General features: G+C 45.6%; 2 protein-coding genes across 6 annotated transcripts in view; both read left to right on the forward strand.

Annotated features, from left to right (window-relative positions):
* The first annotated feature begins 10,511 nt into the window (after positions 1-10,511).
* Positions 10,512-55,698, forward strand: ptch1 (patched 1). Of its 2 annotated transcripts, none has more exons than XM_023802931.2 (24): positions 10,512-10,709; positions 16,565-16,757; positions 26,244-26,433; positions 26,967-27,036; positions 27,120-27,211; positions 28,121-28,319; positions 28,767-28,888; positions 29,462-29,609; positions 30,689-30,820; positions 31,068-31,223; positions 31,354-31,452; positions 32,707-32,832; positions 37,690-37,808; positions 38,440-38,902; positions 39,322-39,631; positions 42,088-42,230; positions 44,493-44,676; positions 45,905-46,185; positions 47,597-47,734; positions 47,828-47,970; positions 50,540-50,639; positions 50,890-51,201; positions 51,940-52,516; positions 52,920-55,698. In XM_023802931.2, the coding sequence occupies exons 1-23, from the start codon at positions 10,707-10,709 to the stop codon at positions 52,513-52,515; spliced, it is 4,299 nt and encodes a 1,432-aa protein (XP_023658699.1). In that variant the 5' UTR covers positions 10,512-10,706; the 3' UTR covers position 52,516; positions 52,920-55,698. The 2 variants fall into 2 exon arrangements, with proteins under 2 accessions (XP_023658699.1, XP_023658698.1); XM_023802930.2 differs by lacking the exon at positions 10,512-10,709 and adding an exon at positions 14,805-15,361.
* Positions 55,699-71,365: 15,667 nt separating this feature from the next.
* Positions 71,366-71,764, forward strand: part of fancc (FA complementation group C) — a 35,795-nt gene continuing 35,396 nt past the window's right edge. For 3 of the 4 annotated variants that reach the window (XM_023803157.2, XM_072708586.1, XM_072708587.1), the window contains exon 1: positions 71,366-71,647. The gene's annotated coding sequence lies outside the window, so the exon portion shown is untranslated. The remainder of the gene's footprint in view (positions 71,648-71,764) is intronic. The other variant, XM_072708584.1, reaches the window with a different exon arrangement.

Genomic DNA, 71,764 nt, shown 5'->3' on the forward strand with positions numbered 1-71,764 from the left:
ACTGATGCTGTAATATCATACTGATTGGTTGACAATCGCATATATACACACACACAATACACATTTACTCTTAATATGGGAGGTTGGATTGACCTCAGTGTGATAACGACAGTTCTTCATATCAGTGTTCTCACAGGTCCTACTGGCTTGCCTAAATATCCAATATATTTATCAGTATCAAAGAAGTTTAATACCCCCAGACATATTTCAGTAACACGCACACAAAAGCACACATTCCTCTCTCATATGCACAAAATGAAATCCAACACATTTGAAGAGATTAATGCTTAAAAATCTAAGTGCCATTTTATTTTATTAGATTTCAGACATCTTCTCAGCATGCCTTATACAAGGCTGGTAGTTGTGGAACCTTTTTCTATTTCAGCATGTTGATGCAATTAAGCAAAGACCCACTACTGAAGAAGAGGCTGGGAGACGCAAGAAGAGGCACAGCCGCATTTCAAGCTGTCAAACACGTCTGCATGATTAAAGACGACCTGCATCTAGAGAGTAAACAGGAGGACAGCCTGGGCAATCAGCTTTTAATTAATGAAACATTAAAAACATTGAAATGTTGCGGTTGAAAATGAGTAACATTCCTCCCAGTCACGCTGACTTTGCATTGTAAGTCCTTTGCATTGCAAAAAGAAAATGTACTTGGGGACCCGTACAGATAGCAGGTAATGTTGTGGTAAAGAGTGTATAAATTTAACAGAAAGATTAAAAATCAAAACAGTTTACATGGATTCTTTTTGTTCTTTCGTCCTTTTAAATTCAAGAATTTTATTACTTGAGTAACGTATTGACAGTATTCCGGGTTACATATGGCTGCTAAACAAAGGCATCCTGCATTATTTTCTAAACTAAGACATATTGGATTGTTTGCTTTTGATATGAGATGCGATAATTTTATTTAGTCATCTTTCAGGAGTTCTTCCTAAAGAATAGCATTTTCGAATCTGAGCCGCTCGGGGTGGATTATCCTCAGATGTTTGTAAACATTTCCACACGTTCTAAGAAGGGATTAAGCCAGGACTTTAATAGAAGGCTCTTCAATGTCTTATTGTTCAGCAACTCCAAAGAGTAGTTTTGGCTTTCTGCCGTGATTCATGGTCCCGCTATAAGTGCACTGGTGGGGACTAGTGAATTAAAATAGGATTTAACTGTAAAGCCCTTTGTCCTTCACACTCTTAAATCTAACAGTCTTTCCTGCATCTCCTAATCACACCACCAGCATTATTATTGACTAAAGTGGCGTTTCACTGGGTGAAATGCTGCTTGCTGTGTGGCACGTCAAGAGTTTGACAAAAGATGGATCATCAGACCCCAACAACATTAGCCATGACTTTACAGGACCATTCACATGCTTCGCTTTCAAACTTCATGCGGGGTTTGACTTGGTTCATCCCATTAAGGTTTCCCTCTTCTCGTTCTGCTATATATTCTGCAAATCGCTGTTGTTCAGAGTGTGGTACACTAACGTGAAATGTCGTTCCATCTCAGCCATCCCTCCGTTTAGCTCTGTCAAATTAGTGGTCGTTCTGGCATCTCAAGACCGATGCACTGCAGATCATAATGGTATGATGGTATAAATTAGTGAACTAAATAAATATCTTTTGTATCCAGCAGTCAGATCAGCTGAGGACCTGACTATGATCTCTGTTCCCTGATTCTACAACTAAACTACATCTTGGGAAAAAAAACAAACTTCAAGTGAAATTAATAGTGATTATGATTATAATTATATAAATATCTATGCAATGCCATATTATCTGTGTTAAATAATGAAATACAGACAAGAGCAGGCTGCCATAAAAAATGTTTTAGTAAATAAATGAATTCCAGAGACACTGGATTCAACAACAACACAATAGTAACAAGGACGTCACTTATGATGTGTAGATTGTTAAAATGTTTTGACCAAAGAAAGAGGGTGTATTTTCATCCTATTATTCTGGAGATGTTCTACTAAGGAAGCAGGCAAACTATAATGTGATTTTCCTTTATTATGTAATTATATTACTTGAGTAACATATTGACAGTAGTCCAGGTTATCTAATCTCTTGATAATAATATGATGAAAAAACACTCTAACTGAGATGTGCATAAACTAAGGTTAGATGGATCAGTTTATTACATGGTAAAATTGGGTGGATAGTTTTCTTTTAATGTTCAGAACATGCGTGTAACTTAGCTATCCCAGTCAGATTAGCTCTGTTCATTTTTAATCAGACCTTTTGCTGTGACTTTTCAATTTAGATGCATCCCATTTACATTAATCATCCTTGAGATGTTTCTGCTGCGTGATAGACGCTCACCTTTGGTTAACTCAGTTGATTGAACATGATTTGGAGTGGAAACAACTTCTCAGTACATGGCACAGAAGCCACCTGAAGGGCTCTATGATTTGTTGAAGCTAAGACTAAGTTCTTTGGTTTGAATGTAAAACATACCATCTAGAGCAGGGGTTTCCCTCTCCAGTCCTGGAGAACTCCAGCCCTGCACAGATTAGTTCTCCCTGTTCCACCACACCTGATTCAACTGAAAAAATGGAAAAGATGTGTGGAGTTGGGGTTCTCTGGGACTGCAGTTAGAGACCCTGATCTAGAGGAAAGTAGCCACAAAGGGCAGTGGCTGCTAGGCTTGTCGGGTGAACGGGCCAAAGTACAGAGAGATCCTTGAAGAAAAGCTCCTCAAAAGTGTGCAGGACCTCAGGATAGAGTGTAGATTCACCTTCCGACATGACAATGGCCTAAGACACATAGCTACGAAGAATGGCAGAATATCCCCAAATCGAGGTGTGCCGAGCCTTTGACCTCCTACCTAACAACCTGTGAAGGGTGCTTCAACAAAGTACCCAGTAAAGGGTCTGAATCCTTCTGTGGTATTTTAGCATTTTATTTTTTTATAAATTTTTGATTATGGTGCATTGTGTCCAGATTTAAGATTGAAATGAATTTCATCCATATTGGAATATGAACATTATGTAACAAAAAATGTGAAGAAAAAGGCCTGAACACATTCTGCATGCACTGCAGATACTTATAAATTCTCTACAAACTGCAGCCATTTTCTCATAAAAATAAACATGGGTGCCCATTAAACTATATACAGCTGATTTTTTTTGCAGAAGGGTGCCTTTCTTCTCTGGGTGTGCAGCCAATGAAAATAAGCCTGACAGAGTCATCATTCCCAGACCCCCCACTCATGGTCCACACAGAGTTTGAACTAATGCTGTGTACATTTAACTTATTAATAACAACCACCTTCCTTCAGCTCCTCTGATTGACAAGCCAGCCTTAACATACTGTAAAATGTAAAGGACAGACGTGTCTTTTGTCCTGGAATCTCTTAAGGTATAAGCAAAGTGCATCAGTGTGTCTTTAGATGTAAAGTTGTGTAGCTTAAAACCAAACGAATAAGTCTTTTATTACTTAGACTTGCACTGGGTGAGAGGAAAAAATCATGTTAAAAAAACCAGAGCAATGAGGCTTGTCTGAATTTGCTTCCTTCTTTTGATTTAGAAAGCGCACATTCTTATTTAATTAGGCCTCATGCATTTGTTTTCAATAAAGAGGTGTGCTTTGTTTGCATTCTTGGTTTTGTTATGGTTCCCAAAAGGAGCTTTAAATGCAAGGACTCCTCCCCAGCTCCCTAACCCCAGCACAGGTAGAAAGCGCAGATGTTCCACCCTGCCCCATTGTGACAGAGCTTAGGAACTTTGTCAAGTAACGACTTGTGTGTCATGATCACATTTACTTTTGGAAGTATACTAGTGTAGCTTGAGGAAAATATTTACTAAACAAATCATTGTGACATAAATGACCTTGATCTTAACATAAAGCTTGACGTGGCATGATGTAAATCACGTGCTGCTGTATCAGTCACATTCAAACCCAGGCTCCTTTTCTAACTTGAAGATCTCTGAAGGTTTCGCCTGCAAATATTATCATCAGTCCTAGACAGGGTTGTAGAGGAAGTCTATCCCAGGCAGAATAGGTACACTCAGGAAGGGACACTGGATTATCACAGGGCACGTCAGGGGCGTCAGAAGCATTTTGAATGTGGGGGGGGGCATAAAACTGATATTTTTTGTTAAATGTGGGGGGTCCAAACAATGGACAACTTTCCCAATGAAATGTAGGGGGTCCCCCTCAGATTTAATGGCGGCGACGCCCACGGGGCACGTACGGTCAAAGGATGGGCAATTTAAAGATGCCAGTGAAGCCCAACCATATGGCTTTGGCCTGCAGGAGGAATCAGGTAAATAGTAATACCTACTAATTTCTTACCAGTTAATTTTAATTTATGCAGATATTATTTCTTTTAGTCTGGCTTTTGCATTTGCAGTAGCCTGGCGATCAAAATACAATGCCATTAATTTATTAGCTCTTACGATGTTAATACATTTTGATTGCATTAGTTTCTGGATAAAGTCCACACATTTAAATTCCTTTGCAATGTCAATAATGTATTTCTTATTTTTCCTTTTGAGTTGACTTGTTGCTATTGGGGAAAGCCCTGCTCCTGGTGAAAATGTAGCAAACGAAGGTATAAAGCTACAGTTCAGAAAAGCAGGAAATTCGACTGGTCCACAAAGCTGACATGGAACGGGAGGGGGAGTTTTAGTTGAAATTCTCTTCCTTAATATTTGGATTTGTCTTTTGACTTGGGTTGGTATATTGATTTAATGGTGGATTTATGTTATATAGACAATTTTCTCACTGTCCTGTTGAGTTTATCCTAATTATTTGCTTAATTCGTGTGTTTCGTGCCTCCTGCTATGTCTCTTGGTTGCCCATTGTGTATACACTCACCTAAAGGATTATTAGGAACACCATACTAATACGGTGTTTGACCCCCTTTCGCCTTCAGAACTGCCTTAATTCTACGTGGCATTGATTCAACAAGGTGCTGAAAGCATTCTTTAGAAATGTTGGCCCATATTGATAGGATGGCATCTTGCAGTTGATGGAGATTTGTGGGATGCACATCCAGGGCACGAAGCTCCCGTTCCACCACATCCCAAAGATGCTCTATTGGGTTGAGATCTGGTGACTGTGGGGGCCATTGTAGTACAGTGAACTCATTGTCATGTTCAAGAAACCAATTTGAAATGATTCGAGCTTTGTGACATGGTGCATTATCTTGCTGGAAGTAGCCATCAGAGGATGGGTACATGGTGGTCATAAAGGGATGGACATGGTCAGAAACAATGCTCAGGTAGGCCGTGGCATTTAAACGATGCCCAATTGGCACTAAGGGGCCTAAAGTGTGCCAAGAAAACATCCCCCACACCATTACACCACCACTACCAGCCTGCACAGTGGTAACAAGGCATGATGGATCCATGTTCTCATTCTGTTTACGCCAAATTCTGACTCTACCATTTGAATGTCTCAACAGAAATCGAGACTCATCAGACCAAGCAACATTTTTCCAGTCTTCAACTGTCCAATTTTGGTGAGCTCGTGCAAATTGTAGCCTCTTTTTCCTATTTGTAGTGGAGATGAGTGGTACCCGGTGGGGTCTTCTGCTGTTGTAGCCCATCCGCCTCAAGGTTGTGCGTGTTGTGGCTTCACAAATGCTTTGCTGCATACCTCGGTTGTAACGAGTGGTCATTTCAGTCAAAGTTGCTCTTCTATCAGCTTGAATCAGTCGGCCCATTCTCCTCTGACCTCTAGCGTCAACAAGGCATTTTCGCCCACAGAACTGCCGCATACTGGATGTTTTTCCCTTTGCACACCATTCTTTGTAAACCCTAGAAATGGTTGTGCGTGAAAATCCCAGTAACTGAGCAGATTGTGAAATACTCAGACCGGCCCGTCTGGCAACAACAACCATGCCACGCTCAAAATTGCTTAAATCACCTTTCTTTCCCATTCTGACATTCAGTTTGGAGTTCAGGAGATTGTCTTGACCAGGACCACACCCCTAAATGCATTGAAGCAACTGCCATGTGATTGGTTGGTTAGATAATTGCATTAATGAGAAATTGAACAGGTGTTCCTAATAATCCTTTAGGTGAGTGTATATGTATATATACCCACCTTGTGTCATTTTACATTAGTTTTGCTTTTTGTTTGTTTATTTGTGCTGGTTTAGGTTTAGCTTTGATAGTTCGGCCCTTGTTATTGTTATATGCCCACATTTAGTTTTTATGTTCCTTTTGTTGGTGATTGTAACTAAAAATCCTTTTCTTTAAAACTCCCTGTGATCCTCGTGTCTTGCCTGCTCGGTTCCTTGCATCCAAACACTCAGAAGCATGAGGCAATAGGGCAACATGGTCACACCTGGCCGCTGTCCACTATGGACAGTGTTGGAATGTCACCCCAAGCATTTGACTAGTTATTTCGATGTTCACCCTATTGAAAGACAAGGAGATCAGATGAGCTACTGTTAGAAAATTCAGTGTTAGATGTAATTCTGGGCAGCATCCAATGTAGTGCTTGGAGCAGAGTTAGATTGGGATTCAAAATTGGCCTTGGATTTTTGCATCCCCTATGGTACATTTTGCCAAATGGGAGTGGGGGTGGGAGCAGAATTGATTTTTGCTGAATGGGGGGGGTTCCCCATGGTACCTCCTGCTGGTGTATATAACCATTGGCCGACTAGGAAAATGCCCAGAACTAATTTTGTACGTTTTCAGAAAATTCAATGGAGTTCTTCTTATGCAGTTGCAGGGGGGTGGGTGCAAGGGCAAGGGGTAGGGGGACACAGGACAAGAGAGCGCAATACGAGAATTAAAAAGACATGGTGATAAATGATAATAGTAATGATTGTTTGCTTGAATGTGTAGCTGTAACACAATAAAACATCATCGTCATACATTTAAAAACGAGATCTAAACTGGTATATAGTTTTGTGTTGTTTCACTTTACCTGATAGCTAACGTGAGCATTTCATTAAGCTTTATAAAGCTCCAAATAACTACACAACATAGTCATGGCTTTGGGCCCCGCAATGGCACACAATGGCATTTGCACCAAGCAGCGTGTTCTGAACTCACTAGGCTGCGCCATAATTTGACTTGTTTTGCAATTCTGAGAATGACAGACTCTGAGGTGACTGGTGCATTAAGATTTTCACACATAAAAATCAAGCGAAAAATTAATGCAATTAATTCAACGATTAAGTGCAATCTTAAGGTATTCAGTGATATTAAGCATATTATAATATATTAACCTTTGAACAAACGCAGTGTATGACTTTCAAGATGGGTGTGCTTTGAACATACGGCCTCCAGTTTTCTGCTGCGCTGTTTAGTACAGTTATGCGAATCGCTGTTAACAAGCTGTGTTAATTGCAGCCAGATTTCCAGACACAAAAGCTTCTTGCATATATTCACATACAAGACAAATGATGAAACTCATATAAACAATTATTTGTGTGACTTAGACAAAAATGGAATTTCTGATTAAAGTAATCATATGGTCAGCACATTTCACCATTTAGAGAATGACTCATATTCTGGATGGGAAGATTAATTCGTTGACAGGTGCCATAACAGTGACATAAAAGAATCTGTAAACCTAGTCAGCATGATCTTTAGACTGATTTCACACATGCCATCAGTGGAGCTGGAAAATGCTTTAGACCAGAAAGAAAGACAGATTTCAGTTTGTTTTAAGCTTCATCCACAGGTACACAATGTAAAAAAAAGCAGCTACTACTGAACTAATCTTGTCCAGGATCTTCAAGGCTTTACAGCATGTGTAGCTGGGCACTGGTAGCCAGCAGGAAACAGGGAGGATAATAAATGAAGCCAAAGCAACACAGCAGCTCAACTTATTTGGGGAAGAGACAGGTGAACGGCGACATCTCAGGGTCCACACAGGTGTCAATGAGAAAAGGCCGGTGACCATGTTAACTAATAGGCAGAAAGTTGTTTTTTTCAGAAAGGTGAATTGTGATTTTCTTTTACACCAAATATCTCAAAGTGAAATGTAGCATATCTGCTGCCTCATGCAATTCAAAAAGAACGATTAATACGAAATCCCTGATTTGTCTAAATAAGTTAGTGCTGCACATATGGCTGCAATAATTAAACAAGCAATAGGGGGAAATGCTTTGCTGCAGTAATGGATTAGGTAGACGGACAAATGGGTTTGCATTGTTGTGAAACTATAAGCAGCAATCAGTGGTCACCACTGGCAACAAAGTTTAAATGAAAAGCTGAAGTTTAGCTTTGAGTGAATTAAGCGGTGTGCTGTACTGAGAAATTTGCAACACCTGCAGCTTAGGTGAAGTAGCAGTACTGGAGAATCTGTAAGTGGAGAAATTTCCACTCACACGCGCACTTACATGCACACTCACACACACACCTACACGCACACTCACACGCACACAATCATACTCAATGATCAATTTAGAGACAACTGTTAGCCTGACTGCATGTCTTTGGACTACAGGAGGAAATCTATGTGACACAGAGAACATGTATATTTCACACACACACACAGAGCAGAGGTGCAGATCAAATCCCTTTCCCAAATTTCCCATCTGTTTCAAAGGATATTCAACTCATTCTTATTTAATGGCCTCTAGCTATTTAATTTCAGAAATACAGCAGAAACACCCAGCCTTGACAAATGACGTGTGACGTGTACCACCAATTATTTAAAATAGAGAGGATAAAAGCGGTCCTATCAGCTTTAAGGCATACTTTTATTTCAGGTTAAACTGGAAACATTATGCTTCCTCATCTTTGGGTCCTACCTGCTCAACAACATAGATTTATTCACAGTCATTTAAGAAAGACAGGTTATCAGATTATTCTGGCATTTCTAACTATGGTGAAAAGTGCAAGTGACTATAGTTAAGGAGATCCTGGCATGATTTATTTTAGGTACTTTAGGCTTTCAAAGTTTAAATCTTTCCTGTAGTGCACTGGAAGCTTAATCTTTTGATTAAGTTAATACTAGAGAAAATGTTGCCTACATTTACAAGGTAAATATGCAAATAAGCAAGATGAGAGAAAATGTCATCTTTGTATCCTTGAAAAAAGACCCCAAAAATCTACCATGACCAAGACTTTGTGAAAGAGTTTTTATGAAGGATGAAAATTGTAGTTTCCTAAATGCTAAATAATTTACAAAGTTATGAAGGAGTTTGTATCTTAACATTTACAGTACTTTATAGACTGAGCTTGATTCCCATAACTCCGACTGCTATGGCTCATCTACAAGGCCCTGGGTCGAAGTCTTAGGTTCAATATTTCTTATCATTCTTTCATATCTGATCTTCCTTACGCACACATTTTTAGGTTTTCTCTCACTTTTTAGACATCTGAGAGTGCACCATTGCATCAAGACTAAGATAAATTAGCATGTGTACAAAATGCAATGCATAATATGTAATACAGTATATTGTGTAAAATTTCTTCTGTAGTCTTACAATGGAATAGACCAGGTTTATGGAATCCTCTATATTACCACTGTTATGTTGTTTTACTTTTAAAGCAAGCCTATTTGTACCCTGCAAGTTTTAAAAGCTACTTTTCTATTGCTGATTTGACAAACTAGTAAACATCTTTTTAATTCAGTTTATGGTCCAATTGAATTTTTCAAATTATTATTTATGCATATTTAGTACACTGACTGGATTAGTCTGATCTGACATTCATTGGGTGACTGGTCTTGGGCATATAATTCTGACAAAATTATGACAGCACAATTACTGTCTGTTGTTTGTAAACACGTGATCACATTTTTCCCCTTTTTTGTTCTATTATAATCGTGAACGGGTAAGGTTCAAAGTTCTATAACGAAAAGTGGGTTGTATTTGAGATACAATAAATGTTTGCAGATTTCATTGTCTGTACCTGAAAGGTCTTACAGTGTTTCCTTATTCCTGCTGTATGTGAAAATGCTGCATTTCTAGGGGTTAAGGGACAAGTCATGGCGTACAGAACCTTACTTTTATAAAAAAGGCTTTATGGAGATGATAATGACAACTGACGTTGCATCTTATTATAGTATAGCGTATTATCAGATCAAGATTATTTTCTCTGTGGCAAAAAAGCACATCAAATTTGGCTGTGGGAACAAACTGATACCTCAGAACATTTGATTATATCGAGAGCCACATATTCACCGAGTTCTCCGTGTCGAATTGTAATTAAACGCTGGCTAAACAGCAGCCATTTCACGAATAACCTTACAAGTATTGTCATCTCGTACACAAGAATGTTATGTATTTCCAGTTGAGACATTCAGATCAGAGTTGCCTCTCGGACACACACTCCGGGAGACGTTGCCTGCAACAACATTAGAACTTTGGGATTTGGGATTTCGCGGACCTTGATCTTTTATATTGAGCTTGCGTGTTTGCTTGCTTTCTTACAGTTACAAGGATAAGTCTCTAGGCTCGCTATACTTGTCCTTTTTTATCCGTTTGTGGGATGGGGGGCGTTTAAGGTTTAGGGCAATCACGTGACACCAAGAGGTCCTGCCTATTGAGATTTGGACCACCCACGTGGACACGAGTGGAGCTGCTTAATAGAAACAGGCATGTAATTGTGGACCGTTCCAACACTTAGCAAAATGCCTGCAACCAGGACGGATTATTCTTTGCCAAGTGCTTTTTCTCATTAAAATAGGGGGGAAAAAATCTTTTTATCTTCATCGCAAAGTGACAACACTCGCTAAGCGGGCGGACACCCTGTAGTTTTAATACCCCAGACGATTTTCCCAAGTTAGCGGAAGATGGTAAGTGGCATGCTAGCTACGAACGGACAAATTATTTGGTATTTCAGGTTGCAATATCTTGGCAAACGCCGCCGCGCCTCGTTGAGAAATTGATATTAACTCCTAAGTGGCAGCTGGTACTACTTGTGTTGCTATTGTGAGTGTAGTAGATGACGACATTGAGGTTTCTTGACGATTACTTGCAGTACACTGTTTTTTTGTACATGTGTAAATATGTGTACATTTTATTCGAATATCAGCGTTGCATTTTCTATGCTATATTAAGACAAGAGTTTCTTGTTATGATCTGTTTGTTTTAAAGGCGTCTTAACAGCGAGACTCTTTGTTTATACGTTTTAAATTAAATGTGCCGTTACGTTTAAATAAAATGTATTTATTCAATGGACATGGCACTGAGTTTACCTCAGTCGTGGAAAGTAACTTACAAGACGGATAATGGAGACAGTGTTTCCTAATCTAATTCAAATAAACCATTCAACATTGAAATGCGCCAGAGTTTGACAACGTTTTCTTTAAAACATTGATGACAACAGTTTGTTAACGTTGAGAATTGTTTTTTAATCATACATCTGAATACAGCCGAAGTGCTCATTGTGGCTGCATTTTTCTCCGAGAACTAAAACTTTTCGTCAGTTTTAGTTGTGGTTTTAGATGCGATCCGTTTTTATATGCGATCGTCTTTTCTGGAGAATGACAAGATACCAACTGGACATTTTGTTAAAGCCATCATTCACATGTGGTGATATATTTGCATGCTACCAAGACTGTACACAATTGCTAAATTTTCGAACTTCTTAAAATGAGTAACACAGAAAAGCAATAGTCGCCTGTCATAATATTCTGTATACAGTAATGCAATACTGAGTTTATTTCGGTGCCGTCGATCTTGTCCCACTCTTCTTCATTATGTCCAGCAAGTCTTGTCACAATGGAAAGGGTATTCCGTCCCATAATGGAACCAAATATAGTTACCTGGTCCCAGAGCACGAATATTATCAACGATCAATGCATTATTTTTCGTAATGCTTTAGCCTGCGCGTCTTACGACTGTTCCGTTTTTATCATTTAATATTTGGGCTTGGTTCTGGGATTTAAAAACGTGTAGATCAAAAGTTCAAACCCACAACGACTTCCGGTTGCTTACTTAAGCACACGAGGGTCTTCACACTCACTCATCTCCCATTAACGCATCTGAAATCACAACAGGTGTCACAGCAAGTGGCTGTCACTGCATGGACCGAAAGTCAGAACCGGTGAGCATTGCGGGCGTTGTGTGTCTTACATCCTGCCGTTAATAGACTTAAACTGCCGGACGAAAATGTTCAGAAAATTATTTAAAATTGCTCCATTATGTAGAGGTCCCCTATCAAAATGAATACAACGGACGCTGAAATCTGTAGTATTCTCTAGTTTGAACATGTTTTGCAAATTGCTGGGAACCTTCCAATTAGTTCCTGCTGCTAGTGGAAGTTCATCTCTGGAATTTCTATGTACAGGCCTTCACTTCATTATAGAAATATACATGATAAATGATAAATGTAATCATTCCCATTGTAAAACACGTGGTGTTTAATCTATAAGACGGCTCTGCGAAATATATTAATTTTATGAAGATAACACGAAACTTCTATTTGAATTGAACAGACCAATACCCGAAATATAACAACACATCCAACACTGAGTGCTGTACTCATTTTGCTGTTCTGAACAAGCTGCAATAGCGTGCCAAATGGTGTTATTCTGTCATTTATGTCTTTGAAGCAAGTGTTCCCCATGTGGTTATCGTGGGAAGAAATGTGCTCGTTGAAAGTAACGCATCATTATGAAATATCAATAACTGAAAAGTAAGCAACGGTAATGGTCACATAGACTGCCTCTAATTTGTTACACACTGGAGTTACATTAATCCTGACTGGTACTGTTGGGTTAGCGGTAAGGCCGACCCACTCCTGGAAGACTTGCACTAAACATAGACTGGTAGTTATCTGTCAACGGGACAGTATTTCACTGGCTTGCTTATCGAAAAAAAAAACTGGTTAACAAAACGTATAGGCGTAATGCTCCATTCACTAGACTGGCAGAATATGCTGGTGGCTGTTTAAAAATTTAACCATAAGTCGTGTTAAGAACTTGATTGAGTGTTTTCCTGGTAACTATACGGTTTCATTACAATTACATCATACGCAATTAATGATAATATGAAAATGAACAATATGTGATGTGCTTTTTAGGATGTTTAAATTACAAATAATGCCCTGTAAAATCTTTTGTATTTTCATTAAGAGCAGATATAGACCTCTCTCTCATATAATCGCTATACTGTTTATGTTATACTAATAAGTCCTTACGACACGCTATTCAAAGCTGAATCCATAACACCTGCAATGTGGAAATTAGTTGACGGATTGATTGGTTACCTTTTTATGTTTGGAAAGGGGGCAGATGTGCAGTCAATAGAACTGATCTTTCTTGTATTCACTAAAGGTAGGCAATATAATATGATCCCACTGTGTTGTAAATTTGGTCACAGAAGTCTGCGCTGTTCAGGGATGACGGCAGCCTGCTGAACGTTGCGCTTTCTAGATGGCGCTCTGATGAAATTTAGCATGGCCTCCAACTACGCGCGACAACTTCAGAACTGATGAGCTCATCACTTGTGGGAAAAACGGGATGTGCCGAAAACAACTGTACGTCTTATTTGTTTTAAATCTGAATTGACTCCAAATTCTAATGCGTAACATGAAACAACAAGAAGAATACTGGTAATAACACTATTGGCGGTGTGTTTACTTGTAATTCGGGACGCAATTAAATAGTAAGTGCCGCGTGAAATTGCAAGAAAAACTAATCTGATGAAAGATGTAGGAAAACTTTGGAAATATAAAAACGTAACAAACCGTTACATTATATACTCACGGATTGTGTGATAACGAGCTACTCACCGTTAGGTTTTGCATTTGACAGAAGTAAATGGCACTGGTTAGTAATGGGGTAGGTCTTTCGGAGCAGATTATTGGGAATCGCTTGGCATTTCTTTCGTATCAGCGCCCAGCGCTGGTAATATGCAAATTCAGGAAACCCAGCGGCTCCATTATGTTTGTCATAACACCAGCAAAATCCTATAAAATGTAGGCGTACAATAGAAAACTTCAATACCAGTTAGCCAACCGAGTGAATGAGTATATTAATAACGAGGCAATTATTTTCCGTCTTTTTAGTCCCATGCGATTTACTGAAAGATTTGGACTAGGTCGGGTTTGTCTGGGCTCAACGCAGGCGTATCTCCGCGTGTATGTACTGAATCGTGGGAAATGAAAATCGCAGCCGTTCTTGAGTTTCGTTTTCCAGAAATGTTTATTTATGTGCAATAAATAAATACAATAAATTATATCGTATAAACAGAACATTAAAGAAATTGTTTTTGTATGCATTCAGTCTTGTCATTATAAACGCATTTTCCTTTAATCTTACGATCCACATTCATCATATATAACATACATTGAAAATAAATATGATGTTGCAATCGGGAAACACACAGCATCCTAAATAAAAACACAGAGCGTGACACGTTCCCTCTTTATCCTCGAAGCTGTTATTACATTGTTGTGAATGAAACCTAGACTAGGACCTCCCTAGACACATTGAAACTTGATGCCAAGTCCTCACAATACATAGAAAGAAGGAAACATTAATTGCCGTTTAGAATTTCCTTGTTGGCCATTTTGAGCGACCTTGCTTGAAATACATCTTGTGATTAAAGAAACACTTTGGTAGCAAAATGTCATGTGTAAAAAAAGAAAGAAAGGAAGAAAGGGGAAACGCACGACTCCAGCCGAGTTGCGCGCAAGAGCACAGAGGGCTGGGCTGCTTTAAGGCTTCCCTGAAGTTCGAGCTGCACACACGAGAGTCCCCTGCTTGGGTGGTCTCTCTACTTTGGTGAGCTGTTGCTAAGCAGCTAATAATAGTCGTGTTTGCTGAGTAATTTTTGCCTTTCTGGGGCCAATCAGATCCAAGGATCCCCAGCCATCTGACAGTTCTGGGGGCGGGATTTCGATTCTCTTAGCTTTACTCCTCCTCCTCTGCCTCCAAATGGAGAGAGCTCTTTTTTCTCAACTATTGAACCTCGGAGCTTGCCGAGTCCCGCGGCCTGAGAAAGACCATATTACACACAGAATGGTTGAACAGCCGAACGATCCAAGTTGCCATTTTGTAAAAGGAGACCGTTTTCCCCACTTTGTTTTATAAAGAAAGCAACACTGAGAAAAAAAGAAACCGTGAATGTGGGAAAGTGAGAAGACCCCCGGATCACGAAATGTTGGAATGGAAGGCGCAGACTCTGACTCGCCGTCCTAAACAGGAGTATGAAGTACTTTGCAGGTCTGCGATCACCAAAAGTGAAACTTTGTTTCTCTGGGACGTCAATAAACGCATTTGGAGGAATATAAGATCGCGGATAGCAAAGCGTGCAGCCCAGTCTCTGAAACATGGCCTCGGCTGTTAATGTCTCTTCCGAGCAGGAAAACAGGGACCCCGATCGGCCGAGGATAACACGGAGGAGAAGGGGGACCTATCGCACAACAACAACGGATCCGGAGTATTTACAGCGTCCCAGTTACTGTGATGCCTCTTTTGCATTGGAACAAATATCAGAGGTGCTTATAGATACAAGCTTGTCTGGCGCGGCAATAAGCATGTGAATGTAGTGAAACTCACGGACTTTTGTCAAGTCGCTAGGTAACGGGATAGTCGCTTATAAGACGTGGAGGGGGCTCAGTGTCCTACGATAGACCTCTGCATCCAGACAGGTCTCCTAAGTAACTATGCTTTATTTCTGCACTTAAAATTACTGATCACTTTGTCTCAGTAGCTGGCAGTTCCAGTAATTGACTGATGCGTGAAGAAAACCCTGTGCCGCTAGTAGTAATAGTTGCCTAGTAGTAAAAGTAGTAGTAGTACTAGTAGTAAACAAGCTTTGATTGCGGTTTTTCATTGGAGAAGTAACTTGTGGTCTGGCCGAAATAATACATTGTAAGTGATAACAGGGTGTTTGTTTTTATTGTGTTTTTCATGAAATTTGTTGTAGTTGTAGTCGTGCCGATCCACACCATCCTAGACTTTTTCGCGATGGTATCTTTATTGGGAGTAGTTTTCCTCCCTCTCTGCTAAAGCTAAAATCCATGTGGCTGCCCTCTTCCGTTCACAAATATTGTCGTAACTCCCTCCGTGATGGCTGCTCCGCTGCCCAAGTCGGATCACACAGCGACTCCTGAGTCTATGGAAATGAATTTGCGGTCTTGCGGCACCGCAGACCACGTGGACCGACGGTCTAATGCCGCTTGTTACTGACCTGCCCCACGCACCGATACTATGTGTCACTTAAACAAAACCGTGATTGCTCTACGTGATACTTTTTATGTGGTCAGAATAAGAAAAGTACTTGAAGTCTACCATTCACGATCGCCCCGTGTGTAGTCAGTTAGCTAACCACCCCCCTCCACGTAGGAGGTCCACGCTCCCTTTGAGGGAAAATAATAATGAAACGTTTCTTTGCTCCACAGGCAGTAACTAATGCACGATGTCCGTAATGATATTATAATTATAATAAGCAAGTAATCGAAGCGCGTGCAATTCCCGAATTAAGTCTCCGATGAAGTGAAACAACATTTATGACATGCGATTTATAAAAGTTGTCACTGTCCCCGATGTAAGCACATATACCGAGTGCCATTAGTTCGATTACACGAAAGGGTGCTGTCAGACGCATTAAAACTATTAAGTAAAATCTTAGACGGATGCTTTTAACGCCTCTTATGAACCTTATTGTAATTTTTGGATTCTATGTTGTTTTGTCGCAGGGGACGGCGACTGGAAGAAAAGCGCCGCTATGGCTGAGAGCGAAGTTTCAAAGACTCTTGTTTAAACTTGGGTGTTACATTCAAAAAAACTGCGGAAAGTTTCTAGTCGTGGGGCTCTTAGTATTTGGAGCTTTCGCTGTTGGCTTAAGGGCAGCTAATCTGGAGACCGACGTGGAGAAACTCTGGGTGGAAGGTAAGAACCCTTATTCATTTTTCTGCCATTTCTTTCAATACTTTTTTTTAAAGAGAATAATCCGAGTGCGGACGGAGGGGGTGGCGCGGGGATATGGCCGGGGGGGTCTGCCAAGCAAGCTGGAGGATTGTTTATTGTATAGCAGTCTGGCAAGGGGCCAGGTCAAACTAGGGAAGAATTTACTGCGCTTCATATTTTAACTCGCTCCGCTGTCAGCGTTTAAAGTAAACGCGAGGGGCAGTGACAGAAAAAGTTCGTATTCTTCTGCTTTTTCAGCATGCATGCTTTTTTATTCTTGAATCTGATATATTTTTTGTTAAAGAAGAATAATCTTAAATCCGCCATTTTGTAAGTGTGTGTGTATGTGTGTGTGTGTGTGCGCGCGTGAGTATGTGTGTGTGCGCGTGAGTGTGTGTGTGTATGTGTGCGCGTGAGTATGTGTGTGTGTGTGCGCGTGAGTGAGTGCGTGTGTGTGTGTATGTGTGTGCGCGCGCGCGCGTGAGTGTGTGTGTGTCTGCCCCCAGCAGTTGAATTCGATCTGCGCAGCCCCAGTGACTGTGTGTGGTCCTGTTTTGGACGGCTTTCAATTTTCCAAAAAAGATTTGTCTCTGGCTAAAGGGAAAAAGTGAAGTACAGACTGAAACGCATGTTTACAAAATAGGCAAATGTAGAGTATCGAACTGGTAAAAACAAAACAATGAAAAAACTTAGTTAAGAAACATTTTTGTGAATTTAAAAACGGTTAAAGAATGGGCGGTTTTTTTTTTGCAGACGGTAATTAAGATTTTTTCCCTCGTATTTAATCCACATTCCAGCAGTTTAAAACATTCAAATAACGAGAACAAAAAGACGGAAAGCTAAAGAGTGCTGAAATAAGTAAGAAACATTAATAAGACTGAGTTTAAAAGAACGATGATGTACATTTCTATTGTATAATAGAGTATTTTCTTATAGTTAATGCTTTCTCTTTTGGGATAGATTTCTGTCCAGCATTAAGCTTTTGGTAATTTACTTTTCAGGCATACTTTTAAAGAGTGGGCTCCCGCCTTTTTTGCACGTCCCCTGTATATTTTAATCATCACTGCTTTGTTTCTGTGGAGAACTACGTCCGTTTATGCTGGAAAGTTGTGGTTGTCCGGTACACACTGCTGGCGGTCTCCGCCTCGGCTGCATTTTTTCATTTTCTCATTTTTTAGTTTTTCCTTGATATCGTCGATGATGATCCTTATTATTATTATTATTATTATTATTATTATTATTTATTATGTGGTTATAGTATATCATTTTTGTCGTTTTTAGCATCAACACAAAAAATAGTTTGTGTTAAAACATCTTTGTAAATTTAATTGGCCTGCGTGTTTCATATAGCCATTTCCCAACAAGTGTCTTAAAATGAATGATGGATTGAACCTCAGATATTATAATGGCACCTTCTTCCTCATTCATCTGCTTCTTTCGGATGCAGACCAATGTTAAATCACAGTATAACCCTGCCTTGTGGGAGAACCTTCTTAGGTGGTTTAATGGTAATTAACATCCTTCCTTATCAGGTCACAATGAAGCTTTTTTGTCAAATTGTTTAAATTCAGATCTTAACTTGTTCATTTTTAATTAATAAAAATATATTTTTTAATGTTTTAAGACCTGGTTTCAACAGAGTCCTAGATAATGAAGCGTTATTGTTTTTGAAAATGTGAGACATGCTGTACGATTCCCACCCCAGCCCAAGAGCTGAAGGATCCACAGAATGTTTTACTGTGCATTTGCTCTGCTCTTTTTCTTAAGTTTTGAAATATGACAACTTCCAGATGCACGGATGGTTCTGCCTGTTTGTTTAGATTACACTCCGCAGATGAGGGATAGATTGGTTCTGCCTGGACACTGTTGCTGTGGGAGATGTTCCCTCATGGAAGTCAGATGAACGTGTTTATGTTGAATTTGGACAGGCCCCTTGGAGGTGACCTCTGCGTGACCCCACGGTGAGGCTTGGCCCACGGAGATGCCTCCCTGCTGATTCAGGGCCCCTGGTCCCAGGGTGGCCAAATTAGTGATTGTTAGTTGTCTTTCACCTGGTAGTGTGTTGTTTTTTTTTTATTTTATTTTTTTTTAACTCAGCTGTTATTTTTATCTTACGGGTTTGATGAAAATGAGTGGGAGTGGGTTGTCTGGGGGGCAGGGGACATAAGGAGTGGCAAAACTCAAGTTTTCCCCCTCACTTAAACAAACAAACAAACAAACAAATATCTTATCGCACAGAGCTTGAACAACCCCTTGCTGGTGATTGTAAAAATTCAAATGAAACTTCCAAGCAGGCAAAAATGGTGTTTAATTCCTTTGGACAAATTGCTGCCTTCAATTGTGATGCAGCCAGATGTCTTTTACTTCTCAGCAGTGAGTGGAATAATAGACTGCAACTTGCAGTTTGTATATCCAAAAGCACCATCGCCTTTGTCTATGTCTAACAGAAGTTATTAACAATGTGGTGGTGGGGGGGTGCATTGAAATGGTGCTCATTTTTAACAAAGGTGGAGCATAATTTAAGTATCATTCCAGTTTGTTAACTTGTATAACTGAAAGAAGACAGCAAACACCATATATAGAAAAAAGCAATTACACCATATATAGAAACCACATAATGTGTGTGTATGTATATATTTATGTTTATGTGTGTGTGTGTAATGTGTGTTGCTTTATGACAAACAGCCTTTTCTTTTTTCTGTTGTTATATAAATAGTATAGGCCTAGTTAATGTGCTGATAGTGTGATGTCTGAACAATTGAATCACAGGACTCATCTACTTACATAATTGTCAGGCATCCTGGTCTCATAGTTGCATGTGTTACATGAATTGCAATCTCCCTTTAGGGTAATGGTTAGCTTCGGGTTAGCATATGACCGCGGGGGTGCTTATTGCAGGGAGTGCAGGGCACAAGAGAGCCCAGCATCCTGGGCACAGTGCCAGTCCGTCAGTCAGTCTGCCTTTTTTCTTCTTGCATTGTCTTATGTTGTTGTGTGGTTGCGCCATGCGGGTATGTTGGTGACCAGTCGTGATGTACTTGTTGGTGTAAGTAATAAGAGTTGCTGATTTTTATAGCGCATTACAGCGAATGTTCCCAGCAGTGGCGTCTGCCTGGGTAGATGCCCTGTCCCAGAGTATAACGCGACCCACGGGACCTTAGGTGCCTGTGGCTTGCAGCTTGTGGTTTCAAGAACATGGCTGAACCACCAGTGTGCTTCAGAAGATACTGCATTGTGAGCTCTTCTCCTGGACTGAATATGTAGATAACATGCCACATTTACCATCAGTCGGACTAGTTCTCTGCAATTGTTCTGATGAAATCACCAGCTTATGGGAACGCTGGCCCATAGCGTGCTGCTGGACTTGTCTCCTGAGCTTCTATTCATCCTGTTAAAATCTCACCTGGTACCATTTTTGCCTCTTGTAGATGAAAGGCTTCCAGAACAGGTCTGGAACTAACCAAACGGATTTGAAGTTTCATGCTTTTGCTGATTTAAAAATATATATTATTGACTTGATTCCACTAGATGGCAGTGTGTTTTTTAATGCTTTTTGTAGCATTTAAAGTAAAATTTTTACGTAGAAGTAGCATATTTTTGTCACAAGTGAAATTTTAAGTCCACTCAGTTTCATCACTGTCACATTCTCAGTGAGCTTTCACTATAGCCATTTCCTCTCATTGTTAGATTTTAGAAAGAGAGGGGCAAATTGATAAATGGATCTGGTTGAACATAGATATTGAGTTACTAGCGTTAATACTAGCCGATGTGAGAGTTCATTCTGTCACCACGCACTCTGGAGGCCCTCGTTAGGGTTTCCGTGCATGCTTGACATGAATGGTGACGCTCTATTTGTGTGGGGGTGTCTGCTTCAAGTGGAGGAGATCCCATTCAGCGGGGACTGTCCGGAGATGTCTCTGAGCATGTGTTTACACTGCGCATACCTCGGCTTGTGTTGAGGATGTGTTATTTGGAAAAGGTCGAACACGTGGGATGACAGATGCGCTCCTTTGCCACCTCTGCAGCGAGCACCTCCTCCCAGTCTTTTTACTGCCCCCCCCCGGCAGCCTTTCTAGAAGGAAAAAGGGCAGCTGTGCTATGCTGCGAGGAGCCGTCGTGTCAAAGGCACACCGTTCTCAGTGGTTGGCTCTTCTTGTGCCCCTCCCATGTTCTCCTGCGGGGTACTGTCCAATCAGATCATGGAGGTTCCCTCAGGCCACGCCCCCTTGCCTTACTGAGGCGCTCTGTGAGTCACAGGCTGTTGGTGGTGGTGTCCTGGTGTTCCAAGCCCCTGTGGCCTCCCGCCCACGTGGTCTGGCCTGCTGTCTGCGAGGATCTCAGGGGAGCTACCAACGAAAGGCTCCTTCGCGTTGAGTACATGGGGGGGGGGGGGGGGCTCTAAAACTTAATTTTTTATTTTTTTTTCATAAGTATGATTTAAAAAAATAGTTTTCCTTGGGCGGGGGGGTGGGGATAGGGTCTTTCTCAGGGTGTAGAGCGTTGACCACCCACCCATGTTATGAGTCCTGCGGCCTGTTTACCTGTAGCACAGGATCATTCCTGGGTTTACCTCTGCAAACACCCCCCCCCCCCCCATTTCTATTTAATGGCAGCTACAGTTTCAGAAGCCATAATCTGAAATCTGAGTTTTTATTATGTTTGTTTTCACACCAATTGATTTATCATCTCACTCGACGGCCAAGAGTTTGGGCATGAACACAGCCGTAACTCCCCCCCCTCCTCCCCCTTCCCCATAAACACCCACATACCACTTTTTTATTTATTTATTTTTTTTGTTCCTGGCCAAACCAAGTTGACTTGAATAGGTTTTTTTTTTGGTGGGGGGTAGGGGACCTGAATGAAGCCAGCAACGTGGAAAAATGTGGCCATTCAGGCCTTGCTGAATGTACATCTCTGCCTCACAGAAAGCGGCATTAGCAGGCAGTGGACTGCTAAATACGGCCATTTTTTCGGCGTGGCGAGTTAGACAGGTGATTAGCATAATTAGGGGAGCGCGGCCATACATATGGAAATAGGGACGGCGTCAATAGCAGCTGTGGTGTAAAATGTCTGTCAGGGGTCTACAGGGCTGGCCGAGTGTATTGTGTTACAGCTGTGGGTCAAAGCCTCTTCTCTGCCGCACCCACCTCCAACTGCCCCCCCCCCCCCAGTCCTCCACCACTACCCAACCCTCTGCCTTTCTCCCAGCTCCTGAAAGCCCGAAACAGAAGAAAAAGAGAGAAATATAACAGATAACCGCCCTGACGGGTCGGGTCTAAGAATGGTCACCGTGTGTAGTCCCATGTGTAAATGTCTGTGTGTGTCTGTGAGCATGAGATGGAGGGTTTTATTTATATTTTATATTATTATATTATGTATATATATGTATATATATATATATTTGTGTGTATATATATATGTGTAGATGTGTGTGTGTGTGTGTGTGTGTGTGTGTGTGTATGATATATAATAAATATTAATAAAAATTCATATCAAGTAACTGGTGTGCTACCTGACTGGCTGTTTAAAGCCCTCAACTGTAAGCCCTGACAGCTGACACAAAACGGAGATGCTGGTTTGTTTGTCATTTCAACGCTGCATTCCGGCGGTCCGCTGGTGACACACCGGGTGTGCCGCGGCAGGCATGGGGGAGCCGGGGGGGATGCCACCGTGCCGCGGGTCTGACCCTTATGGTGGGACTTCCGTGGGGCAGCAGGGGGTCCCCCTGAATCGCAGCCTAATCCAGCTAATACTGAGGGCGTCACAATCACGAAAAGCGGCCCCCGGTGATGTGCGCTTCCCTGCGTCGAGCCTGAAGCCCCCCCCCCCCCCCCCTTGCACCTCCTGGGCTCAAACGGCCCTCTCGTTCCCAACGCCCGGTCTTCTCGAAGTCCTCAGTACTTTCCCTCTAATTCCCTGCACCTGCCTGACCAAACAATGAGGACTTTGGGTTTATTCCCTGTGACTAGTCTGGCCCCCCAGCAATGACCCCTTACCCCCTATTCCACAAGCCTCTTTCCTCCAAAAATGTAATAATAAAAAAAATACGAAATCCTTAATGGTCTGGCCTGTGCTGTTCAGTCCAGGTGAAATGCTTCAGATCTCTGTGTAGGTCCCGGTAATCCCTAAAGAGTGCCGATGTTTTAGGTGGCTTTGTCTGTGCCTGATATTTTCATCCTGTTCCCCATAAAACGTGAGTGCAAATGCGTGCACGTCACACTGAATTAGAGGAGAGTCTGTGCGTGAGTGTGGTGATTTTTGTAGGTGAGGGATTTTTTTTCTTGAAGGGGAGAGTGTGTGTTTTGAAGGATGCACACATGTGAGTGGGGACTGGGGGAGGGGGGAGTGGAGGGTATCGAGGGGGCTGGGACAGGCCTTTGTGTGGTTGCCCATGCATCCTCGAGGGGCAGAGCCAATCAAAAGGCACTTTGCCCTTCAATGGTGGGAATAGCTCCCAGGGCTGGAAGGGGGGAGGGAGCGGGGGTGGATGATGTCAGAAAAAAGGGGGTCCAGGGGTTAATGTTATGCAACAGTCCCTAATGCCCCCAAAGGAGGCTGGAACATGGCCAGCCGTGGCCTGCAGATTAAGCACCGTCCCTACAGTTACATGGCCGTGATGCTTTTCTTTCTTTCTTTTTTTTTTTGGTAACTTCCCGCCATTTAAGGAAACAAAGAGGAGACCCTTTGTGGTGTTTTTATTTTGACTGTGGCTGCTGTTGTTTCTCTGCCTCTGCGAGAGCCGCTTAGTAAGTGGTCTTGCAGCGCAGTGCCTGGAGTGCAGAGTCTTAGCTGCGACACGGACTTATCAGTGTCTGATCCCCCTTCGCTGCCGGAGCCGCTTGGCTTTCACTGCTTCTTGGCAGGTGCTTCATGCATTTTCCAACTGAGGCACTAAACGGAGAAAGTTGTTCTGCTTTGTGTTTGGTCAGCACTGCACTCCCCCCCCCCCCCTCTTCATCCTATGCTCATACAAGTTGCGCTAGTTTCGGCAAATAAAAGCTCGTCTGCTCTTGAGCTATGGTCCTAGATCCCTCTTCAGCCAAAGCAGTCCGACATCATTGTCTTTGGCCCTAATTACCCCGTTTCTTTGTGTTGTCTGTTACCTGTGGTCTACAGTGGGTCATTGCATGTTTCTTATTCTATTGCAGTTTTAAATCCATAGATTACTTAACATGCGTGACCTATTTAGGATGTTAAATGGCTGGTTTCCAATCCCTCACAAAAAAAGATGCAGGAGGCAGGATCTGGTTCACTTAAAGCTCCTATTAATGATGGATATTATAAACATAATCTAAAACTAAATCAAATGGAAATGCCCTTTGGTTCCAGAAAAAAAAAAAAAAACATTTCCCTTGCGTGATAACTCATATAGACATGCTTTTAACCATTTTTTCCTCTCCTGGGACTTCCTGGGTGGTCCTTCCCAACAGTGGTGCTTGGTCATTTTTGTCCATAATAAGATTAAAGTAAACAGGCAGTATGTAACGAATGACACACCACTACAGAACTGGATTAAAGCTTATAAAATGCAGCCCGATTTCCCCCACAGAGTTGCTGCTCGCTGAGTTGCCGAATAGCGAGGGGAAGACTCTAGGCCTTCAAAGCTTACCCTTGTGGTGTAGTTTATTTTATATACATTTTATTTATTTTTTTGCACGGAATGAACAGTGCCAGATTGACCAGATCCCTGATTAGTTCATGGTACCGAGCAGGCGCAAAAACATTCACTGGAAAACCAACGTTACCGCAAGGCGAAAAAGGAATTTTGTTTTTCGGAAAACATTTGGTTTGGTGAAATGCAAGTCTCGCCTGCTTCTCTATGCGATGGAACCTGTCGACAGAACTGAATATCAGTGCCGAGGAAATGTTCATGTTAAATGGCTGTTAAGAAAATTCTGACAAATGGATCGTTAAAGGAAGGAATTGGAACGCTGGTCAATTTTTACATCAGCAGTAATGCTTGAGTTTTAGAAGGTGGTGTGGTGTCCTGAAATGAAAATCAACTGTAGGCACACAAGCACAGACTCCATTACTGGAATCTCTGCATAGATTCAGTTCAATCTGATGAAATTTATCGTCATTGTAAATGGGGGGAAAAAATGTAGAAAAAAATCATTTCCAGTGATACACCAAGCGTCATGGTGCCTTAATAGCCGCTGTGTCTTTCTGAAAGGAGGATTTAACATCGTTAAATGGTCATTGTATAATTTATTGCTAATGTTTTGAAATGAGTGGTCCAACATATTGTTTAATGTAATCGTCTGCCAAAAACTGTACGAAATACTGTACTGCAAATGTCGTGCTGTCAGATTGTGCTAATGGAGAAATGGGACGGGAATGAGTTGACCCTTAATCTGGGACAGACTGTGTTTCTGTGGAAACGGCAGGTAGAGGGGTGCAAGGGAATCAACAGCTCCGAGAAGCGGCCTTGGACACTTTTCAGCGGGGCATGAATGGCGCCCATTGTTGCCCTGGGACACAGTGGGTTTGAACAGGCCGACGCTGTGGGCACCGCTAGCTGGCCTTGGCTGGGGCTAGGCCGGGGGGGGGGGGGTTAGAGTGGTTAGAGTCCTGCGGGAAAGGAATGGAACACCGTGATCGGGGGTGGTGGTTGGCGGGGGGGGGGGGGGGGTGAATGCAGACCACCCAGGGTAGACTTGACGGGGGATGAAAGGATAGGGAATCTCTATCTACAGGCTCATCAATCACTGAGCCTTCAATTAAAAAGCAGAGGCTCTGGCTTCTGCCTGCACAGGTACCCTGGGAAGGTGGTGGGCCTCCTGTTTAGTGGTGGTTTTGGCAGAAGGTCGCCCGTTTATTGGCGGCTAGCATTTGTGGCTTGGAGAGGTTTGTTAAATTTCAGGTTAAAAGAGGAATTGTTGTTATCTGATCATATGAGTCCTTGTGGCTGGCATGTGAAATATAAGCGCATGGGTCTCACTATGTCTCGGAATATTCTGTCCAGTATCAATAGCTTTTTATGTAGTGTGTAAATTGAATGTGATTTAAGTTTAATAGTTCAAAACCCTAATTGCTGAAAAGAGCTGAGCTACATGTGAAGTTTGAGGGCCAGGACAAGCTCAGAAACAGCTCAACAGGCACTTGGCGAGACGCTTCTGGCAGTTTCATTTAGAGCACCGCTCATTAGCTCTCCGACACGTGAGATAACACCGAGAAGGGCCTGACCATCTATCTGCTGCGTCCGAGTGGCGGCGGCAGCGTGAATGGTGGCGAAGCAGTCTTGGTGATGTGACCGTCTAGTTTCCATGGTAGTTGGGTAACTCCAGTCACATTGTTATCAGTTAACGGGAGCGTTGGGCAGGCGGTGAAGCCGCTGGCGAATACATGTGCGGAGGCTGGAGCTTCCTGCCATTCTTTTTTGGCTCTTGGGTTCAGCCGGTGGGGAGATTTGGGGCTGAAATTGAAGTGATGTTAAATTTTAATGGCATTTGCAATTTGTCCCCCCAGTGGGGGGCAGGGTGAATCAGGAACTGAAGTACACGAGGCAGAAGATGGGTGAGGAGGCCATGTTCAACCCCCAGCTGATGATCCAGACTCCACGGGAGGAAGGCACTAATGTTCTGACCGTGGAAGCTATGCGACAGCACCTGGACTCTGCCATCAGGGCCAGCAGAGTGCACGTTTACATGTATAACAGGTAAGGCGCCGCTAGTGCTCTACCATCAGGGCCGGCAGAGTGCGCGTTTACATGTATGACAGGTAACACACCGCTAGCGCTGTCCCATCAGGGCCGGCAGAGTGCGCGTTTACATGTATGACAGGTAACGCACCGCTAGCGCTCTACCATCAGGGCCCGCAGAGTGCAGGTTTACATGTATGATAGGTAAGGCACCGCTAGCGCTGTCCCATCAGGGCCGGCAGAGTGCAGGTTTACATGTATGACAGGTAACACACCGCTAGCGCTCTACCATCAGGGCCCGCAGAGTGCAGGTTTACATGTATGATAGGTAAGGCACCGCTAGCGCTGTCCCATCAGGGCCGGCAGAGTGCAGGTTTACATGTATGACAGGTAACGCACCGCTAGCGCTCTACCATCAGGGCCCGCAGAGTGCAGGTTTACATGTATGATAGGTAAGGCACCGCTAGCGCTGTCCCATCAGGGCCGGCAGAGTGCGCGTTTACATGTATGATGGCATGTTGCGTCACAAAATTTCACTTTTCTGCTTCCAGACAATGGAAATTGGAAGATCTGTGCTACAAATCAGGAGAACTTATTACTGAAGCAAATTTTATGGATCAGGTAAGAAACAGGAATTCTGTGTTTAATCTCTAAAGCAATGCATGAAAATGGTTTTTTAAATTATTTTCTTCCTGCCTCTTTAGATCATAGAAAAATTATATCCCTGTCTAATTATCACACCGTTGGATTGCTTCTGGGAAGGTGCCAAGCTACAATCAGGAACAGTCTACCTCCCGTAAGTAGTGTTGTCATTTAAAGGTCCTTGAAAAGTTTGTCATGCTTGAGAAATGGCTGCCTGCTTCCGCTTTTCATTGGATGCACTTTCCTCACTGCTTGGGCTGCAGAAACGTGCCATTGACGTTACCAGCGGTACTCGCTTTGTTCCCATGATGCTTCTGCGCTTTTTACTGACTGGTCCCTGCTGCCAGTTTTGTGGAATTTGCTTTGTAGTTTACAGCTGCTTTTCAGCATGGCGCCTTGATGTCATTCAGACATGCTTGTTTGTGTTAAGCCCTCCTCCCTGGACTTCATCCCAATGCTAATGTGGGGAATCTCACATAGCACAGAGCATCCCAGTCCCAGACTGTGTATTTGGATATTGGTGCCCCCTGAGTGGGAGCCTGAGGATAATGACCAGAGTCTGCTTAAGCACATTGTGTCAATGGGAGCATGGAGAGAGGTTTCCGGAAGCCTCTACGGTGCAGCGCCTTTTGCGGGGGGGGGCGGCACAGCCAAGGGACAAGGGGGACATTGAAATAAAACAGGAGGAAGTTAAGAATGAGGTGGGGAAGGTGGTGAAATCTGTAGAGAGTACCAAAATGTCTTTAGTGGAAACAATGGTCAGTTATTTTCATTGATGTCATTTTGCTAAACAGTTATTATGACCCCACTTGCAATATTGAATAATTATAATTACATTTTGTTCAGTGACTTTTCCATAAAAATGTTGAAAAGCATGTACCTTAAATATTGTGCTAGCAGACTGTACTCTACTGATGACTGGGATGTAATGTTTGGCTGGATAAATCTGAACTTGATTTGACTTGGACTGTGTTTCATTAACCCACTTGTCTCTGTAGCTTTGGAATGAAAAGAGCTTGCTCTTGTGCTCAGACAGACGTTTCTGCGTGTGTTCCCTCCTCAGTGGCAAGCCTCCAATGCAGTGGACGAACTTTGACCCCATGGCGTTCCTGGAGGAGCTGAGGGTGGTAAACTATTCGGTGGACAGCTGGGAGGAGATGCTGGTGAAGGCAGATGTTCGTCGCGGCTATATGGACCGGCCATGCTTGAACCCCGAGGACCCGGACTGTCCGTCCACGGCGCCCAACAAGAACATCATGTGGGTGAGTATGCTGTCTGAGACCCAAAGTGGTGTTTCTGCGCCAATGGGGAGGCTATTCCAGGATGGCTGTTCATGTGATACCTTGGATTTAATTTTGGCTGTCTTTTGAGCCTGTGTCTATCATCACCTGGTGTATGCTGGTATGAATAATTTAATGAATAGGCAACTTTGCAATTGCCTACAATAATCAGTTGACTTTTTTTGACATTGAGAACCTGTTGCTATATTGATTTGGGTCCCTGCCTCAGACATTAAGGCTTATTAAGCCATGACTTTGAAAGGGTTTCATTTTATTTTTGGACTCCTTTGTTTTGATTGTTATGGAACCTTATTAATTAGCTGAGTGCTGCAGATCTTCACTTTGGAAATGATGCATTTTTTTAAACTAAGTTCCTGAAGAACCTTATCAGACTCCCCCCATGTCCCTCATACCCTTCTTGTTTCCTAGCCTCAAAACATCGCCCATGTTCTCAGCGGTGGCTGTCATGGTCTCTCTAGGAAGTATATGCACTGGCAAGAGGAGCTTATCGTAGGCGGGGTGACCAAGAATGACAGCGGGAAGCTTCTGAGGTGAGGGCTGGCGGATGAGCAGACGTGGGAGCCCCACAGCACCCCCGCCGTCGCCGTTTATGGCCGCGCAAGTGCGTTTCGCGGGCGTGCGCGTCTGTAGGGCTTCCAGCAGCTACATTAGCGCATTCCTGAGCGGCATCTTGGCCCCATGACGTGGCCTCAGCCAGGACTGCATGGCAGCCACTTTCAAAAAAAAAAAAAAAAGTCAAAACAAACAAGACACTTGGCGTTTAAGGTAGAGTCACCGAGTGGTGGTGGGGAACGTAGTGAGATGCATGATTATTGGATGATCCTCCAGAAAGAAAATTTGAGCTTTTTCCTCAACCCCATGATGCATGTAAGATCTGCCCTCTTTCCAAACTCCTGTTCTCAGGCATAAGCTCATTTTATGCTTGTTACCATTATTTGAGCTTTGTCATTACTGCCATCGAGGATGAGGGATGTTGTCGGCCGTAGCTTCCTGCCCATTGGGTTTCTGCATGTCCCTTTTGTTGACTAATCACCTCTGTTGCTGGGTGCTCTACCGTCATTTTGAAACGTAATGGTATCTTTCCTGCCCCCGGGCTGGTCTAGTGCTCAGGCCCTACAGACCATGTTCCAGCTGATGACCCCCAAGCAGATGTATGACCATCTGAAGGGCTACGACGTGATCTCCCACATCAACTGGAATGAGGACAAGGCTGCCGCCATCCTGGAGGCCTGGCAGAGGAAGTACTCGGAGGTGCGTCTGCTGGCCCCATCCTCCCTATCAGAGTTACTCTTCCGTAATGAAACCTCAGCTGCCATTTTCTACTGTCCGCCTTGTGTGTTTGCGCTTCTGAGAGGTTTTACTGAAACATGGTCTGAGATCAGTTACCCAGAGGTGGCCACGCCCTCCGTGTCTGCTGCCATCGCGGCTGAGGAACGGTTTTGAAAGTGGGGATCGGATGGGGAGGGGATGAAACGGATCCCCTTCCATCTGTGCAAGAGAGTATAGGCCCGAAGTCTGGGGCCCACCCACCTCCTCACATGTGTCGTGTGGGTCCAGGCCGAGCCCCAAACCAGAGTGATGGCTGAAATCGCCGGCGTTGCCGCGGAGCCCAGCCGTCTGGAATGCATTAGACGGCTGGCGGATCGCTCTCCCAGCTGCGGTCCCATTGGTGGTTGTCTATGTGACATCATCTGGTCTATGTTTTCCAGGGGACGACCTTTGCTTGCTGCGGCAAGAACTCTCGTGTACTGGGAGTTCGGGGTTGATTTCTTGGGGGGGGGGGGGTGTAATGCCCTCCTGGGGGGGGACAAGGCTTGGGGTGTCAATATAGGAAGAGCAAAGTGAGAGAGAACCTTCCCAGCATTAAAAAAATAAAATGTGATCCCTGTAAACACGAGAAGATTGGCAGCGTTTTACAAACCTTGCTGCTACACAGGCTTTATTTATTTATTACTTCATCTTTCTCAACTCAAACTCCATGCTCCCCAGCCAGCTCCCCCACGAAGTGGCCGGACACAGCTGCTTGCGTCTCGCGGGCGGTGTGGGGCCCTGGCTGAATCCGCGGTAGCGTCCAGGCAGTCGGCAGCCTGACCAGCGCCCTTCATTTTCGCGGCCGTACATCACTGTTTGCTTTGGAATCCGGGAGGAACCAATCCTGCTCTCCCAAGATTTAAACCGTTAAATCAGAGCTGTTTTTAACTTGCTGTTTGTTGCTTGCTTGTGAACCTAACTTCATCCTGAGGTGGACTTTTATGCAAGTTTTATGATGTTACAAGGCTTTTTGCCCATCTGAAATAAGGTCTTGTGCACGTTTTTCATCCTTTCTGTAGGCCGTCCAGCAGAGCGTGCCAGTCAACTCTTCTCAGAAGGTGCTCTCCTTCACGACTACTACGTTGGAGGACATCCTGAAGTCCTTCTCTGACGTCAGTGTTATCCGGGTGGCCAGCGGTTACCTGCTCATGGTACGTTGGTGCTTTCCCCGGTCCACAGTCAGCAGGCCGTGCGTGTTGATGGTGCATTAAGTGGAAAGTGTGCATGCTTGGATCTTGCTAATTGGGACAGAAAGGCCCTTGCACTGTCACCCTTTAGGGGGGAAGGTGTTTGTGTGAAGCCTAAGGATGCTGCTGAGTCTGCAGAGTAGGCTTGTGTCCCTCTGTATGTGCCCGGTCTCCTGTTTATTCTCCCTGTCCCTCCCCACCTGACCTGCAGCTTGCCTACGCCTGCCTGACCATGCTCCGCTGGGACTGCGCCAAGTCGCAGGGGGCCGTGGGCCTGGCAGGGGTCCTGCTGGTGGCGTTGTCCGTCGCCGCAGGGCTGGGCCTCTGCTCCCTCATCGGCATCTCCTTCAATGCCGCCACAACTCAGGTATAACCAGCTGCTTAGTTGCCCCGCCGCAATGGCTATGGGCTTTCGATCGGCACTAACATATTTCTGTGACGATGATGATGATGAAGATACTGTATATTTAGGCATTTTTTTCTGTTCCTGATTTGAGGTTTTGCCATTCCTCGCCCTGGGAGTTGGTGTCGACGACATCTTCCTCTTGGCTCACGCCTTTAGCGAAACGGGTCAGAACAACAGGATCCCATTCGAGGTGAGGGCAGGATCTCTCAATCTCCAGACGCCGCCTCCCCCAAGCACCCCTCAGAGAAAGGCTTTCCGAACCGATTGCGCAGATAAAGACCCGTGCGTGGCCTGAAAGCAGACACGCGATGCGTAGCGCTCCGCGGCCTCGCGGATGGGGGCCAGGCGGCCCGGACGGGCTGACACCGCTGCCGCTGCTGTTGTTGTTTTAATTTCCTGAGACTCGTCAGCGGAGCGTGAGATCGTGTCGGGCGGCTTCTCTAAACGCAACCAGCTAGGCACTCTTATCTTATCTGGGGGTGAGGAAATCTCATTCATGGGGAGGAATGCACAGGAGCTTGTCTGTGCGTGTGAAAGACCCCTAAAGCCCACGTTGCAGGCGGGCCAACAAAAAAAGAACCCTGGACAATGTGCTGGATCCCCCAGGGAGGTTGAGAAAATGGTACCTTCTCCGTTTCTCACTGAGATGCCGGTTTAGGAGCGTGGTTCATGTATGCGACACCTCCGGTCACCCGAATCATTGCTGGGAAGGGGGGGTGGCGGCGGCATGTGTTTGCCTGCTTTTTGTTTTGTGGTTATCAACACCGGCACTCTCTGAAAACTGAAGGGTGTGTGGATTCCTCACCCCACCCGCCCCATCCCGGCTGTCGCCCTTCGTCTGCCCGAAACACCAAGTAAACAGGTCCCCCTCCCCACGCCGTGTGTGGTCTGACGTGATCGCCTGAATGTGCGTGCAGGCGAGAGATCAGCCGTATTATGTGTGATCCAGTTTTTAAGCTTTTCCCTTCTCAGAACCACAAATGCAGATTAAAACCATCATTCATTTCAATCAGCAGCTGGGCTCAGTTTGAAAATGTTTCTGCTATAATTAACACTCACTTACCTGGTTCGTTACCTCTGTTTATGACTTACGTTGACTGTTTATGACATATGTTACCCCCCCCCCCCCCCCCACACACCTTTCCATTGTAATTTGATGATCATTCCCCTGAAGATGTGGAAGGGTGTTCATTTGCTCCCATTACAGGGGTTAGTGTGCGTGTGTAAGTGATCTGGCTCCTCTCTGACTAAATGGGACGTGTGGCGGAAGGTTCCGTGCTAAACAGAGAAGGAAAATACTAAACTGGCGGCAAAAAGCGAGAAACATTCCTGTCCGATTGCCGATGCTCGGAAACAGACACCATAATGTCCAACTGAACACCTTTCCTGAGTTTTCTTCTCTCCTTGACACTCTCTCTCCTTGTCCATGTGCCCCCCCCCACAGGACCGCACGGGGGAGTGCCTGAAGCGGACCGGGGCCAGCGTCGCACTCACCTCCATCAGCAACGTCACCGCCTTCTTCATGGCTGCCCTCATCCCCATTCCGGCGCTCAGGGCCTTTTCCCTGCAGGTATCTGCTGCCTTTCCACATCCTTCTTTGCCTCCTCATGTTTTTATAGGGTTTTAAATTTTTTTTCTTTTTATTTTGCCCCCCCTCCTGGGGTTAAATTGATCTCATTCATCAAGACAAACCTGATCCCGGGTGTCATGGCCTCCTCTGAACCTGATTAGCGCGGCAGTTTGTGTTGCTCCAGATTGCCAGGACCCTCCAGGTAACCCTATCTGCTGGAGCAGAGGGGGTTGTGGGTTGCTGGGTGGGAGGTAGCGAGGGGGGGAGCCCCAGAGGCAGGGTTATGGGTCAGGGTCATCCTAGCGTGTCCTGCATCTGCAGTTCATTTACGGTGGCGAGTGGGCCAAGCCGGGCCCTTTTGGGGCAATTAGGACACCTGGGGTTCGGCCCGACGCGAGCGGGGTGGGGGTTGAAGTGCGACACGGAGCAGCGTCGCCCCCCAAAGCACACGGAATGAGAATCTGTCCCTGACACCTGCACACCTCACCTGTAAGCTGTGTGGGAGGGACAGGAAGACTTCATGGTGTTTCCTGTGGGCTCTGGCACAGCTGTGGATTATCCCAGTGCATTATGGGAAGGTTTCATCAGCATTCAATAGGACCAGTAGGAGAATAGGAAGGGGCTTTTAATAAGGCTTCTGCGATCTTTTTCATAACCGTATCTCACACTGGCAGTCCTGTCTGTGGTACTGCAATGGCTGGTTTGTGTTTTCATAGAATTAGATATAATTGGTATTTCTGGTATGATGGATGGATGGATGTGCTGTTTGTGTGTGTGTGTGTGTGTGTGTGTGTGTGGGGGGGTCGTGTATATATTACATTGTGGGGGACCAAATGTCCCCTCAATGTGATGAAATTCTGTGATTTTGATGTTGTGGGAACCATTTTTTTCAGTCCCCACTAGGGGAAACTCAATTTTACAGAAATCTGTGATTGCAAGCAAAAAACTGAAAAATGTCAAAAGTCTTGTTTGGTTAGGGCTCGGTTGGGGTTGAGGTTGTCATAGTTAGGGTAAGGGTTTTGCCCATAGACATGAATAGAGAGTCCCTGCAAAGATATGAATACATGGACTGTGTGTGTGTGTATGTGTGTGTGTTATTTTCTTAAGGCAACCTAGCCTAAGTCTGCAGCTGCCGGTTCTGAGGTGTTGAGGGCGGCACCGTCTCTGCTTTCATGTGGCGAGTCGGAGGTTGTGTGTTGGGACCCTGCATGATTTACGGCCAGGCCCAGCCCCGACCTTGCAGATAAAGCTGCGGCTCCGGCCAGAGCTGTGAGCTCCTCTGCCGAGGCTGTTTCCACAGCTGCGCAGCCTGGCCGAGCCAGGAAATGTACATATTTATTTGCCCATGCAGCAGGGTAGCTCCTGCTGGTGCCCTGGTGCTTTGCTGTTTGGGCTTCTCCGGGGCGCGTGCCGAGTGATTGGGGTGTAGCTGCCTATCCGCGGCTGAAGGAAGATCAGCGAAGCTTTGAGTAATGGCATCTCCCGATGAAGCCGCACGGAGGACGCTTCCATTCATTTATTATTCCTTCCAGCAGAAGGTCGACTCGTGAAACCCGCTTACATGTGCTTGCAGCCTTTTATCCAGCCTCACGCCCCCCTTTTTGGGTGGGGGTTCATTTTCCCATGCCAGTCGAATGTATGGTTTGGGTCACACCCTCTCTGCGGTGGAGCGGGTTCCGGCCTTGGCCCGGGGTCCGATCCCGCCCCAAACTGGTTCCTCAGTGGCAGGAGGCGCATGGAAAAGATGACCGCGGCCCACGGGCAGAGCGGCAAGGCCTGGCAGGACAGGCGCATGCATGTCATGCGGTCTGGAAGCAAAGGGATCACTGCCACCTGGGGTCAGTATGCCTGCTGGGCATCTGAAATGCGACGCGGCCTGGTTCACCACAGCGCGTGACGTGCACACTTGCAGCAGAGCGCGCCCACGTGCGAGCAGGGCCGCTCAGATTCCCACGTCATGCATGCATGCGTGTGTGAGGTTACCCTCTTCTTTTTGACAGTCTGTGTTTCTTTCTTCCTGTCTGGTCTGGGTGGATTCAGTAATGTTGGGGGTCATGGGGGGTGAAGATGGATGACTGTGTCTGTATCTCCCAAAAGCTGAAGGACATCCATGAACTTTTTTTTTTTTTTGTTTGTCCCTGTGTTCTCAGAAACGTGGCTCCTCCCTTTCGATCTCAATCGTGGTGTGAGAGCTTGTTGTCCTTGAGGAGCATGCATATGTGTGTGTGTGTGTGTGTGTGTGGGGCGCTGTGTGTGGGGCGCTGTTTGTGTGTGTGTGTGTGTGTGTGTGTGTGTGTGTGTGTGTGTGCGTGTGTGCATGCGTCTTTGCCCGGGCTGTGTGTGTGTGTGTGTGTGTGGGGCGCTGTGTGTGTGTGGGGCGCTGTGTGTGTGTGTGTGTGTGTGTGTGTGTGTGTGTGTGTTCCCGGCCTGTGTGTGTGTGTGGGGCGCTGTGTGTGTGTGTGTGTGTGTGTGTTCCCGGCCTGTGTGCGTGTGTGTGTGCATGCGTCTTTGCCCGGCCTGTGTGGGGCGCTGTGTGTGTGTGTGTGTGTGTGTGTGTTCCCGGCCTGTGTGCTTGTGTGTGTGCATGCGTCTTTGCCCGGCCTGTGTGGGGCGCTGTGTGTGTGTGTGTGTGTGTGTGTGTGTGTGTGTGTGTTCCCGGCCTGTGTGCGTGTGTGTGTGCATGCGTCTTTGCCCGGCCTGTGTGGGGCGCTGTGTGTGTGTGTGTGTGTGTGTGTGTGTGCATGCGTCTTTGCCCGGCCTGTGTGGGGCGCTGTGTGTGTGTGTGTGTGTGTGTGTGTGTGTGTGTGTGTGTGTGTGTGTGTGTGTGTGTGTGTGCTATGTTTTCTTTCCCCCTCTCTGCCCACACTGAGGCAGCTTTCATGTCCCCCGTGCCGCCCGCCTCCTGCTCCTCTGCGGGCAGCGCAGACCAGGGAAGGAAAACATTCCAGCAGGGAATTACCGGGGCTCAGTGCAGGGATTAAAGCAGGACGCACTGTGCCAGTCCCAACAGAGCTCGCCTCTGAAGAGAACCCGCGCATAGCTGTGGTCTCCCCTCTCTTTCTCCCTCTCTCTCCCTCTCTCCCTCTTTCTCTTTCTCCCCCCCCGCCCCCCATCCCCCAGACCCTTACCCTCCAGGCCGACACGGCGTGTCAGTGTGTCCCTGAGTGTCGCGTGCGTTTCTGTGGATTTCCGTGCATGCAAAAGGAGGAGGGGAGGGGCTGGGGGGTGTCACATGGCGTGGAGCTGCACGAATGCTGAACACCACTGGGAGGGGGGGCAGTGTAGATGGGGGGCGGGGGGGGGGGGGGGGGGTTACTCCGAGCTGGCAGTGCTAAGGGGTGGGGGGGGGGTGCTCTCTGACAAGCCTCAACGCTTGCTCATCACCTCCAGTCCCTGCCGCCCTCCCTACTCTCTGGGTGGTCTGGCAGCTGAGCAGGATACAGATTGTACCTTGGGCAGGGCCCCAGCCAGCCCCCCCACACCCCCACACATGCTGCTTTCTTCTGTTTCCTCCCTGCTCTCTCTCTCTCTCTCTCTCTCCTTGTTTTCTTTCCTGCTTCGCTCCCCACTCTCTCTTGCTTCACACTCCCTCCTTATTTTCATATTTGCTGCACTTTCTCTCTCTCTCTCTCTGCTCCTGTTCCTCCTCTTTCTGCTCCTCTTTTGTATTTCACCCCCCAGCCCTGCGCTCTCTTCCCCATTCTCCCTCTGACTGCCCCCCAGCCCCCGAAGCTCCGCATTTTCACCCTTTTTTCTCTCCCCTTGTGTTCTACCTCCCAGCATGCCCGCAGAAAGCCTCCCCAAACCCCAAATCCCGGTGTCAATGCTTGGATCCGCTTTGTTATTTTAGGAGCTCCTTTTCCTGCCAGGGTGGGGGGGAAGCTGTGTGATTCCCCCTCCCAGGCCTGTCCCGGCTGGCCCCCTTCTTCCTGGGGGGGGCGTTACGGGCTCCCAGTGTCAGCAGTGTTGTGGCAGCCCCCAGCAGTGGAAGCTGGTGGCCGCCCTTGTCCCCTGCATGGGGGGGTGGGTGGGGGTTGGGCCCTTGTATGATGAGCAGCCCTTGAAGGAACACCCCCCCAGGACACCGGCTCAAGCAAGCTGTCTGCATGGTGGATATTAACCATATTAATGCCCCCCAGCATGGCGGCATGTCGGCCCCAGTGGCTTGTGGGGAGAACGAGGGCTTTGGCGCCGCATTGAGATTGGGGACCAGTATGCTGAGGACACTTCTGCTATGACCAAAATGACCATTAGCAGCACTTACTGCTGCCGTAACTTTCCGCTGTTTTCCGGCTATGTTTTTCCCTATAAGGTTGGCCATATCCTTCATGCCCGTCTTGCTGTTTCGCCGCTGTGATTTTCAAGGTGTTTTCTGGCATGAACCTTTTATATTTGTGCTGACTGGGCGAATGCACTTGTGTGCAGAAAGTGCGATGGTGATCAAACCCTGCACCTCCCACTGGTCATCCCTCATGTGGCGTCACTCGAGCCCCCGGCTTCCCTGCAGCTCCTAGCCGGGGGCTCCGGAAGCCTGGCACCAATCGCAAAGGGGCTCAAGCGACAGAGTGTCTGTCCATCTCTGTCATGCTTGATCCTCTGCATCCGCGAGCGTGTTCAGTGTTTTTCGGGATTTCCATAGCGATACAAAAGGCCCGGTGTTGTCGCTGAAGTGCATCTCATCTCACCAGCGCATTTGCCGTTTGAATGTTTGTGTATGTCTGCGCTGTGTACTCCCTCAGCTGTAAAAGTGTGAGGGTTTTATTGAGCTGGGCCTGAGTGAGCCTGAAACTCCTCCCCCCTCATTAAAGCCCCTCCCCCTTTCATTAAAGGCCCTCCCCCACATTTCTTCCCACTCAGGCGGCGGTGGTGGTCGTCTTCAATTTCGCCATGGTGCTGCTCATCTTCCCCGCCATCCTCAGCATGGACCTGTACCGCCGCGAGGACCGGCGCTTTGACATCTTCTGCTGCTTCGTCAGGTAAGTGGGCAGCTTCCGCTGCTTCCTGCTCCCGGCTCGTTTCCCCCATGAAGGAAAAGGAAGGGTGGGGGGTGGGGGTGGGGGTTCACCCTCTGGCCTGCTCCAGGCACATATTTCCTCCACGCAGTCATCGCATCGTCATTTGAAGGAAATTAAACTTAATGCCCAAACTTTCCTCTCCATCATCACGCTCTTTTTTTTGTTAGTAGTATCCTTCCAAGAAGCATGTTGGAAGGGTTTTCTTTGTTTTCTCTTCCCATCCCCCCCCATGGGGCCCTAATTTGAGCTCACCGCTGATGAGGGTTGAGGCCATTCCGGAATGCATTCATCAATTCCAGTAGAAATCAGGTAATGTAACTGGAGTTGGAATTAAATTCGAATTTCAGGGAGATTTTAATTCCAATTCTTTTCCCCATGTTTTTTTTCCCCAATCCCAACTCCCGGTTCCATTTCCTGATTTGGATTGGAACTGATGAATGCATTCCGGAATGGCCCCAACCCTGACACACACAAACATGCACACCGCCATTCTCCTAGACACAAACAAAGGTTTTAGATGTGTTGTTTTTAGCTTGCATCCATGGCGACCAGGATTATGTAATGTTGTCCTTCTCCCTCTGCCCCCCCCCAGCCCATGTGCCAATCGTGTGATCCAGATGGAGCCACAGGCATACCTGGATGGCATGGAGGCCGGGCGCTACAGCCCGCCGCCGTCCTACAGCAGCCACGGCTTCGCACAACAAACGCACATCACCATGCAGTCGACGGTGCAGCTGCGCACACAATACGACCCGCGCACGCAGGCCTTCTACACCACGGCCGAGCCGTGCTCTGAGATCTCCGTACAACCCATCAACAACAACAACAACAACAGCAGCGGCCAGAGAGGCCAGGCCGGCTCTGGCTACACCCCCCAGGCCCAAGGCGAGGCTGCTGGCTTCCAGAGTCCTGAGAGCACCAGCTCCATGCGGGACCTCCTCTCTCGGTCGGCCGAGCCCCCCCTGCGCTGTGTGGAGCCCCCCTGCTCCCACTGGACCTTTGCTTCCTTCGCCGAGAAGCACTATGCTCCCTTCCTGCTTCAGCCCACCACCAAGGTGAGCTTTTCCTCATTGACCTGCCTTTTCATATCTGCTGCACCCAATAATCTCTGCCCTGCCCCTTTCCCATCGTCCCGCCCCTTCCCCTGGTTGGGAGTTTCCAGTCGTGCCATTGGCCGAGAGCTGCAGTAGCAGGGCTTTTTGATAGAATTCCATTGGGTGCAGATGTCACAGACTTCAGAATGCTTCAGGAGGACAAGCTCTTAAGAAGCCAGTCCTGGGGGATCAGTCGCCCTGCTGAGTGACCTTTTAAATTCTCAGGGAACAAATCAACTTTGCTGTGTTATTCAGTGCAGCAGGGTCTGTACAGGTTTAGACTGGTGACCGGTTTATAGATTTAAATCTTGTGTGTAGGAGCAGGATGCTTGAGCTGTCCTGACCCAACCCTGTGCTCTCCTCCCTCCCGCCAATCTCAGGTGGTGGTCATCGTGCTGTTCCTCTGCCTGTTGGTCGTCAGCCTGTATGGCACTACTAGGGTCCGCGATGGCCTGGAGCTCACTGACATTGTGCCGCGGGAGACCCGCGAGTACGACTTCATCGGTGCACAGTTCAAGTACTTCTCCTTCTACAACATGTACGTGGTGACGCAGGGCGCGGACTATGCGCGCGGCCAGGCCCTGCTCTACGAGCTGCACCAGCGTTTCGGCGCCGTCAAGTACGTGCTGCGGACCGACGACGGCCAGCTGCCCCGCATGTGGCTACACTACTTCCGGGACTGGCTGCAAGGTAAGAGCCCTACCCAGTGGGTGGGGAACATCAGAGGGGCCGTAATTCATACAGAGGGGCCAACCTTCTCATTAGCCAAAGACACGTTTTGAACTGGTGAGTGACAGGGGTGGCACTCTAGGGACCAATCAGCTGTCAGTTGGGGCCACCCTGGGGTGGCATTTTGTCCCTCACGTGCGACACGCCCTCTGACGTGCAACATCGAGTACTTGGCGATGTCCCAGAAAATCGGGTCCTCTCTGTTCTCCAAGCTACCATTATCCATGCTTACACACTCATTGGTCCCTCCTAATTTTTGGGCGCCTGAAAGTCTTCCTCTTTCTCCCCCCTTGTGGGTGGCCCGGCCTGTGATACTGGGGGAAGGGGGGAGGTTTCTTTGACCCAGTGTCAATTGGCACGTGAAATATAATTCCCTCAATATTCACAGAACATCTTGCTCTTGTCTGGAATCCCGGGTGTCACGCCACATCCTGGGGAGGACAAGGACCTCTTACAGTGCAGTCTCCCTCCCCGTGCTGTTGTTGAAAAGGCCATTTTTTTTTTTATTCCGGATGGTGCTCTCATGGGGGGCCGTCAACTCAGCGGGGGGGCGAGCTCTTGCCGGTGGCGACTCGCTGACTGCACTTTTGTCTACGGGAAATCGGTAGTCGGACATATTTAAGAGAAGGAAAGTATTATTATATTTGTCTCCCATTTGCCTCTGTCATCGGAATCGGCCAGATGTTTGTGTGTGCGGGTGTGTGTATCTGTCTGCCTGTGAGAAAGCAAGAGAGGGAGAAGGATAGGGAGGAATGGGGGGCGGTACGCTTCAAAATGGCCTGACAAATTGGAGCCAGACTGCGAAACAAGGAAGACTGAAAACAATGTGTCTCACAAATGAGCCACAGGCGATTGGAGAGAGAACGAGAGCGGCGGGGGGGAGGGGGGGGTTAGGGGAAATGCTAGATTGTGGTTTAAAAGAGAACAGCGGGTGGGCGATGGGTTTGATGCTGGAGGTAAATAAGAGTAGCTGGGTCCTTTGCCCAATCCCACATTTTTTATTTTGCAAATTTTTCAACTATATTTTGCAACTTTTTTTTAATTTTTTTTTATAGAGTCACTTTAATTTCCCCCCCAAACAGAATGACTGACTGAGCATGAGGGGCTACAGAGGCTAACCTTAATGCGCTCACACGGCCGTAAACCCCATCCTTCCTCTAGCACGCTCTGCACTGAGCTGAAACTCATCTGTCCACTGGGCCCCCACAGCGGCAGCCTCAGAATGACCCGTCGCAACCCCAGAAAGATAAAGTGTAACCCCCCCCCCCCCCATAAGAAGTGGCACGTGGGGGTGATGACACCGCCAAATATCAGCTTTAATTATAGATTAGCTTGAGTAATATTTTATGTCGTTGAACGATGAAAGGAGGAGCCGGGAGACGAGATTGATACGCGGGATGGAAACTTTACACTCGGAAAACGTAATATAGGCTGTCGGTGGTGTGATTTATACGCCCGCCCTGGGTCTCGCAGGCGATGTTTAGGTCGCATGAGCACCAGGAGGCCACATGCACGGTTCTCAGGGTCTTACTCCATTGCCAGGCCCCTGCATCCTGTCGCTGTGGTTGCAGCTTCAATGCGTTCGCCTAATGGCCCGTGGATTTAAATCTGATTAATCAGCGGGTTGGAGAGAGTTTATAGGTTTATGGTTTTGAATCAAAAGTCCTTGTCTCCTCCCTTAAATTAAAAATGCACACCCCCAAGGGCTGCGTCGAGACGTCCGGGTGTCACCTGCACTTGGTTTGACAGCTCTGGACAATGGACCTGAAGGAAGTTTGGAGCAGTTCTTAGAGACAACTCAGGAACCAGGAACATTAATTAGGTGGAAAGACCTTGCCTGTGCCCTCAGCACCAGCTTCTTTAGACCACAGAACTATAGGCCTCGTGCCAGGCTGGTTAGAGTTGGGAGGGGATTGTGAGACTAGATGGGGACACGTTCAGGGACGGGAAGAGGAGTCTAAGCAGATAAGCGTGACTGTCCCCACGCCGAACCCACTCCCCACCAAAGGTAACAGCCAGTGTGGAATTAGGCCAGAAAAGGAGGACATGATGCATCCCAGGGCTGTTTTGGATGGGGGGGGGCAGCATTCAGTCACAAAACCTTGGACAGCTTCACTTTCATAATTGCCGAAATTGACACACTTGACTTCCCTGAAAAAGTACTTAAGGCTGTCAGTGCCGACACCCACACCCCTTTGCCCACAAACCCTTTCACTTTACCACAAATTGCATTCCAGCCCCTAAACCAGGGGGCTTTATAGAGGCTGCAGGCAGGCTGATGCAACCTGGACTGCTCCTATGAAAAGTACAGTGGTGGCAAGCAGGGGAAGCTATAAAAGCAGCGTTTGTGGGTCATGGAGCTGGGCGTCTGCAGTCTCTGCATGTTTCACCATGTTCCATGTCTTTGTCCTCGGCAGGTCTTCAGAATGCCTTCGACCGTGACTGGGAGGCGGGGAAGATCACTCAGACCAACTACCGGAATGGCTCAGACGACGGGGTTCTGGCCTACAAGCTCCTGGTGCAGACTGGCCGGAGAGACAAGCCCATCAGTGCTAACCAGGTAAGCATGTTGTCGGTCTACGAGCCCGTCGGCTTTGGACAACCGACACCTTTAGACCCAACAGATTCATGGAAGAGGCGTTTCAAACCGTTCAAGAGCAGCCCGTTTTAACACTGAACATCTATTGAACCATCTAGTGGAGCATGGAGGTCCTATAGATGGTTATGTACAGCAGTGTTCTGCAGGAAATGAAATGCAAGCAGCATGTCATTCTAGCGGATAGATGATTTTCAGCCTGTCTCAAGCCATTATCATCTTGGGCAGTTAGTTTTGTGAATAAATATCACGTTTTTCTCTAGACCGGTTATTTGGCGCTAGGAAGGTCCAAAAGAGATTCCGCTTCCGGACTGGCTCGGCGACACCGACTTCCCAATGTGTTTGTGGGCTGTCCGCAGAAAACCACACCTGGCTTATAAATGCACTTCACCCTGATTGCCTTACCAAGCCCTGGAATTTAAAGGACTCACAGGAGCTGTAATCCGCCTCTGAAAAAACCATTAACTCTTCGTTCGGCCTGTTTTTATTATTTATTTTTTTTTTCGGATTCTTTTTCTGCGGAATGAAAATTTTTGAGCTAGTGACTAACTTCCAAAGCCCCACCCCCCTTCCCCCCCCCCCCCCCCCAGCACCCGCCTACATGACAGTTTAACACGTTTACAGTGTTCTTAGTTATGACCTGGTTTTAGGCGCGAGGCTCGCAATTTTTTAAATATTTAAAAAAATGAAACACTGATTGCAGGGGGGGGGGGGGCGCTGGGTTGCCAGAACACTCTCAGTCTCTGTGAGGTCTTGGAGGAGGGTTTGAAGGGGGTGGGGGGGAGGGACTCGTCCTAGCTGTCGGAATGAGAAGTTGGCATGTGCCAGGTAAAAAATAAATAAATAAAAATAAAAAAATGGGGGGGGGGGAGCGAACAATAAGAAAAGGACTGTTGGCATGCAGTGCACGATGCCACTTTCTGTGTCTGTGAGAGAGGGCGAGAGCGAGCGCCACTGGGCCGGGGGGGGCCGGCCACGCATTGTGTGCCCCCACTGACAGCTCGAAGACATACAGGCGTTGCGTATCCTGCCGCTTAATTGAATCCAGACCTTTGGAATCCAAACTCTCCCCCCCCCACCCCACTGGCACACGCTCTATCCCTTGTTTCTCTGATCTGCTCGCTTCCAGTCTCGTGAATCATCGCGGGGCGACCAGCGCGTGTTTCCATGCTGCACGGTAGTGGCACACGGCATGTTCCACCCCTGGACCCCAGGGGGCTTCACAATTTTATGTTCTTATTTTCAATATGTAAAGCCTGTGTGCCGTGATGAGGTCGTCTTTTGACCTACTTAGAACGCACTAAGAGGTGACGTTTTATGTAAGTTCCATTTTTTGTTATTCGCCGTCGCCGTTAACAGGCACTCGGCCCCAAATTCTCAGTCTGGAAGAATTTTATTTCATTTCAATCCCGCACCCCCCCCCCCCACCCCTCAAACTTATATTGGTGTTGATGTCAGGAGCCCATTTCTTGCCTGCCCTTCACGGTACCTGGAGCAGAACCCCACCACGGAGCCGTGCATTATGGGTATCCATAGGGGTCAGGAGGAGCCCATCTTAGCAACATTTGTACAGATGTTGTTTTATTTTTATAGCTTTCCCCCATTTGCTGGGTGGCATTCCCATCAGTGTTAACAACAAGGTTAACTGCACACAGCCGTGCTCAGGGACTCAGGCCAGTTTTTTTTTTTTTGTTACGCTAACTCAAGCAATTTTTCTCCTACAAATGCCTCCCCCCCTCCCCCCCCTCCCCCCCACAAACGCCATCCACTCAAGTTTTCTGAAACCTGAAATTTATGATCCCAGGACCCCATATATGGTATGGCCTGTGGTCTCCTTGTAACGCTCTTCTAGTGGGGGGGGGGGGTGGCGTGGGTCTGAGAGTCAGTGGCGTGGGTCTGCAAGTCAGTGGGGGGGGGTGGAAAACTTTGCGTGTTTGTGATGGCTGGTCTGTGTGTTTCCCTTACCTACAGCGGACTCCAGCTGTGTGTGTGTGGGTGGGGGGGGGGGTTTGTGGTGATATTTCCCACACTGCTCCTCTGGAATGGGTTTCTTATTAATAATATGTATTCTTACAATTTATGGCATGGATTTTATTATCATTGGGCAGCACAGCAGCTCAGTGGGTAGCGCTTATATATAATATATAAATGCCCTGTGATAGACTGGCATATCCCGCACCCCTGGCAGTCGTATTTACACCTCAGTTTTGTTGTGCCCCCCCCCAGCTGACAAGGCAGCGCCTGGTGGACGCGGACGGCATCATCAACCCCGCCGCCTTCTACATCTACTTGACCGCCTGGGTCAGTAACGACCCCGTTGCCTATGCCGCCTCCCAGGCCAACATCCGCCCCCACCCGCCGGAGTGGGTGCACGACCGCACGGACTCCATGCCCGAGACTCGACTCAGCAGTGAGTCCTCTATTTAAATGCCTCTTTGGGGGGGGGGGGGTCCTGCGAGTGTGTCGCACAAGTCACTTTATATAAAAGCGACTGCATTGTCGCATTAAGCTCGGTGGGGTGGCCCCTGCACTGGAATGAGTGATGAGCGAGCAGAGGAAGCACTGACCTCTGATCAGATTCTGATCTTGCACCATATGTTTGGGTTTATAATGCAGCCTGAGGCCCCTGGTTCTGGATCAGTGCCTTGGGCTCTCGGGTGAACTGCTTGACATGTGACTTTTTTCCCTCCCTGCTGTGTTAATGCTCCTTGTAAAAGTATCAGCGCTGTTTACCAGGACGTCACACCGGTTCTGAGCATGATGTGAGTCAGTAAGCGCGCATCTTTATGCGCTGTATAAATCACAGGCTGGATTTTTATTTTGGAGTGGAGAGAGAGACTCAACCCTTCTGTGAGAGGGAGGGAGCGACCCGGATTGATTTAATTTGCGTCAAAGTCAGGAGTTATCTGACTTAAGTGGCTGGTCAGGTTATTGAGCCTTACAGGGGGGCTCGGGGAGACGTGATTGGATAACAAGCTGAAAGTACTTCCCTCCGCTCGGACCCCTGGAGCAGTGCTGGCGACCGGCCAAGTCTCGTCTTAATGGAAATTTATAGCAGAGGTTATAATGGGGCAAATCATGTTTAGCAAGTGGTGCTGTATGGCGCCGCAGGCAGCGGAACACACAGTGGCATACACCCACGGAGCGGGGGGTCGGCAGGAGGGGGGCATTCTGGCAAGCGGCTCCTGTACTCTCATACAATTGGACCGGACGGCGTGCGTACCCCCTCCCTGCCGTGCTCATACAAATTTCCGCGAAGGACTAATACTGAGCAGAGGGGGAGGAGGAGCCTCTGCTCCCAACACTGTAATTACAGGGGATCAGTGTCAGGAAGAACACCCAGGTGCATGTCCCCGGCGGACACCTGCCTGTCTGGCCTCGGGGTGGCTGGGGAATTGGGAGAAAAACCACAGGAATGGAATACTGTAACTCTGCTTGCCGGTCCGGCTGTGCGGGGTTGGTATGCAGCCATAGCAGCCGAGATTCTGTGTGTGTGTGTGTGTGTGTGTGTGTGTGTGTGTGTGTGTGTGTGTGAGTTTGGTGCTGAAGGATGATGTGTTCCATGGATATGTGATATTGACTGTGTGTCTGATTGAGGTGAGCCCATTCTCACAGATGCCCCCCCACCCCCTCCACAGTTCCTACTGCCGAGCCGATCGAATATGCACAGTTCCCTTTCTACCTCAACGGCCTCCGGGAGACGCCGCAGTTCGTGGAGGCCATCGAGAGCGTGCGGGCCGTCTGCAGCAACTACAGCCGGCAGGGCCTGCCCAGCTACCCCAACGGATACCCCTTCCTGTTCTGGGAGCAGTACGTCAGCCTGCGTCACTGGCTGCTGCTCTCCATCAGCGTGGTGCTGGCCTGCACCTTCCTGGTGTGCGCCCTCTTCCTGCTCAACCCCTGGACCGCCGGCATCATCGTGAGTCGCCCCGTCGCCCCGCTGCCTGTAGACTCACTGGCATTGAAGCCACACACAGCGGTGCTCTTACAGACTCTGTCCCCCCAGCCCCCTTCACTGTGGCCCCTTCACACCAAAGTGAACACGGGCACAAACATACACATGCAGGTTCACTCTTAATCCTGAAACTTCTCTCTCATACTCCCCCCCCTCCCCGAATCAGGACTCTGGGGCTGGGGGGGGGGGTCGCTGTAAGGGAGCATTATCTTCTTTACTTATTTATTTAGTGTGGATTGAGCCCCATGCCACCTTTCTGCATGAGCTTTGTGGAAACGTACAGAAGACCCGTTCTCGTATCGCCCGTGCGGGTCACAGTGTTTATCTTCTGCTGTGTTTAGTCTACGTGGGATTCTTGTTTTAAAAGGGTCTTGTTTAAAATGGACGAGGATACGAGAGCGGTTGCCTGGGCGACGGCTACGCTAAACTTGCTAGATGACCTTTGCTTTTCTGCACATTCTTACTGCACATCTACGTCTCCGTCTCCCCCTCCCCCCCGCCCCCACCCATCCCGATCTCACATGTGATTTGTGCTCTCCTGCACGCCGCGCTTCAGACGTCCGAGTCCCCAAAGCTGGACGGCGGATTTCTTGTTCATCCGCATGTTTTACAAGCTGAATGAAAGGGTGGGGGAGGGGGGGGGGAAGAAGTTATGGCTGTGCTTCAGGTTGAACCGCTGGCTTCGTGCAGGGGCCTCTCTCCCCTCGCCCAGCCCCCACCAGCTGCCCTACAATCCCCTCCTTCATGCTCTCTGATCTTCAACCCCCCCACCCCCACCTATCCCCACTTCCAGCCCTGTTCAAAGGCTCCGGGGGCCCCCAGTAACCTGAGACGCATCAGCTGATAATAGCATTTGCCGTGCGGGGGTCTGTGGGGCCGGCCCACCTTCAGCTCGGCTCAGAATGATGTACTAAGTAGCAGTCAGGACGTCTGCTTTAATGCACGGGCCTCGCAAAGCAGCCATCTCTTGGCTTTTTTAAGTGCTGGACTGCTATTTAAGGCATTCACTAGCCACTATACGGCCACTTCAGTATTTATTTCTATTCACTGGACCCCCCCCCCCCCCTTACCCTTTTAACGCTGTCAGCCCCCCCCTTAGCATTGGCTTCACGTGGAGTGGAAATGACAGGTCAGTACCCATGGGGACTTTGCGGTAGCTTTGTGTAGCTCGTTCTCTCTCTCAGACTGACGTTTTTAAGGTTCAGCACTGTGGCCTTCTGGGAAGCCAGGGCCAAAGGGGGCTGCATTACTACACAGGAGTCAAAAGTCCTGCTACCAGAGTCGTGTTAATTGCACTGACGAAGGCCAGGGAGCTTGGGCGAGCCCCGCCCCCCTGCCGCTGCCACTAACACTTGGCGTCCTCAATCCCCCTCAGGTGCTGGTCCTGTCCTTGATGACCGTGGAGCTTTTCGGGATGATGGGCCTGATCGGCATCAAGCTGAGCGCCGTGCCCGTGGTCATCCTCATCGCCTCCGTGGGCATCGGGGTGGAGTTCACCGTTCACGTGGCCTTGGTGAGTGCAGGCGGCTTCCGGAACCTTCAGCCCCTAAGCGCGCAGGCCTTTGGTTCTGATCGCTAACCTATGCGGTTTGCCGGCCCTCTGCAGGCCTTCCTCACCGCCATCGGTGACCGGCACCGGCGAGCGGTTCTGGCCCTGGAGCACATGTTTGCCCCGGTCCTGGATGGGGCATTCTCCACCCTCTTGGGGGTCCTTATGCTGGCTGGGTCTGAGTTTGACTTCATCGTCAGGTGACTATGCCACCTAATGTGTACTTATGTGCCGCACCCCCCCCCCACCTCACCACCCTATTTAACTCCTAACCCTATCCACAATTACTCAACTCACTATTAATTACTAGTCTTTCAAACTACCCGACTATCATCTCCTTCCAAGTATAGCTAGTCATCTTCCATAATCTGTGCCTGAACTTGTGATGTCTGTGTTTCTCATACTTATTTGCTAAATTTTTGCATGGAAAGAAAAAGCTAGATCGCATTGGATAACCTCCTAATTTTTAATATATGCTGACTGTTTTCTTCGCGCCATTTTTTCCAACATTTACTCGAGCTCTAAAAATGGGCAATCCCACAGGACTTCCTCCGCTGAGTTCAGTACTCACTGCCAGCTGAATATACGACCTACCAGTACAGCCTGTCTATATATTCCATCTCTGCCATGATTTTTGTGGGAGCAGCCCACTCTCCTCAAGAAGAGAAGCAGCTTGAAAGCAGACCCATTTGGCCTGAAGTTATTTGAAAGACGGTGGCTTGTATTCTGAGTCTTTGGCTCCATTCCTTCTGGGTACTTGGTGGTTTTACCTACTGGCTATATATAAATGTATATTGTGACAGTTTAGATAATACTGAGCTCCAGAGTGACTTGCAACCTGGTAATTTACCAGCAAGAGCAGGGCAGCAGGCTCAGGATTTCTCTTCTGCTTCTAAGACGTCGCTCCTCTGATCAGGAATGAACTAGGAGATGACAGTTTAGTCCAGAACCATTTGGCCAGTGATGGAACCAAACATGTAAACAGAAACCTATACTCAGGGTTACAGTCCGTGAGAGGAACCTGTTTTTGGGCCCTTGGGCCTCAGTGAAATATTGAGCGGACTAAGTGGAGATGAAAAGGGGTTCTGGGAAAATGCTGCCGGCCTGAGAGCAGCGGCGGGGAGCGGAGAGCCAGGAGGCTTTGGGCCTGGCTTGTGTAATCCCTCACAGCTAGTTTAACTGCCATCTCCAGACATTTACGAGCTCCCGAGCGAGAGAGCTGAGGTTGTGTGTGACACACGGTGCGATGGGAGGCCAGTAGAGTCCACGTAGGGGGCTCCTCCTGAATCGCATAGGCCACGGGCTAGCAGTCTGCCCGGGGCGCGTCACACGCCAGCACTGACACGGCCATATCTGGCAGGTAGTTTCCGGCACCTTCTCCACGGGCTTTGGGAGGAGGCGTGGGAGCAGGAATTAGCCAGGGGGGTGGATTTACTGTTTGCAGGCTGAAGCCAGGAAGGTCTCCTGCTTGTGGAGTTAAGAGCCAGTCCATCCAGATGGGACCGGCAAGATGGCAACTTCAAGCCTGCTGCTCTGCCGGACAGTGTGGGGGCCCGCCGGCACGGGAGAAAGGGCGGGCCGACGATTAGCAGGCGTAGGTTGGGCCGTGCCGGCAGACATGGCAGGCAAACGAGCTCAAGTTCCCGTTGTGAAATCCCACGGCTTGATGGACTACTCGGGCCAACATTTATGGGAACAGATTTAAGCTGAAGCCCCTCTTATTCGCTAGCTGGCAGAATCCAGTGTCTCAGAGACACATGCATACATATTTAACATAAAAAAAAACAAAATTCAATGCACATTTGTCCATTTTCAGTTTCCAAGTTCACATCCTTTGCTCAACCCAGCTGTGTTTCTGGATGGTGGAATTGAGGGGGTTTGAAGCCATCAGTAGAAACATGGAGAGGATCAGCAGAGCTGCTTTTCAGCAAAGCCAAGCTGTCCAGAGGGGCCCTTTTAAATGTCAGAGGGTGGGACCCACCAGACGGCGGCTCGGCGAGGAGGCTTTCCGGGCTTTACCGCATTCAGGCGCAGTTAACCTTAGACGGAGCAGAACTCTGGACCCTGCGGTGTTCTGGAGCTGGGGTGGCTGGAGCATCACACATGTTTCTTGCAGTCCTGCGGGACGGGGGGGTTGGTGTCAGGAGGAAAAGGCTGGGGGTCCGTCTTACCTGATACTCGAGATTTAATTAGTCGGGGGATTGAGGGAGGCTTGAGAATTTCACAGAGGCTTAGCTGCCAGGAGAGAAAGCAGAAGGGGGGGTGCTGGAGGGGGTGGGGGGTGAGAGGAGGCTTGGTGTTCTTCCTCCCTTCCTCCTAGACTAAATTGTTTAAATTCTGCACCCTCCGCTTGGTTTGTTTGCTTCTGCTGGTGTTCCAGTAGACGGGCCCCTGTCTCTTTGTGCTCCAGCCCTGCTCTTTACATTCCTGCTGCCTTCGCTCTCGCTTGCGTTTGCTTGCAGGCTGCAGACGTTGGGGGTGCAGCGGTGTGGGGGGGCTGTGGGCTGTGTTTTTGTTTCCATCTGCAGTGCCTTTGAATTAACGGGCTGATTATTTCTCCTCCCCCCCCCCCCCTTTGCATTTGACCAACTAACACTCTTTGCCTCTTAGCCTCACATAAGGTAATTTTGTTTTTCGGTCCTTTCACTAATCCCTGTGTGGTATTCGGAGCCATGTTTTGTGTTTAATCATTTCACTCCGTCAAGCGGAGTGTTTATTTTATTCCCTTCTGAAAGCCCTTCCTGTTTAATGCAATGTGATGTTCTGCAGGTACTTCTTTGCAGTCCTGGCCATTCTGACTGTACTTGGTGTCCTCAATGGATTGGTCCTCCTTCCTGTTTTATTGTCCTACTTTGGCCCATATCCTGAGGTGAGAGTTCTTGCAGTGTTATGCTGTTTTTTTTTTTTTTTTTTGGGGTGGGGGGGGGAGCTCATTCCAGTTAAACACTTAATGCTGAACAGACGCAGTGGAACAGTGGAGCCTTTAAGTGACAAAGACCCAGTTCCAGGGAGGTCTTATGGAATTACACAAAGCTGACCCCCATATTCCGTGAATTACCTGTTATCAGATAGACAGTTCTTTATTTGAAATATTAATTCCCCCCACTCTTTTCTCCAAGGTTTCTCCAGTTGATGGCCGAAACCAGCTGCCCACGCCGCCACCAGTGCCGGCCCCCCCAGTGGTCCATTTCGCGGTGCGGCCCAGCCACGGGGGCGGAGGTACCGGCTCAGATTCCTCGGACTCGGAGTACAGCTCCAGCACAATGGCGTCGAGCATCAGCCAGGAGCTGCAGCAGTACGAGGCATGGCACTCGGAGGGGGGCACTGCGAGGCAGGAGGGCCCCCGACCCAACTGCACGCGCTCCGGCACACGGGGGCAGCCTGTCGGCAGAGCCCGGCATACGGGCCCCCCGCTCTTCCCCTTCTCTGCTGTGAGTGTCGCAATGTCCCGGAGGGGGGGGGGGGGTATACTGAAATTGTGTCACTGTTAGAATATAGTTAGAATATAGTTGTCAGAATCCTTAAAAGGCTACGGAAAAGGTGGAGTGAAAAATGGGTGTTGTTTGTTGTTGGGTGGTGTTTCGTCACAAATTGGCAGTGATGTATCAAAGATCAGAACCAGGGCCAGTCCAGGCTTTTTTTAATTGATCGGTATCAGCTACCACAGCTCGATCCAAAGCCTGATCTATTAAATTTCACCTAATTGACGTTAATTCCTTATATCGTAAGGTTCCATGACATGCTACAGTTTATGCATGGCTTGAGACTGTAAGCTATTGAGAAGCCAGATGTGTGGGAAATTTTCTTTACATTGTGAACTCAAAGTAGCCCAACAATTGTCTGTGATGTTTGTGATGCCATTCTTTTAAAAGGAGGTAGTAACAGAGTGTTTAATATAACAAATTTCCCTTGCAGAAGGGAAGAATGCTGAGAAATCATGAGGCTTACCTAGACGAGGACAGTGTGTGTGTGCGTGTGTGTGTGTGTGTGTGTGTGTGTGTGTGTGCGCGCGCATGTGCATGTGCGTGTGTGTAATATTTAAAGATCATATCAGGTCTCTGATTCACAGATATAACTATTAAATGGATTAGATAGAATCAGGCTACCAAAAAAAGTGGATTGGGCATCCCTAGTAATTGGTATAATTACAATGTTCCCTGTTCTTGCAGCCCATTCAGTTGGACTCCAGGCAACAGCCTCCGCATCCACAGCATCGGCCCCACACCGCTCACCACCAGGGGGCGGCGGCGGCCCAGCCGGCACGCCAGTACACCAGCCGGGATCCCAGGAGAGAGTCGGCGAGAGGCCCCCGGCAGCAGCACCAGCAGCCGCCGCCCCACAGGCTGCGGACGGATGCTTTCGAGGCGACCGCCAAGGGTCCCCGCCATCCCGGACCAGGCCTCAGGGACAGATCAGGGCCGCGGACCTGTCCCCGCAAACCCCGTGCTCAAACCACCTTCGCTGCTCCCGACCCCATCTACGGCCAGCCCATCACCACGGTGACTGCCTCCGCCTCAGTGACAGTGGCGGTCCACTCTGGCCTGCCTCCGCAGAACCCTGCATACCCAGCCTATCCCTCGTCAGACGGGTACCAGCCGGCCGACCACATGGACCCTGACCCTCCCTTCCCTGACCCCCACGTGCCCTTCGAAGGGCAGCCAGAGGAGAAGGAGGCGACAGAGGCCATTGAGCTGCAGGACGTGGAATGTGAAGCCCGGTGCGATGGCAGGAGGTCAGACAGCTGAGGTACAGGCCCCCGGGCCGCCGAGACACAGCAGGCTTACTCTGAGTATCTAACATACAGGCCCACAGGGCAGGAGTGATTCCCTCCATCTGTGATTCAGAACACAGAGAATCAGAAAGTTTCAACTTCTGATTTCTGTTTTTGGGATTGTGCTTGAAAGGAAATGCGTAATACAAAGATACAAAATAAAAATAGAGCAGGATATAATTAGTTGTGAAAAGACGGAAGTGTGGATGGTATCAAGCCTGTGAAGTGGCCTTTTAGCTGTGGCAGTCGTCATGCAATGAACGAGTTCCTGAAAGTGAAAACACAGTAACTCATGGAAATGGAGGGAAAGACTCCCTGTTCTGAGGCAGGTACTTTTTAATGTGTTTTAATGTGTTTTTTCCTGTTTTGTCTCCACAGTCTCTGCAAAGCCTGAAGGCCAAACTACGGACCTCCTTGCCCCGACAGCACCAGACGGGATGGGTGCACCTGCGACCTTTACTGTAACCTGATGTAATATTGTTAGATATTTTTATAAATATTTAAAAGATGTACACACGTGTAAATACAAAATGGAGCTATAATTTAGAAGCAGTCCGACTCGCGTTTAACAAGCGACGCCATCGTTGGGTGGATGCATGCGTGATTGTGCCATCTACATGTTCTGCGTGGTTACTGTAATATCATTGTTTTGGTTTTTTTTGTTCTTAATTTGTGCCACAAGAAAGCTTCACCCACGCGAATATTTCAGCATATGTTTTGCTGCTTAAATATTGTATAATTGTGTGATTCTATGCAAATACTGCTTTTATGTGTCAGGAGTGTGTGAGAAGCGTGTCTTAAGCCCTGTCATGGAACTGAAAGGTCGAGAGGTTGAGCAGACAGTTTGAACCAAACATTTGGATCACTTTTTTTTTCTAGTCCTTGATTCCCAAACATTGAGTGGGCAGCTAATGCTGATTTATGCTAAGTAATTATCATTTGGGAAGCAAGCAAAACCACATCTTAACGACTCATTCTGGTGCCACATTCCGCCAGTGACTCTCTTACGTTGCTCAAAGGCATCAAATTAAAATGTCTCTGTTACTCGTTCAGGCAATGGGGTGCCTTGAGTTGTGTCGCTGACACCCCCTCCTCGCATTGGCGCCGTTAGCTAGTCTTCGCCATACTTTGAAAATGCCGTCCGCTTCATGGCGGCTAAATTGATGTCTGACAATGTTTCATGGAGGGCAATAGCGCTTCGCCTGCATGTCTGGCTTACATGCACGTATGAATGTCTGTGTGTGTATAAAGGTACGCATCTTTTAACGTTAGCTTGGATATCACAAACCTGTGGTAGTTATGAGACACGCTATGCGTGGTATTTAAATTGAGCAGATATGAAGAAGAAGGGGAAAAAAACAATCGGAAAAGCATGCTCCTCACCGCGGCCGCCGCTCTCTAAGCACGGCCTCTCTGTTCTCGCCGCCGCTCTCCCCTCTGCTCTCCCCTCTGCTCTTTTGGCCCCTGTGCTGGTTTACTGTAAGCGCCCCTTTGCCCATTTCCCAGCATCCCCTCAGCTGAACCCTGCCGCCACATCTTGCCTGCATCGGTGATACGACACCACCAGCATAACAAGCTTGGTCAGACCCCCCCTCTGACGGTGTGCCGTCTTCGGTCCCGGGGGGACATTTTTGGGTGCTTTACTTTTGGTGATTTTTGGTGATGAGCTTTTTCTCTTGTTTCTGACTGACTGACTGAATGAATGAAGGTGTTGTGGAACACTGACTCTCTAGCATTTCCTGCTCCGTGGGCCCTATGCCTCTAACCAGCTCTTTCAATGGAGTGCCTCAAACCCATAACGTCAGTACTGTTGAGATATTACATATTTAAATGGTTATAAGCTACACTCTGTCCCAGCCAAGGCACTTGACTACATTGTTGCATCTGCAGGAGACGTTGGCCGTTTATTCCCTTTTGTATTTTCCCTCATTCTGAAGAAGTTGCCACGACAAGCGTACTAAAGGGTTAGCGCTGCACGGCCTTGTGGGATCAGCCTCCTCTCAGCCAGCTTGACGGCTCTTTTTAGCTGACTAATAGACGCAGGTCTCTTCTGACCTCACCTCGTAAAAATCCACGGTGGAACACTAATTGCAAGTTCCTCCTCAGCTGCCAAATGGCGCCAAATCGGGCCAAACGCGAGTACTTTAGAGGTCAGGGGTCACATGTTCCCCTTGCAGTCGCTAGGCCAGTGTGTTTGTGTCAATGGCTGTTTCCACCTCACGAACTTCCTGTCAAACACATTTGTATTCTCTTTACAAGCCGTTGTTTCTGTTTCTGTGTCTGTCTGCTGCTTCTGTGGGAAAAAAATTATATATATAAATATATATATATATATTATTTAGTTTTTCTTTTTCTCCTGATGTCACATTGGCAGAAAGGAGAAATATGTGGCTGGCAACTATTTTATTATTTTATTTTTTATTTTTTTTTTGTTTTTGTCATATTTTATTATTTTTTTACTTTGTTTTGTGATATTTATATTTTTGTATAAAAAGATGGTTGTTCTTACATTATTGGTCATAATGCCAGTTTATAACAAATGCAGGGATTTTTACTTCTATTGAAAAACACTATTACAGTTATGTATTTACTTAATGGATTTTGATCTGTATAAAGTGCGTACTAATGTTAAATAGGGAAAAGAGTATATAACATTTACATTACAGACTCATCATAGCTCTTAGTGAGGATTTAAAAGGAAAAAATATTCAGATCTCACTGACTGCCAATTTTCTTGGCATCAGTGGACGTTTGTCATTTCAGTTACAAAGATAAATGTATGCCATATAATTTATTTATATGAAAATTTATTTTTGTAGTGTACATAGTAGTTGTCAAGTTATTTGACAGAAGTATATTTTTAAAGAGTTTATATGTAATGATCATGTTTTGTTGGAACATAAGAGAGATGTTACATTGTACTTTCATTGCTAAGTTGCTCTCAGATTTTTTTAATGGAAAAAGCCCCCTACAGTATTATAGGAGAGTGAAATTGGTAAAGCTGTTTTGGGTATGTGAAAAGCTAGCCATGAAAGTAGAAATCGTACTAGATCTCTAAATATTAATGTTCAAACACTGATAGAATTCTAACAAATAAAAAAAATATAACTTATTTGTCTTTTGTTTATGACTTTATTAAAAATGAATCTTAAAGGAAGCATTTGGACTGTTTGTGGGTCTTTTGTTCCTTGTACGTTCATCATTTCTGTACACAAGCTTCCTTCACACTGAGTGTATCGTCTTCTGCACACGCTCCATTTTTGACAAGAATGTCGTCCTCCTCCACTCCGCATTTTTAAAAATTTGTCATTTAGTCAAATTATAGAAAATGTATATCTGTGTCTATAACATATAACTTGGAGCATTTTATTACCAGAATGTACAAACATCCCAGGATTGGTTGTGATTCAGTGCAGGACAATTTGTCAAGACAAACAGGAGAAACACCTTATGGTGCGATCAGGGGTGCTGGCAGAGATTTCGAGTCCCATGAAAGCTTGTAGTGTTCGGTGTCCCTGTGACTTGGGGGCCTTTGGAATAATCCTAACTCTTCTCCCCTGAGTACTATATATGAAAAACAAGAATAGAAATTACAACTTTACAGAACAGCACAGCGCAAAGATGTCAACACAATAAATCAGCTTCACAAACCGATTCCTTTTAGTTATTCCCCCCCCCATCTTTTGCTCCACCTTTTTCCTGCCTCCCTACCCTCCCTATTTGCATCGTTTAATATTATGCCGTAATTTAAGGGATTCGTCTCATGGGGTCTGAAACCAACACCATACTAACGGAGATGAAGATTGAAGGTCACAAATTAGCACCCCGTCCCCCAGCCATGACTTCATCTTTGGAAGACATTTTTGGAGGACTGTTGGTCAGCAATGCATTGAAAATTGTTGGGCTTGTCTAAATATATCATACCTTTAATATAGTTTTCAGGGGCCATTGACCATAAAATTAGTTTTTATAGCCACTAAAGAAATGCTAGTGGTCAGTCATTGCGACGTGCCAGACACTGGTAGGGAACTAAGTGCTGTAACGTGTCAGCATTGGAAAACGGCCTGAGTGCAGAGCCTGATCACATTGTAGTGGGAATCAAACTTTGTTTCAGTCCTTCGGTCAGACAGAATACTCTCAAACGTTTGTGGATAGGCTACTGAAATTCAACAAGACGGGTCTTTTCACAGAAGATGAGCGTGCTTGAAGCTGACTGATGTCGATCGGAGAAGGCGTCATGGCTGCCGGGCTGATTGCAATCTTTAATAATCTGCCTCATGTCATGTCCTTCACTATGAGGGTGGCCCCTTTTTTCTCTTGAAAATTAGATGGAGGCAGTTTAGGAATTTTGACTCTGTGCCATATATAACATTATTGTAGACATAAAATGAATAAGGAACACATAGATTTAGATGTTATGTTTCACTAGCCAAAGAAGTGGTGTCCCATTCGGGGGGTCCCAGGCCTTGTGCATCCTAAAAACAAACTTTGTCTTTATTGCTTAAGGGTAGATATATATGTAAGTAAAGCTAAAAAAAAATTACAATTTTATAACATAATTTGATCTAAAAATAAATGTAAGATATAATTTTACACCTGGACTTTTGAGATGAACAGTAAAATAGCTATTCCTGTCCTTCACAGAAAACATGACTACAAGTCGGGTTCATCAGTACGTAATTAATGTGGAGAGAGCCAGAAGATAATGGAAGAGAGGAAAGACAGAGGAAAAATGTCTTAAGCAGAGGTCCAGTTTACTATGTGCTTTGGCTCACATGGAAACCAGGCTGGAATATTTCAAGTATATTATGGGGTTAAGTTTGCTGTTGGGAAGCAACTTTTAAAACAAAAGAAACACTGGAAACAAAGGAAAATACATGTATATAATTAGTTTAACTAGATTTACATTTGACTTAAGTAGAAATCTATCTACAGGCACCTTGAAAGTGTATACGTTGTAAGGATACAATCTTACATGGATTATGAAGAATGGGCTTTAATGGACAGGTATTCTGTTTCTTTTTTAAATTAATTTTTCATGACGTAGTGTATAGAGCTGCTTCTTCCCAAATGAACACCTGATGGCTGAATGTGAGGTTTAAATGTTATCTGTACATCGAGGAAGGTGTGGAAGTTTAGGGGCAGAGTTTGGAAATAATCTTTCAGTTCTCATGGGTTTCATATCTTGCTTGCTTATGTCAGAGAGGAAGACATATCTTTGTTTTATTTTCAGTTCAACAACCCATCTCTTCCCAAGGGTACTGGATAAAATCACTCTATTTATCCTGGAACCGTTTCCTGTAATGAAGAGCCAGCTTTTTATCATTATTGGGTTATTAGAGCTTGTATTATGTAGCACAAGGTTAGATATGGTTGTTTAAAAATGTGAGGGTTTCTGTTGCTGTCTTTGAACCTGAAATGAGCATCTTTGGGAGTATTTTGAGAAAGCCCTGTGTATTCAGGAAGACCACAATGCCTCAAATCTGCTAAAGGGAGAGGAGAAAAAACAATGAGGACTCAGTCATCACAACAATGTGCATGGCATTTGGAAGCCTGCAGACACAGACAGAAGACAGAATGTTCTGGAGGAATCCCATCTATATGGTCACAAGGATTTTGCATTAACTAACATTAATAAGTATAATGTTCACAAATCTTTTCTGAGCTCTGTAATACCATCAGTGATGGCATTCTGTAAGACCCGCAGCTTAGCTGTTGTCCATGTACACTCTATACATCCAAATATGTTTGTTTCTCTAGTATTTAGGAGATGGTGTGTGATCTTTATCTGATGGCTAACATGGCATAGTATGGCAATGTATGTTAAGGAAGCCACGTCATCTGGTGCTATCTAGGGCACTTTGTTGCAAATATAACATACAATATGCAACCTAATCCACATGAATATTAATACTATATGAATTACACTATATAGATCAATGTAAAGAAATGCCACTACTGAGCTTAATGATAAGCACCCTTTAATGTTGAGAACTGCACAAAAGCCTTATGAGGTGGAAATGAAGGTAACAAATATTCATAATATGAATAAACCTTCATTAAGCAAGTGCCAATGCTTTGAACGTGTCAGCAGCCAGGTCTGTTTATAGCACATAGCTTGTGGTTTGACGGGTACATTTCAGTCAGGGTAAGTGGGAGAGTGGCAATGGGCAAGTCTAATGGCAGGCAAATATCAGAGAAGAATTATTCCAAATACATATGAAATGTGTAAGAACTGAGTTTCATAGTAGTCTGAAGTAGTCGCAGAATTAAGTTTTTTTTCCATTAAAAATGAAACATGTAAGTTAAAAAAGGTCAAGCTGTAGATGTTGCAGGATGCTACTGGAAAAGGGTAGCCATTATGCAGTGAAAGAGACTGAAAAAATGTATAATCACACAGGCTAGTATTCACTCATTAGGCAAGTTTTTCCTGAAAGTTAGGTACAGATGCTCCTCTACTTGCAAACGGGATACGTTTCGAACAGCCGTTCGTAACTTGAAATGTTTGTAAATCGTTATTCAACATCATTTTAAGGGTATACGCAAGTGCTAAGAGCTAGGATGCTGGGAGTCCGCACGCTACGCTGCTGCGCGGCGGGAGTAGCGGGCAGAAGTCATACTAGGCAGAATTGGTGCTCAGAAAAAAAAAAATGATGTTGCGGACAGGAAACAGGAGCCCAAGGAACACAATTTGGACGTACAGTCCTCTCCGTTTGTATGTCTGAAAGTTCGTAAGTTGAAAGTTCGTAAGTAGAGGAGCGTCTGTACTGGTAATATTCACCTTTATGGATTTTTTATTTGACCTTATTTTACATATTGTAGGTGTCTCATTGGGAAGCTTCACACAAAGCCTCCCCCCCAGCTCAGTGTGACGAGTTTGCATGATCTCCCTGCATCTCGGATGTTTCTCCTGACTCCTCTTCTCTCCTCCCACAGTCCAAAGACTCTGCCCTGTGCACTTACATGAACTGATGCCCGTAAACTGCCAGTTGTGTGTGAGTGTGTGCCCCCCACCCCCGTCTCTGCTTCCTGTTACAAGCTCACTACCATCCTACATTTGATAAGCAGTTATGGAAGATGGGTGTATGAGGGGATGTGACAACAGCCACCACGGCGCAAAAATAAAATGCATGCAAGACACCACGGCAAGAGTATCCAATAAAATACTAAACCTGGAAACAACATAGAAGATCAACACTTTCCACAGGGTATAAAGCTGTGAATGTGTAGTTCAACAGAGTAAGATAATTTAAATACATTTAAATACAAATTGGTATCTTTCAGATATATTCATGGGCATAAGAGGGGCAGATTCAGGGGGCACAGCACTTAACACGAACCCTTGAATATGTAAAATTATACATGAAATTGGGAAGGGGGGGGGGGTCTAGAATTCCTAGGTACACCCTGGGATTATGACAACTTCTGTTTCTACTTCTAATATTAATTCCATAACCAATAATTAGACATCTTGGGACATGCGTTCATTCTTCTTTTTCAAATGATTATATGAATCATCAGGTAATATTTATCATTGATTTTAAATGCAAAGGAAACCATGAAGCTCTCATCTATAATGCACTATAAATACCTTTATAGTGCATTATAATGGCTTATACTAACCATTTTAATGCATTATGAGGATATCTGTAATGCATTATGGTGACTGCTTTAAGTAAATTGTTACCCTCTTTTCTCCCTGTTTTTGTCCAAATTTCCTCAGTGTGCTCCATTTGTTTCCCACACTGCAAAGACGTGCGGCTCAGCGTGCGAGTCAATGTGAATGCACGAGTTCGTGTCTGTATGTGTGTGGGGTGTCCTGTGACTGAACAGTGTCCTGTACAAAATGCACCCCGCCTTGTCCACCCGGGGATAGACTCCAGAAAACTGTGACCTGGCTACAAATGCAGAAGAGCAGACACAGATATCTGGATTATCACACGGTACACGGCACCGAACGCCAACAGCCCGAACGTGACGGATGAAAACGGTAAGTCTATGTGCCGCTGTGTTAAACCTCATGGCTGAAACCTGCTTTTTTTCCGGAATTCCATAGAGCTATAGGTGCATGAAGCTCCAGAGGCTCGCTGGTGTTGAAATCGTTTGCTTTTAGTTGATGGGGAATTCTGTCGACTGCTGGGAGCCCCCCCATCCCCCCCTTCCACAGGAAGGTCTCTCAGATCACTCAAAGACACAAACCAGGTGGTAGACACATTTCTCCTGCGTTGTGTAAACTTATGGCTTGCCAAAAGGGAAAAGTTATCAACAGAAATGTTGAAAACGTATAAATTTTGGATCATATACAAATACTCTGTGTATATAAGAATACATATAAAATACCATAATAGTATACATAGAAAAGACAGCATGAAAAACACAAAGAGGTGATACCCACTATATAAATCAAAGGTAGATATACCCGCCCATTGTTTATCCTGAGTTTCTTTTGCGGGGTCTCTGGATGGCTATGCATTTCTTCGCTTCATTTAAACATCCTTTCTGTCTGTGGTTTCACTCCAACCACAAACCAATGGCCTATTAAACGATGCACGCATGTTTATCGAGAAGATGTGGAACAAGTTGTACTAATGAGGGGGTTTTTGTGCCTTTTTTATATTTTGTGTTTTTTATATAGTGCTGAAAGCATTGATGCCCTCTCTTATAAATCCTTCCTCTATTGTTTAAACTCATTCTGTTTGTCTTGGGGTAAAACATGCAGTGATGTATGGAACATATGCGTCATCAAATGTGTGGGGTGGGGGTTAAGGGATTTGGGGGTGAGCAGGAAGATTCCTCATGCTTAAATGCTTTCATGTGTATTTAGAAGCACAGGCAAACACATATGTCTGCTAATTCAAATAAAACGACGCAATTGGAGACGGCTCATAGCAGCACACCAATGCACTAGTGCGTGCAGCACTAGTGCATTGGTGTGCTGCTATGAGCCGTCTGCTGGGTGGAAAGATGAAGAGCCACCTCTGCATTTGTGGTGTCTGGAATTACTTTCTGAACGGGATAGTGATCTTCTCCCAACTAAAGTTCAGGCACCTGCCACCACCACCAAAAATGAAAATAATGACAAATTATCAAACAAAATTTGCTAACCTGTCTAACAGTTCTGTTTATTTTTGGTAGCTCTCTACCCAAATGGCTTGAGGGTCTGTGCTCAGGTTGGCTGCAGTAAGTTTCAGGTCTAAATTACATTATTTTATAGACATGTCAGTGTAGGAAGCAGCGGGACTTAAATTGCATGGTTTGTGACCTCCAGTAACACTAAGTTTCCATCACCAGCCTGGGCTAATGTGGTTTGGACACAATCGGCGCAGACATGACCCGTGAAAATGTGGCAAAGCGGGGCCTTTACAGCCAAGTTGTTAATTGTAACGGTAATTAAACACGATCGACAGAAAATAAAGCCTTCCAAACTGTAAAACTGAATTCAGGCTGCCTAAATAAAATGGTCTTCATAAGACCCCTAGCCTCCAAATGACGATGTCGGATTTTCGAATGCAGGATTGCGCAGTGATTGCTACAATGACAAAGTGCTTAATAACCTTCTTCAATTTCCTCCCCAAAGCTAATGGGAAACACATTTGTCTTAAGGGCTCATTCAATTAAGGAAGCCAAGCAGCAGAATCCCCAGGTGGGGAGTAGTGAAGACACATTCAGGATGGGCCTCCATTAAATGTCATTCTCTTCAGCAAAGTCAAAAGAGGAACCTGTGCTGCTTTGCTTGTGCTTCATGATAGCTTTGCACGTTACCATGCCAACAGGGTACACAGAAAATATAAGGACTAAACAACAACCGGGACAAAACATTCACATCAGTATTGTTTGCATTACAGCAGTTCCATTTGGACTCCCAGAAGCCCCAGCCTGCCTGTCGTGGGTCAGAAGGTCCAAGCTCAAGGTATTGGGGCTGTAATTTAGAGTCCTATCATTTTACCCTTTCAGGCTGCCTCCTTGTGATTGCTTACTCTCCCATCTGTGCTTTGGCAGGGACTGTGCTTCACGCTTGTTTGTGTTAGAGCACTGTGTTTACTTTAATCAGACTGCGTTTACGCCAGCTTCTCCACTCAGCCTGGGCCTTACTGCGGATGGTGTAAACACAGGTTTTCTGGAGTATTTCTGGCCCAACACACTCCAGGCCTGAATCCCAGGGTAACAAATCTGTAACTCGCCTCAGAAAGCCTCCTGGTAGAAAACAGTGCATTCTTTGCCTTCGAGGGAACTGTATCCTCAGCGGGGAGATGGAGATGACAACAGTTCAGAAACTCATGCCCTCAATTTCTTCCAAACTGTGTTCCTGTTTGATGATGCTCAAATTGGTATCCAAACAGTATTTGGTCAAGTTTCTCACTTTATTAAACCTTGAGCCGTGCAAAAAGTTCTCCATCGCGGGAGAAACGACTTGTCTTTTGAGGGAACGCATTTGCAGAGCTGTCATACTTGCATGCCTTGCTGGATTGTGGTCTTCCCGAATGCAGTGAGAGCAGCATGAATGCATCCATAGAAGGGCATTGTTTCACCTTCATATGCCAGAGCAAAGTAAAACAAGAATGAATGCAAATATTATCTTTATAGACAGATTGGTCCATTGGGACATTGTGATTTCTTTTCATTATTAATGTGGCTATTCTGGGATTTGATCTTGCTACGTCTTACTCACAAGGTGTAGCTTAGTCTAACAATTATTTTTTGCGCTACTGTCTTGCAATTTTAGAACACTACCATGAAGTTTCCTAGCAGCATTACTCCTCCTGCTGCCCAGGGTCGATTGGTGACCAACAAACGAAACACATTTTTCCTTCAAACTTCAAGATAAGTGGTTTGTGTGTTACACATACTGCAGCATTAACCCTGAGTGCTGCGGCTTGTGCTGAACCATTCTCATATTTCTGCCTCAATGTAAACAAAGCCAAGGAGCCACCTGTGAGGAAGACCTCAGTCTTTTAACATGGTCACCAGGCCAGGCTGCCTGCTCGACTGAATTCACAGCTTCCTCGCTAAGCAATGAAAAGCAACTGTAAAAAAAAATGCAGAAAACACAGGGAGCTTTCAACAAAAGCCAAGGCCATCTTTACAAATAAGATTGGTATGTTGAGCAGAGGCACATGCAGCCACAGAGAGGGGCATTATGGTCAACTATCCAATAAAATGTTATATTAAGTATAAATCCCGTTAGAGAAAGCTGGCTTGATTAAACATTTTACAATTTATACCCTTTCTGTAGCACGTTTCTGTACCACATTGTTCTTCATCAAAGATTTCTACAGTAACAGTTTACACTTTTACACGTCCATAAATACAAATCTATAGTCTGTATAATCATTTCTTCACATGAATCTGAAGTATGCCATAAAATCCATCAATCCATCCATTTCTGATCCTGATCAGGGTTGTGGGGGGACCTGGAGCTCTCTGCCATAAATGAAAATAAATTCAGAGACACCCTGAGATCAGTAAATTGCAGGCCCCATTGTTGAATTTTTTAATTTTCCCAATTGGTCCACAGCTACAAGCAGCAACGGTTGTAATTGGCTGCTGCGGTATTTGTTTGGATTGTGGGCCGGAAGCAGGAATCATTAGTCTCTGCCACATGCACAGCAGCTGAAAAAAGGGGCCTCTGTGAAAACAGGACGAAGCTCATAATTGGTTCAGCTGCTGTTCACCGTTTCCGTGACAACCTGGCGGGCAGGCTGTGATGAATCGCGGCTGAAGCCATCACTCAGGACTGGAAATGGTCGTGCAAGTATGCCAGCCTGTCCTCGACATTCCCAATGTGTCCAACCCTCCATCTTCACGACGTTTCTCCAGTCTCTGCTTTGGGGATGGACTTTTCTTCTGCTCGTTTATGTATCTTGTCTGGTTATTTCTGCGTGTTGATCTCAAACATTCACCTTCTGACTGCGACAGGCAGCATTCCGTAGGCATTCACAAAGAAGTGACACTTAAGGGCACCCGGAAGAGGCATGGGGAGCCTTTGTCACTGGAAGTGCAGCATCTGCAGAAGCAGGCTCAGATGTGAAGCCTGCCACACATGGACCAGAGTGCCCAGCGTTGCCAATATCTGAGGAGGAGGAGGAGGAGGAGGAGGAGATAAGGTGGAGTCGGGACAGGCCTGTGTCGAGTTTACGGGTGTGTGGAAAAGTTCATAACAGCAGGACCACACAGCCGCTCGCACATGGCAACTAACACTCACCCACAAACACCAAGGATTCTGCAGTGGCCAGGTCCTGGCAGGTGGCCATTTCATTGTTCCTGGGCTTTCTTTTTCTGGATTTTTTCCTCCTGTTTTTCTTCCCACTTTTATTTGTTGCAAATTCTGTCGCCTGTGCTCGGCCAATCCGCATTGCTGCCAGTTAGCGGAGGGCTGCTGGCGAGCTTTCCTCTGTTTCATGCGCTGCCAGCTCGCTTTCTCTCTCTCATATGGTGCTGGATAGGAGAGCTCTGTTGACTGGACTAGTGGCACGTCTCTCACCAGAAAGAACGGGGAAATGTTGGGTTCCAGCACGTCAGCGGCCAAAGAGCCAGCCGCTTGAGACATAGACTAGAAACTGCCCCCAGTGTCAGCTATGCTCTGCAGCTAATATCTGACTGCCAGTCTAAGTTGCCCAGTGACATAGCTCAGATTTAGACTGTGCTCTTGCCTCAGAATGAATGTTGATCTTAACGGTAGCTAAGGTGTGCATATATGTTTAAGAATATTATGCATGCATATTATAAATATGTATGAATATATAAGCAAAGGCAGTGCTATATACACACTTCTTTCATATCTAACATATATCTTACACTCGCTAACAAACAAAGCAACACCCTCTTAAACTGTACACGCACCTCTGGCATAAAATCATTAATTTGAAATGAATTACGGCAACAGCATAATTCATATATATAAAGATGATGTCATGTTTTTTCTGCTTGCTTCATTTTGCCTGCTCCATAAATGAGGTATGTCTTTACACAAACTTTCCCAATATGATAACAATGGTTGATTAATGACGAGTTTACGACAGATGTCTTGAAGAAACAGGCGGCAGATTCCTCAACAAAAGATTTATGAATTGACTGCAAGATTGGCCATCTGTTTTTTTCACACAGCTGAAAGATTTTTTGGTCTCCTGACATTAGTTTTTACAATCCACATGACTAAATTGATCTGGATTTTTTTAAAATCGCTTCACTTGTTCCACATTCAAAAGCATTTGCTTTTCTCTGAAGTCTCTCCTCAGTTAATTACAACTTTGTCACTTGTAATCATTGTAACACTTGGACTCAAAAATTAACTTAAAACAAACTCCGTCCCAAAGATGCCATTATCAGTTGCTGTCTGTATTCTCATGGTCACCAATATTTGAAAGACAGTGACAAAGGACATTAAAATTACCTGGACGGGAATACTATCAATTATCAGTAACTAACTTGCAAATTAAATAGGATTTATAAGAACAGAAATGCCAGGCTAATAAGTGTCACACGGACATATAAACATCACCATCTCTTCACTGGCGCTATGATTTACTGAGCTTTCCGAGGTTTAGCTGTGGACCATATGGAGCACATTTACGTTGGAACTCAAGCGGAGTTTGATTAAAGACCCATTTCTGGGTATAAGACATATTAAGTCCCACCCCCCTCCCAGTAAACAAAGCTCTAATGTTGTGCGTGATTGGCTCAGAGAACAGAAAACAGCTTGTGAAACAAATAGGACCAGGAGGTGGTACTGCTTAGCACCATGTCCTCTAAGGCTAAATGTTACTTGTCCAAGCCTGAGACAGGACATCCTCCCTTTCAGCAAGTCGCGTGACATAAACTGCTCTAATAAGAATATCTAGTTGTATTAAAATGCAATAAACAGAAATGTGTTCAATAAATCAACAGGTGCAAAATCTAAGCAACAATGAGTCATAACGGGCTAGTTGGCATTGCTGCAGTCATGCAGCATTTTGTGCATGGTGCGATGAACAGGCATCTTTAGTCATTAACTTCCTTTAGAGACAAGGAACGCAGCATGGCATTAAGCCAGCCATAAATGCCATTTCCTTATTAGGCTTGATCTGAACAGTTTAACTGAAAATTATGACACAGCTAAGGAATATTTCTTCCTCAATGGCACAGTTTTCTATAGAATGACCCCTGTTTGCTTGAATGAACCCAGTAATTTTGCATAATAGAAAACCTTAACTGCTTTTAAAATGCATGCACTTCTGCAGTCTGCGGTTCTGTGCATTTCATTGTGACAAATACCAATTGTATAAGCAAACTAGCTGCATTGCTGCTGTTTTACTTCAGCAGGTTTGCCTAAGCACATAATGCAGGTGTTATTAGTTTGCAGCTGTTGAGGAGGGTTTGGATGGTATAGCAATGTTGCACAAAAAGAGTGGCCTGCTAGACAGAGCAACACTAAAACACTAAAGGCCTCACTCTTTTTGTAACTGGTTAGAAAACAGGCAGTTTAAATAGAAAAGGGTTATTAAGGCACTAAAAATGTCACAAAATAGCTGAGGATAATTACTGAATTTCCAAAGTTTATTATTATCTTAATGAACAGAAAACATCCCAAGATAATGTACTGTATATTATATAGCTGGATTGCAGACATAAAGATTAATTAATAAATGTGAAGGAAATCATTTACATTTTTAATATAATGGTGTATCAGCATCCAAACTAATTAGTTATTACCATTTTTAAATGCTTGCTGACTTAACTAGCAGGCATGGGACAGAGAGATGGATGCCATTGTAGCTGAATGAATCATACAATGCCGTACCAAAATGGCCCTTCATATTATATTTTTAAAATTATTGTTAATTTTCTTTAATTATCTGCATATTTCATAGAATAAATATTTCATTGGGTTTGCGTTTTAAATTATCAGCTGTAGGATGATCTTTTTGCAAGTCAACTCAATTTTATTTACATAGCACATTTACGCTTATAAAAATACACAGAAGGTAAATACATACAGAACACACAAAATTAAAACCAATACAAAACAGTCTCATGCTAGATCAAACGCCAAAAACTCTTGCTAAGTACTTTAACAGAAATGTCTCAGTAATCTCAAATTGTAAATTCATGTAATTCTTATAAAACAAAAGGAGAAATTGTGTGACATTTTCACAGTACAGATGCTCCTCTACTTACAAACTTTCAACTTACGAACTCTGCGTGCCAATTACGTCTAGTACGACTTCTCTTCGCTACTCCCGCCGCGCAGCAGCGTAGCGTGCGTACTCCCAGCATCCTATTTCTTTGTACTTGCGTATACCCTTAAAATGATGTTGAATAATGATTTACGAACATTTCAAGTTACAAACGGCCGTTTGAAACGTAACTCATTCGTAAGTAGAGGAGCCTCTGTAATACTAAAATGTGAAACGTGATTCTTATATTTATTGATGAAAGATTTACTAACCTTGTAAATAGCTTTTTAAGAAAAAAAACAATATAAATTTCCAGGCAAAAAATGTTATACTAACATACTATTTCATTGACCTTTGGTGTCACCGGTGGCCTGTACTACGAAGCGGGGTTACTGGCTTATCGGGGTAACTTGTCGGATTTAAGCTACCACAGTTTAAATGGACTTCATATTCGCTCACTTACATTTTGCCCAGACTACCTTAAATCCAACAAGTTACCCCGATAAGCCAGTAACCCCGCTTCGTAGTACAGGCCACAGGTTACCAATATGCTGATCAATGTTGTTGGAAGGCATGAAGATTTAGGAGAAATTCACAATGTTCATTGATGACAATACCAAGTATAATCATGGGGTGGAGATTCCTGCCTGGTCCTGCTGCTATGGAAAGATCTCAGGCTTTGACACAAGCCTGTATTCTGAAATTCATGTTGAAAAATGGGGTGAGGGGTGGTAGGCTGGACATGATGTTTTTGGACAATTTGGTACATTTCAGGCCACTTATGTGGTTGTATTATTAAAATTGCTGAGTGTGTGAGTGTGTGTGTGTGTGGAGTAATTTTAGCTTCAATCATTAAAAATCATTGAAAATATTGCTGACCCTGTTTTTGGGGGAGACACTGCAGTATGTGACACCCGGCGTATCGTACGTTTTGTCTGGATCTCGACTAAACAAACTCATCTGTGTGAACAGCTGTGCTTTTCTTGGTCTACCCAACTTCTAGGACAGGATCCAGCAGTTGATATCTTAGCTCCTTGAAAATTTGTACTTTTTTCTCTCTATTCTTTATTGATTTGAGGAAGGGATTCGCAAACCTCGTATTAACATGGTGATCTAAGGACATAGTTATGCTTGCTATGAGACAACCATGCTGGTCAACAGCCAATGATAATTGCTCAGTCAGGGTGTCACAAGTACTTGCAGTTCTACACCTTAGCGTTTTAGCTATTCTTTTAACTTTATCCCCCAGAATGCATCAACTAAGTGATTTACAACAACTGTGATGCACGTGGTCCTTCTGACTTAAATTCGGGGTGGGGCTCATTCTGCCTTGACGTAGCAGGGCAAATCTTCTGCCTCTCTTTCATATGTTTATGCTTATTTTTCTCATCCTGGTACCATAATACGTGTATTTAGGCAGTATATCTCAATGTCATGGCTAAAAGTTCAATACAAGTTTATTTAAAAAAATTACTTAGTCTGTTAACTATAAATCAGTTTAAAAACGGCCGCTAGCCATATTGTTTTATTGTCAACCCACATAGTCAAATGATAAAAGCTTTCAAAAGAAATACCTTTTTTACTCAGCAGTGAAGTTATGTTACGCAGCTTTGTTTAAAATACCTCCCCTTTGCTTGACCCACCTCATAAAGAAAAGACGAGAAACAGGCAACATCCGGCGTTTCCCTAAACGAATCCTTTAATTCTGCCTCACAGAAAACCGTAACTGTCTATAACGCATGCATCCTTCTGCTCAGTCTGAAGCTGTGTGCATTGAACTAATTGGATGTGATAAATACCAATTCAACCTCACGAGTGTGCTGTGCTGTTAGCGCTCCACTTCAGTAGCTCCAGGTTATGCACATAATTTAATTACAGTGCAGCTGTAAGTATGTATTAAATTTAGTGTCAGTTGCCCGGAGCTAAAGTTTGATTTGCTCTTAGCATTATCGGTTAATAAAATTTTACGAAATTTACCTTATCTCGTAACCAATTCATCTGTTTAACAAATCTGCGCATGGTCACGGAGAGCCAAGAGCGCACCCCGTAAAGTGCAGGACACAAGGCCGAGGACCCACTGGCGAGCAGCCGGTGAGCCACATGGCACGCACTCTCACAAACTGGAGAAATCTGGACACGGCAGTCAACCTAAACAGCTCGTGGGAGGAAACCTGAGTAGCCTCTTCAAACATGAAGAGACCTTTCAAATGCCTCACACACATAGCCGGGACCGGTAGGAAGCCACAGCACTAGCCACCATGCTATCAGTTGTTTCCACGAGGCCAAAAACATAAGCGAAATGTTGCCATTGTGTAACAGCATTCATGCAAATTACGAAGCTTTACTATCTAAGTGATGGTTTTATAAAAATGTACTCGAGATAGCCAGGTTGTGCTTTTAGATCCGTATAGAAAAGTCTGTGTCTTTCGATGTCATAAGCTCATCCGTACAGGAGAAAGTGAAGTAAACGCACAGTGCAGGTAATTGTGCACGCAAGATTATGCACAGGTACATGCTGACAGATAATCTCCCTTTCTCTCCACTCATTGAAGGCATCATTAATTGGGCCACATCAAATATTTTCAAGGATTCAAGCATTTTATTTGTCACATGCAAGTTATACAGTTCATCTGTAACCTGCAGTGAAATGCAAGGTGATAATTACTATTTAGTAATAACATTGTGCTCTCTAGTGTCTGGGATAGGCCCCAGAACCCCTTGCAACCCTGTCAAGGATAAGCGGTTGAAGGATGAATGGATTGAAGTCTAATTGTACCATAGCATTATACGGTCTGTTTATGGTGCAAGTACTGTAATTTGGGCACAGTATTATAAGGTCTATTTATGGTAGTCAGTGAACCTGTTTGAATTCCATTTTAATATATCGTGAGTAAATATATAATCGACCTGAATTACCAGCTTTCTGATGTGGAAAGCCAAGCATAAGAATAACGTCACAATATAATATAGATCATTGCGGTAATACATCAATAAAAGCACAGTGTTGTTAATGGTTTACCCCCACTGCAACTTCAATCTATGCAGTGCCGCCTAGTGGTTAATCAGTTGGCGAAACCAAGTGCTGTAGGTTTCCTATTTCTAATTGAAGTGTAGCAGGCCAAAATTGTGGGTTTTACAGATGGAGTAATAATTGCATGAAAATTAATTCGTTACAGCTGGACAGTCACGTGACTGGCATTGCGTAAACACGAGGGCAAATAAAGCCAAAATAAAACGATTTATTCCTGAAAAGCAGAGCCGCTTTGATTTGAACAAATATATAATTAAAGGAACACGCAGTCGCTCTGTACATTTGAAATATCACTAATATACAGTATGTTTAATTTCGGATATCTATCTATCTATTCGTTGATTAATGCCAAGTATTTATTCGCTGTAGTTTTGCATGTAACTATGATGTGATGAAACGCATGTAATGAAATGATTATATTGAACAGAATTAATAAGTAGCTATTTAATATATTTATTATAAATATGTACGTATATTACTCCAAATATAAAACATCAGGAGCTCACATTAACTAGGACATCGCGTCACAACACTGTAAATAACAGTGGGGTTTCACACAGCTAAATGAATTTAGTAAACACATTCTGTGAGGAGGAAATAACATTTACGATTGTGTTCATATATACGTTACATACATTATAGAGAATCTAGACAGTCATATTTTCAGATCTAAACCGCGCACAGCGATTTACAGCCGGCGGCGCTCCACGTGAGGGAAGTTGAAGCGCGCGCCAAGTAAAAGCGTGACAACTTCCGGTTTCTCTGAGAGAGGGCGTGTAAAAAAAAGAGAGGGAACTAAAAAGAAAGAAACGAGGTAAATAGTGAGGGAGATGCTGAAGGGATAATAGAGAGAGAGAGAGAGAGAAAAAAAAAGTGAGGGAATTTTGGATGTGTAGAAGCACTGGGAGCTCCTTGCACATAAGGTTAGTGACCATATAAACTGGGAAAGGCAAGAAGGCAAACGTATACTGCATTTAGAATGGCACAGATTAATAAGAACCGCCAAAGTAGACGAGCCTCAACAACAGCAAAACGGCGGG

This window comes from Paramormyrops kingsleyae, chromosome 2 (assembly GCF_048594095.1).
Source record: "Paramormyrops kingsleyae isolate MSU_618 chromosome 2, PKINGS_0.4, whole genome shotgun sequence".
NCBI classification, from domain to species: domain Eukaryota; kingdom Metazoa; phylum Chordata; class Actinopteri; order Osteoglossiformes; family Mormyridae; genus Paramormyrops; species Paramormyrops kingsleyae.

What these genes read in the sequence shown, in the direction of transcription:
- ptch1 (XM_023802930.2), top strand. Translation starts at nt 15,194, where the DNA reads ATGGCCTCGGCTGTTAATGTCTCTTCCGAGCAGGAAAACAGGGACCCC. An exon ending in AAGCAAATTTTATGGATCAG is followed by an intron (nt 27,037 to 27,119) that starts GTAAGAAACAGG and finishes CTGCCTCTTTAG; the next exon opens with ATCATAGAAAAATTATATCC. An exon ending in AGCCCATCAGTGCTAACCAG is followed by an intron (nt 42,231 to 44,492) that starts GTAAGCATGTTG and finishes GCCCCCCCCCAG; the next exon opens with CTGACAAGGCAGCGCCTGGT.